Below are 72,089 nucleotides of genomic sequence, written 5' to 3' on the forward strand. Positions count from 1 at the left end.
CATCTGACGGTGAGATGCTGGCCCTGGTCTAGAAAACCAAGAATAACGGCCGAGAGGCTTCTTCATGCTGACCAAACGAGACCTCATAATTTGCAGGCCGGTACGATTCGTAATGCTTGGGAGGCCATGGCTCTTCGGAGCTGTTGGATCATGGGGTATGTATTGATTATCCTGTAAAACAAACCGTGCCGACCTCGTGGTGTAGGGGTAGCGTGCTTCCCTCTTACCCGGAGGCTCCGGGTTCGATTCCCGGCAAGGTCAGGATTTTTTACCTGGACCTGGGGGCTGGTTCGAGGTCCACTCAGCCTACGTGATTAGAATTGAGGAGCTATCTGATGGTGAGATAGCGACCCCGGTCGAGAAAGCCAAGCATAACGGCCGAGAGGATTTTTCGTGCTGACCACACGACACCTCGTAATCTGCAGGCCTACGGGCTGAGCAGCGGTTGCTTGGTAGGCCAAGGCCCTTCAAGGGCTGTAGTGCCATGGGGTTTGGTTTGGTTTGGTAAAACAAACCGTAAGAGAGATACATCAAGCGTTCATCATTCCGATTTTTTAAAATACTCATAGCTAAGATTCCATTCAGCCTTATCCTAGAACTAAATACCAATTTTCAAGGAAATCCCTTCATCTAATTGTCCAAGATGCAGTACAAAATCAACAGCATAACGCTTACGAGACCAACAGCATTTTCCATGAACATACAGAAACATTCTCTTCATTTACAATAATTATAATCGTATTCAAAAGGAGCTTCAATTCTTTCTCTGTTTCCTTTGATTTGTTTTGTGCAAAGACTTTAATATTACTTATCTAGACTCACAGAGCGCGCTGATGCTAAGCGGAATATTGAACACTTTCGCGCATCGCCATGTTGCGGGCGCTTCAGCTTCAAATGCATTGCTAGCAGGTGGTAATGTTTACAGACCCTTGCATGTTTTCGATTTGAATCATGCCTGTTAGTGGATCTGGTTTGGTATTATATGTGACGGAGTGATAATATATTGTCAAATATTTTCAAGGAATGTGAGAGCTGACACATTACGTTAGTTAAATTGACCGGCTATATTAGGCCTAAAGTTAGGCATTACCTGTGGAATGGAAAGATATTCACGGGGGTGAATTCGTGTGCAGCCTTCATTTGTACAGATTGCTATCAGAAGGGATCTGGTATTTCTTTTCACATGTGAGTAGAAATTGAACTGTTAAAAAATAACTTTCATTTACCATAATCGAGAACTAAACAGGTTATAGGGTGGTTGATTCAGAGAACGTATGGACATGAAATTTAGAATAATTAGGCTTCTTTTTCTTGTTTGCCTTTTTCTAATTCATCGGGGATAATTGTTTAGAACTAAAAAGCTGTTCTGAAAAAGACTACAAATTTTTCATACAAACTGTGTAGCGGTATTACAAATTTGATAAACCTGGGCATAGAATCCGTAAGATATGATCGATACAACTTGATAAAACCTTCTAATATTAGGGTAAGGTATTGCTTCAAATTATCAATTATTTGAAAAATTATTTATTAGTATCGTGTGTCTTATTTTCTCCAATTTTTACCACTTGCTTTGTAATAAAAGAATACAATAGTTAATACGCTATTCCTGAAAAATCTGACAATATAAAGTCTAAACAAAGCTCATTACAATCTTGTCAATCCTAGTCTGCATTAGAAAACGCTAATCAAATTAACTTTTCACTATGATATTAATCTTTTTTGTTTGCAAGTGCTTTACTTTCAATTTCATTTTATTTTCTTTCTGGTGTTAATTATGGTGCTCATATTAGAGAAAAATTAGAACGCACTTTCAATTTTTATGTGCTCAGATAAAGTTAATTCAGAATGAGTTTGTAAAAGCAGTAATATTTAAGAAGATAATATTATGAGGGAGGTTTTACATCTTAAATGATAACATTGTTACTTAAGCCTAACCGGGCGAGTTGGCCGTGCGGTAAGGACCGCGCAGCTTTGAGCTTGCATCCAGGATATAGTGGGTTCGAACCCCACTGTCGGCAGCCCTGAAGATGGTTTTCCGTAGTTTCCCATTTTCACACCAGGCAAATGCTGGAGATGTACCTTAATTAAGGCCACGGCAGCTTCCTTCCAACTCCTAGGCCTTTCCTATCCCCTCGTCGCCGTAAGACCTATCTGTGTCGGTGCGACGTAAAGTCACTAGCAAAAATAATATTGCTGTAATGACTTATCTGAGAGGAATCATAAGCTATTTACCTTTCATAGAAAGATTTTATTTCACAGGTTTCCTTTCTTGTTGATATTGAAGATTATTTTTATCGGTACAGGAGTTTGTAGATATTTAATTTATGTGTTCTCCAGTGTGCTGAGAGACAGGTAATTTTTATCTTACGATATGTAAACATACTTAAGTTGTAGACCGCTTTTTGAACATGTCTTCATATTTTCAATAAAGCGAAATAATTGTTGATCCTAGGTTTCTCACGAGACAGATTGCCACGTGATTCTCGTCCTTTGAGTCTAGCCTTCTTGCCATACGTTCAACGTTCAAACACATCAGTAACAAACATGACCCTTATATTAAAGTGAGCGACATGATCATTTTCGAGGTACCGCTAGTGTATTTTTGTAGTAGTGTATTTTTCAGTCTTCTTATTCAGTCTGCTAATCTTTTAGGTGCGCCACCTATAGGCTATCCAAAGGATTTGTGTAGATTTTTCAGTTTTTATACAGAAGTATATTTTAATATTACCACAGTCTTGATATTATGTATATTTATTGCGTGTGTACACGGTAGTCGATGTAGGCTGTCATTCATTTTATAAGGCGAATGTTTTCATGTGTGCGAAATGTAAGTTAAAGCATGAATTCCATACGATCTCTGCGTCAAGCTGAGGAGCGCCCGCGACATGGCGGTACGCGCATGGCATGTCTTCCTCAGTCACAAGCTTCTGCGCAGCCAGCGGTGTGGGGCCTTGGTTTTGTGAGAGATTACAAATCTCACTTCTCTTTTCCATTCAAAACAATCATTGTTGCAGCAAGATATAGCAGATATTTTAGATTCAGAAGGTCAAGTGGACTGTATCGCTATTGACCTATCCACGGACTTTGACAGGGTAGATTATAGAAGATTATTGATGAAAGTGAGGGTTATTGGAACAGACAAACAGTGACTAATTCCATCGTCTTTTCCGGTATAGAAACCAAGTCTCAGGTTAATATTCAAAAGATACAGACAAAAGGACGATTTTATATCTATATAAATCGTAACGGCCGTGTTTCTGTATATAGACAATTTTGGTGAAATTTACATACAGTTATCCGTTTCAGGTGTAATAATGACCATCTGCATATTTTTAGCTTTGGTGTCTGTTTGTATGTTTGTCTATCACATGAAAACTACTGGATATATTTCTACCAAACTTCATATTTAGAATTCACCTGTCCTTGGGTAGGTTTTAGTGTCAATATTGTTTCTAAACTTCTGAAATGACTGGGGGTTTATACGAAACCGAAACCGTGATTTTGCACTCCCACAAAATATACACAACCAGACTTAATGGAAATCTACCTGTCTTAATGGAAATAAATTTCTAAACCTTTTTCCACATGTGCATCTTTTCGACACGAGGATTAATAAGAGAGATGTCATTAACGGACCGGTTTCCTGTACAAGTCCCATCGGACTTAAGGGCGGGTGCGTATAAAGCGTATTTTTTATAACTTGAAAACTACTGGATATATTTCAACCAAACTTCATTTTTAGCATCCACAAGTCCAACCATGCCAAATTCCGGGAATGGGCTAGGATTTGATTTTTAGTGAACCAAAACAGTGGTTTTACTCTCCCACAATATATACAAGACCAAACTGACTGCAAATCGAGAAACCTTGATGGAAATCCATTCGTAAAACATTTTTCTCACGTGCATTTTTTTAGCAGGAGGATTAATAAGGTCAATATACCACGAAAGGTCGGTTTTGCAGGCTAAGTCAATCGGACATAGTCCGAAAGGTGTTGTACGTGGAGCATATTCCTTATCCATCTATATACATTAAATCGTAACGAGCGTGTGTCTGTGCACTGACTATTTTGGCGAAATTTTCATACAGCTATCCGTTTAAGGGCTAATAATGTCCATATGCGTATTTTTTAGCTATAGTTTCCTGAAAGTCGTAAATTTTACTCCCCTCGCCCAAAATCAAGATTACGGCACAATCTGCTAGACGAGCTAGGTAATTGAAATTATGAAAAATTATATGTTTAGGAAAAATTTAAAGATCTTGAAATCCCCGAAGAATATCGAAATATGGAGGGAAATTTAATGACCGTACAGAACTTGGTTTCGAGGTATTTCGCGGCTAAACTGTTAGTCGTATCACAAAACGGATGGCACAATCCCCGTTCAATTAGGAGTGATCTACAACTTTGGTCCTATGAAATTTGGTCGTCTCTCTCTCTCTCTCCTTTATACGTTAGATTTGGCTGTATTGCTCGATTATTCATAAATATTTTACTTTTTACACGATTATTCATAGTTTGACACAGTTATAGCAGAGATAGAGTCATCGAATTTGGCACGCACATTAACACAATCAATGGCTATATGCGAACCGTATTTCATGATTCCAGCTTCAACATGAGTATGTCAAAAATAATGTAAGGTGTTAAAAATGTGCCCAAATTTTACGCCATTCAAACACCGTAACTCAATCGAACCCATAAATATGGGAGATACGAGAAAATGTTTTAAGACTAAATATGTAGAGCGAACATGGTGTAAACCGTTTGTTAATTTGATGTATCGTTTAGGAGCAGTAGGTCTTGAAATGAAAGTCTGCACTTTCAAACGTGCCCTTGCCTATCTCTCATTCATTTAAATAAAATCGTAACGACCGTGTGTCTTTACATTATCTATTTTGGCTTCCAAGATCGTTAAATATTTCATTCTTTACTACCAAACAATATCGGAATACAGAGGCAATTTTAATGTCGGTGCAGACGTTCGTTTGGAGGTATTTCGCGGCTAAATGGTAAGTCGTATCACTAAACGGATGGCACAATCTCAGTTCAATTTGGAGTGATCTACAACTTTGGTCCTATGACGTTTCGTCGTATCTCTATTCTTTATATGTTAGATTTGTCTCTATTTCTCGCTTATACCCGCATGTTGCTCTTTGTGCACGTATAATTCGTAGTTCGAATCACTTATGCGAAAGGTATAACACCGTGTCCTGCTACGCGAAGAAGTCCGTAACCGCCTGCTGCACATTCTCGTCCGACAGGAAGCTTCGACCTTCCAAGGCCTTTTTGAGGGGGCTGAAGGCGTTATAATCGCATGGGGAGAGATCAGCACTAATCGCCGTAATCACCTCGTTCACCGCCCGCTCGTTGTCCTTAATTTTCATTTTCATTATTATTATTATTATTAACAAATAAATAGGAATTGGGAAAAATTCCGGTAGCAATGGTCACTTACACTAATGGGTGACGCTGGCCTCCCCGATCGACCGGCGTCCTGTGTCGAAACGCGACCCGCACAGAACTAGGTGCACCATTCCACAACGGTGGTTTTCGACAGACATACTGTCCCATACACAGTCTTCATTCTCCGATGGATGTCCACCGCTGTTTGTCCTTCGGGCAGCCAAGAACAGAATAACGGCACGTTGGTCCTGTTTGGACGCATTTGGTAATAACCTCGCATTAGCTCACCTGGCCGCATTTAACGCATGCACCTCGGCAAGTCACGACTGCCACACAAATCCTTTTGCCATATTGATATACCCACTGGACACTGCATGTCCGCTGCATCAACGCCCTCAGACGAAAACGTTTTGATCAGACTTTATATTTACCTACGTTAGATTTGAATTTTTGTGTGTGACTTCTACTGTGTGGCTTGGCATCTTTAACTATGAAGAGATTTATAAAGAAACTCGTGGGACTATGAAAAGCGTTCCTCAAGGACCAATTTCCTCTTCATTAACATTCGCCACAGTGCAGGTTTCACAATAAGAGCTCTCTTTTCCGTGAAAGGAAGAGATCCTACAATGTGTATCACTTCGCTTATTAGAAGAACAATGTACTCCTATTCGCCCTACGTTAGATGGCTTTGTCACTAGCTGTATTAAGAGAATGATATCTTTATTTCGCTTAAATCCCTTTCCTTTCAAGAGAACAACAAGGCATTGTGAAGAAACCCATTGCTTGGGACAATGACATTTCAGTAAAAAGAGTGCACTACCCTCACCAGCATACGAATAGGGTCGGCGTCACATAAAGCGAAATAACTGCGATAGAAGTTCCTCTGACGTGGTTTGTTCGCATATCGATTCCTCGAAGGATAGCTGGGTGCTCACTAGATCCTTGATAAGCAGTGCCTAGTAGACTAGGTTTCACCGAAGATATGTACTAGGGAAATGAGGAAAGAGGTGATTTCCTGTTGCTTTCCCACCGAACCAGAAGGTGTTGTTTCGTATAAGTCTATCAATCACACTGAAATGTGTACACTGACTGAGCCTATGAGAATTATTTCCACACGTTTGATAACAGTGATTGTCTGCGTAACGAATGGTGCTATTAGCATCGCTCATTCCTCTGTCACCTTCATGTTGTAAAAGTCGAGGATGAGACCGAGACAAAATATCCACAGTTCTAGCCGTTCAGGCAAGGAACTCTATGTTTAAAACATCCTAGGGATATGAGCTACAAATTTTAGGTAAATAAAATATCATAAAGTATGAGAATATGTTCTTTATTTATTCCCGAATATTACAGTCCTTTTATTGAAAATGAAAACCTACAACCTGTTTTCTAGTCATTGACCGGGTCAGGGATGTAATGAATGAAACATACATAGGCTGTTATTACAATGGGGTCGCCACTCCCAAGGGGATTTATTAATGAGTGATAAATGCTATGAAATGAAAATGGAGAGTGTTGCTGGAATGAAAGATGACAGGGAAAACCGGAGTACCCGGAGAAAAACCCGTCCCGCCTCCGCTTTGTCCAGCACTAATCTCACATGGAATTTGAAGTACGGTATGCAGGGGTGAGAGGCCGACGCGCTGCCGCCTGAGCCACGGAGGCTCTACAGTCCTTTTATTAATCATCGTTATTTGGTCGATTAGATTAGCATTTTGACTTTTTATACCACTACGAGCGCTAATGTGATTCAATGTAGAGTTTCACTTAAGCCCATTTAAGGACATTTTTCAAAAATCAGAAAACGCCAGAGGGTATTGAACCAAGGAACACATTACAGAAAGTATTATATAAATAGGTCCGCCTCTGTGGTGTAGTGGTTAGTGTGATTAGCGGCCACCCCCGGAGGTCCGGGTTCGATTCCCGGCTCAGCCACAAAAAAAATTGAAAAGTGGTACGAGGGCTGGAACGGCGTCCACTCAGCCTCGGGAGGTCAACTGAGTAGAGGTGGGTTCGATTCCCACCTCAGCAATCCTGGAAGTGGTTTTCCGTGGTTTCCCACTTCTCCTCCAGGCAAATGCCGGGATGGTACCTAACTTACGGCCACGGCCGCTTCCTTCCCTCTTCCTTGTCTGCCCTTTCCAATCTCCCATCCCCCACCAAGGCTCCTGTTCATAGCAGGTGAGGTCGCCTGGGCGAGATACTGTTTGGTCATCCTCCCCAGTTGTATCCCCCGACCCAGAGTCTGAAGCTCCAGGACACTGTCCTTGAGGCGATAGAGGTGGGGTCCCTCGCTGAGTCCGAGGGAAAAACCGACCCTGGAGTGTAAACAGATTACGATACGATTATATAAATAGGTTAATTTGGATAGAATTTGAATCAAAAAGAAGACGAGTAAAGAAAGAAGCGATTTTATGTTTTGCGGAACTGCATTTAGACCGGAAGTGATTTTCGAAATTTGATTTTTATTTTGATAGACCTATGCAAGACTCACAATATGAAATTTTTTCGGGCCCTTTACAACTTCGACTTTTGGCACATGCTCAATTTTACGTTTGTTCGTAGTTTGGGAACCCCAAACTGTGACTGCTAAGGAATGCTTTCAACACTTAAAATGAAAATAACTAACTTGATCTAACTCATATGAACAGACACAGTACACTTTGCAAAGTGTTTCTCAGCGGAGATGGATCCAGGCAGTGACGTGGTTTACTCTGACAATTCATTTCTAGCCAAGCCCTGCATGTTCTATAAATTTGAGCGAAATTGGTGGTGACGAGTAGGGAATGCCCCCTTCTGAGAGCGCTATTAAAACCCGATCAATACGGTGAAATAAATGATACTAGTTATAATTATTTCACCTAAAGAATACTTCCAGGAACTAAAAATTTTGAGACGTACGGTTAACAAGGAGCATTACATGATTCTATCACGTTTCCTCCAATTTTTACAAGTATCCCCTGTATCCCCTTCCCACAATCAACGCTATCTATCACTGTGTCCTACGACACAGTTGACACACCCGTCATCATCGCATAGAACCATCTCGCTCACCTCCACAACCTTCATCTCATCCCTCCACACGTCGAAGTAGTCCCCGGCCAGCCCCACCTCCCCAACCACCTCAACCATAATTTCATCCTTATCTCTCCCCGCCCCCACCTCCTTACTTTCCCCCACCTCCCTCTTTTGATATCCTTCGCCTTGTTCTAACTTCTCTTGTTAGCTTCACCTCCTTTTATAACACCCTTGCCCTTCATTTATTTCCCTCTCACCTTGTATCACCCCTTTCCTTTTTGCATCATTGTTCATAGCTCATTTTGACATAATCACAACTGTATTCTAATTTCAATAAAGAATAAATACTTAGGCATAGGCACAATTCCCCTCCCATCTCCTATATATTCACATCCTTTATCCACCTCCTTCTTCCGTCACATCTCCCCAACCTGCCCGCATCTCTTGGCCAGAGAGACGGCGACACCCTCTAGGTGGCCCGCCCCACCCCTCCAGGGTGGGGAATGAAAGCATTTGATAGATAGATAGATTGACACACACAAGCTGTACGCAGCGACTTGCTCCGGTCACTTTTTTGGAGTGTATATTTTAATTTATACTGCAAATTCTATGGGAGCTTCTAGTTCTTTTGTTCACTTCATGTATCATTTGTCTATATTACTACGAGGATTTTTAACTGGAGTTTCATACTTGGACGCTAATCTACACTCAGCTTAAATGTTGCACACCTCAGAAATATTTTACGAAGTGCTGAGGGTTTTACTGTATTCTATTCTCAATAACACAACTTTCAGCTTACATCAATATCATAGTCCTAGCGCTTGGTGGAACAGGAGAGCATGCGCGGAAATTCTACGAGGGAGTAAAATTGATATCAAAATTAATACACAACTGACCAGGATGACAGCTTAAACACGTATAAAGACGCCGGCAGGAGCGAAATGCGGGGGCGTCCGTCAACCAACAACCCACCACAACCAACCATATCATGGGAAGCTATTTGGAAATTGTACCGGGCGGTACACCTCCACGCCGCTAATTCAAAAGGTGCGCCAGTTGAAACTCCTCTGCTGGAGGAAACTTGAACTTTATTGACGGTATTAATTTTCTACTTTCTCAGAAGATGTCACTACCTGTAAATTTCGGAGTTTTAGAACTGTGTCATTTTTGATGTGTTTTTGTTTTGCTTGAAGTAAGAAGTGTGAACTTTCTCTTCTAGAGGACACTACTGAAGAACTACAATAGTGCACCCTAGTGCGAAGAAAAAGAACTGTTCTTTGGAGAAATTTTTATTTCAAAAGTTTGTTTCTTGTTAAATTTCCTTCTGTTATGGTTTAAGTTGGCTGTATACCCCTCTCTTTCTCCTTGTTTTGTATTCAACCAATCCCGAATTTCTTAACTTAATTTTCCACCAATAATGTGTTTCTTCTTCATCTTGTGTAGGGGTTTCTCTTTATTCTCCAATAAAGTGATTGTGGGCGGGTGTACTCATTCCCCTAACGCCTAGAACCTTCCGCGAGAGTATATAAACTGCTGATTTTAGGGTCTCTGCGCCACTTCTGTTCCATCTTTCAGTGTGTAAAGTACATAGCAGGGAGCGGGAAGCGCCTCTTTCTTCGGCAGCGGTCAACAACAAGGTAATGGCCAATTAATAACTTCTTTCTTTGCTAGCTCAGCAGTTTAACTCTCGGGGCGGGTCCGAAGTTTTTCCGTTATGTAACCTTCCTTAAAAATGTAAAGAATCTGGTATCTATTTTACCTTTTAAACTACGTATTGGGATAGAGAGTGCTTAACCCTCTCGATCTCCCACTCATATTGTTTTGAGGTGAACTTTTTTCTCAACCTATTCTTCCTTAACATTATGTAAATTTGTTTCTTTTCTAAAGTCACCTCCGTAGTATGGGATTAGCCCTTGCATCAGTGGCCTAAGAGCCAAATTTGGTTTTAAAAACAAAGTGTATTAGGAGTGCCGATCGCCTCCTCTCAAATTGTTATTTTGGAGGTCATGTAATCAACCTTCTTTTCATTTAATAGACCTCAGTAGGTTGGGTATTTTACCCCTGTGTCTATGTCCAGTGAGGACAACTCGAAGGTGGAGTTTGGTGTGGCCTTTGAGAGGCTTAAAGTTGAGAGCGAGTGGCTCTTTTTGAAAATTGAGTGTTGTATGCCTCGTGGAGGCTTTTCAGTGTAATTTGGAGCAAGGGCTCCTAGGCATGAATGGGGTTTTCTGCCCCTCTGTTGAAACTTGTGTTTGGGGTAAAACTGAGCTGATTGCCCAAGCATTGTGAAGTCAGGGCGCGAAGCCCAAATCCTGTAAATATTGTAACTACCCTTTTGACTTGCTACTTTGTACCTTCCATGCTTGTTATTTCCTTATTTTGAAAAGAAAATATAACCTTGTTAAATTTTAAATTAATTTTACTTTCGTAGCTTGAGACCCGTTCACACCCGCACCTTCTTTCACCTCTACCTACCACGGAAAGCTCCGTAACAAGTGGTAGCAGAGCGTGGTTGTATGGGTCTCATTTTAGCCCCTTTTGACGGCTAAATATTGTTCTGTTCCGAACTCTAACCATTTTCTCAGTTGCTGGAATTTTTTGAGATTTTCAAAATTGATCTGTCACCATGCCCGGCCCTCGCGATGTTCTCCATCTTAACTATTTGCGCAAGGAGGAGTTGATCTATGAGTTAACTATCAGAAATGTACAATCTGGAGGCACGATTGCAGTAGACACAAACAAGCTTAGAGAGTCCCTAGATTTGCCCATTTCCATCCCCAATTTGGGAGAGAAAGAAATTGACGACTCTCTTTCCACGATCACGGAGAATATTACTGGGCTAGCTTCTGTAGTTAGTTTTTTTTATGAAAATGATCCTTCTCCTAATCAAATTAAGCGTGTGCAAGCTAGGCTGTTTCATTTTTCAAATAGAGTTAACGATCTGTTGTCTCTAAAGTTGAATGACGTTCAGAAGAAGGAAGCTAGTACGCTGCTTGAAAATTATGTCTGAATTACCTAGCAAGGTCACTCAATTGTTAAATGGGGAAGTTCCTCCCAAAACTGATCAACCCGCCACGATGAATGCTGGGAGCGAGGAAGAGCCCCCTAAGGGAGAAGTCAAAAGGATAACCGTTGCTGCTCAAACTATCTCTGCCCCATTAGACAACGAGTCTGAACGTCGTAACTCATTGACTAATGTACGTTCTGAATTAACTTCTTTGCCACTTAAACCTTTACCGACTATGTCACCCGGGTTTAGCAGCTTGCCTCATCCATTGGCAATGTTGCTCAGAGGTATCTCTAAGTTTTCCGTTAATACCACTAGTGAAGTAATTTCATTTTTAAGATTTCTAGTTGAATTTCAGGATCATGCCCTTGTGTTTTCTCTTTCTCCATGTCAAATTTTGCAAATTATCTATCCTTATGCAATTGGTATTCTCTCTGACAAAATAGTAAGAGCCATAGCCGAACAGTCATCTATTGAAGATTTTCATGCACACCTGCTTGCAAATTTTATTCCCGCCCGCGCGAGGTCATCTCTGATTCAGAAGTACTATTATCGTGTACAGCGTTTGGATGAAAACCTGGCTGACTTCATCCAAGATATTAAATTCTATACTAGGGTGTTTGCTCTTCACTTTCCGGAGGATCAGATTGTACAGGCTATTGTAGAGGGAATTTCACCTCCCTATAGGTCATATTTGTGTTTCGCGGCGTGCCCGCAAACTTTCGCTGAACTTGAAGCATTGGCCGTCTCAGCAGAAGGAGTTAGATACGCCGATTCTTTGCGTGTAGCGAAAGAACCCCTGCCTTCCTTTAGTAATACTCGGCCTCCACCTCGCCGATCAGTCACCCCTCGTAAATGTTATGCTTGTGGGTCGCCTGACCACCTGCGCAATAAGTGTCCACTGATCAAGTCGAGTGGGACAAGGAATGGGGCTGGTTCATCACAAGGCTGTTTTAAATGTGGGGCTTTCTCACATATCGCCAAGAATTGCCCAAACTCAAATAGCACCCCCTCCTGCTCAACTTCTGGTGCAAATTCCACCTATGCCAATAATAAAAAGTGACTAGTGGCTTCGGCTGAGTCGACTAATCCATCTTCCCTTGACTCAGCCCCTGGTAAACAGGTTGTAAATTCAGGGAACGAGCAGTCTTCAAATTCATCTTTTGAATGCCCTAAAGAATGTCTTAGGATTGCGGCGGATACCCCCGCACCTATTCCTTTTCTTAAGATTGAGTTAAATAACGAGCCTATAACCGCTCTATTAGATTCAGGTAGTGTTTGTTCAATTATTTCGGACCAATGGTATTCAAAATTTAAGTCTGTTTGTAAACTACCTGACTATGTCTCCTCTCCTGTTCAAAATGTTTCGGCTAATTCATCCCCATTAGAAATTCTAGCTTCCTTACTGGTCAAAATTCGTATTTTTAAATTTACATGGAAAACCAAACTGTTTGTGGCTAAGCACTTGTCTTGCCCCATCATACTGGGAGCGGACTTCATTTCTCACACTGGTCTTGTGCTCGATTTTCAGAGTAAGTCGTGCACATTCAAATTTGCGTCCAAATGTAAAATTCCCTTGTTAAAGTGTAATTCTGTGCCATGTTCATCTATTTCGCCTACCCAGGATGAGATGTTGTTAGACCTTAGACATCTACCTGAGAAGCAGGCTGATAGTATTCGTAAATTATGTCAGTCATTTCCAGAGGTGTTCTCTGATACTCTTGGTGTTACTGACCTTATTGAATACAAAATTGAGGTCACGGATTCGATTCCTGTCCGTTTTCCACCATATAGGCTATCTCCACCTAAAATGAAGGCATTGAAAGAAATCATCGATCAAATGTTGAAGGATGGTATTATTAGGCCCTCTAAGTCGGCGTATTCTTCGTCTATTTTTCTAGTCCCGAAACCCCAAGGAGGCTTCAGGCCTGTCATTGATTATAGGGCTCTCAATCGGAAGGTGGTGTTACAATCTGTGCCCCTTCCCGACCTTCATTCTTGTTTTTCATGGTTCCGTAAGGCCAAGTTCTTTACTATCTTGGACCTGAATCAGGCCTATAATCAAATTCCCCTTGCCGAAGAGTCTAAACACCTCACAGCGTTTGCCACGGACTGGAACTTATACGAATACAACCGCGTGCCTTTCGGGCTCCCCACGGGAGCAGCTGTACTCACTAGGCTACTAGATAGGGTCTTCTCCGACATCAAATTTGAGTACTTATATCACTACTTGGATGATGTCGTCGTATTTTCAGAGACTTTTGAAGAACATCTAGATCATCTGCGAGAAGTTCTCAATCGCCTTCGTAAGGCTGGGTTAACTGTTAAGTTGTCCAAGGTTGCCTTTGCTAAGCCCTCTATGTCATTCCTAGGGCATATTGTATCACCTGATGGGGTAGCAGTCGATCATTCTAGAACACAGGCCATCCGTGATTTTAAACCTCCCAAGGACATTAAAGGTATCGCCAGGTTCATTGGTATGGTGAATTTCTTCAGGAAGTTTATTCCTAACTTCGCTAATAGAGCGGCGCCCTTAAACCTTCTTCGTAGGAAAGGCATCAAATTCGAGTGGGGACCTTCTCAACAAGCCGCTTTTGAAGATCTTAAATTAGCTCTCTGTAATGCCCCTGTACTTGCTATGCCTGATTTCTCGAAGAAATTCATCGTCCAAACCGACGCGTCGTCGTCAGCTGTAGCTGCAGTCCTTCTTCAAGAGACTGAACTAGGGAGGCGACCCATCGCCTATGCATCTAGGACTCTATCGGCTCAAGAAGCCAAGTATTCCATCTATGAGCTCGAAGGTTTGGCAGTCTTATTCGCCTTAGAGAAGTTCCGTCTCTATCTGGAACACGTCAAATTTGACCTGGAGACAGATAATCAAGCCTTAAGCTGGGTCTTAGGTAGGCCGCGTCGTACTGGTCGTATAGCCCGTTGGGCCATCCGTATTTCTGCCTTCCAATTCGATGTCAGGCATATCAGAGGTACCGAAAATATTGTTGCTGATGGACTCAGCCGTATGTTTTCCAACGACGTCGAGACCCATGAACCGGTCGATAGTTCATCACCTTCCGAGTCCATACTATCTGATGTTAATGCCATCTTAACAGATGTTCCCATGCTCTTTAGAGATATCGAGAAATACCAACGTGAAGATCCGACGCTGGCTCCGATAATGGAAACCCTTTCTTCTGGGGAACATGTCTTCCCTTATGTTCTGAGGAATGGTGTTCTATGTTGCCCCTCGAGGCATGATAAGATGATGAAAGTTGTTGTTCCAGCTGTTCTTGTACCTATGATCTTCAAGTATTATCATGAGACCCCATTAGGAGGGCATCTTGGAATCTTTAAAACTCGTGAGAAGATTCGTGAAATGTTCATCTGGAAAGGTATGGACGGTGAAATCCGTGAACTAGTGAAGGCTTGCAAACCCTGTTTGCTCAGTAAACCAACCATGTCCACCAAGGTAGGCCTTTTGTCTTCTCATCAATCGTCGCGCCCCATGGAACGCCTGTATATTGGTTATGTAGGACCCTTCCCCCAGTCTAAGGGAAATGCTAACAAGTTTATCTTGGTATGCGTAGACGGCTTTACTAGATTTTCCTGGTTATTTCCGACTAAGCTGGCTACCGCTCAGTCTACCATTACTTGCTTAAATTCTAGTTTTGCCTCTTTTGGTCCGTGCCAATATATTGTGTCTGATAATGCTAAGGCGTTCACATCTAATCTTTTTCGTAAATTCTGTTTCGACTTGTCCATCTCTCATGTAACTACTTCTGCTTATTACCCTCAACCATCTCTGGCTGAACGGGTTAACCGTAATCTCAGGTCCGCGCTTATTGCCTATCATCATGAAGATCATTCCAGGTGGGATACGTCACTGCATTGGTTAGCTTTTGCTTTGAATTCGGCGGTTCATGAATCACATAAATTTACTCCAGCCTCTTTGATGTTCAAGTTTGTTCCCAACACGCCGCTCTCTAACCTCTGGTCTCTGAGTGACATTCTACCCGAGACAATAGATCCGGACATCATTAAAGATCTTTGGAAGAAGGCTAAAGCCAATCTTAAAGTCTCTCATGAAAAGGTTAGGGAAAGGTATGATCGTGGACGGAGACCCACCCCTTTGAAAGTAGGTGACCAAGTTATGGTCAAGAATTTTGTTCCCGCGGGCAAGCTTGCCCCCAGATTTCATGGGCCATGTGTCATTCTCGATTTTCTTACGCCGGTTACGTTGTTATTAAGTAATCCAGCCACCGAGAGGATATTTAGGGTTCACCTGTCACAGGTGAAACCAGTGTAAATTTTGTGTCAACTTGCTTCATATAATCGTGAAAGGAATATGAAGGTTATATTTTTTTTGAGTTTCACCTTTAAGGCTTTCTGCCCCTTCTATAAAATTTAGTTTCATATGTAATTATTTTTGTAAACCCTCCCCGCACCGTTAAACTGCCATCCTGTCCTTACCACGGCCATTACCACGCTCCCGTCTCCTGCTATACACACTGTGGCTTGATTATATTAAATGCCATGGATATCTGCACGCCGCTGGCCCCTCAACCTCTCCACCAAGCCTGTGCCCTCAAAAAATGATGATGGTCCAACAATATTCTGCCGCCTAGCTTTAATGTTTCAGTGCCCCCGCAGCCGCGCGGCGCTGTGCCGCGACTGGGCTTGAGGAAGGGCCCCCTCGACCCCAGCGAGGACGACATGTGCACGGCGAGCCGGAGCTCTCCTCCCGGCCAAGGCTGATGTGCGGCGCACGACCTGCTACTTGCCCGCAGCCTGTATATGTTCACCGCGGGCGCGGCGTGTTTCAACACCACTGCTCCCCTCATAGTGCGGGCGAGCGGTATCTCAGGGTACTTGAGGGGTCCGAGCGGCCTCCTCTGGACGCAAGCTGCGACGGCCGGTCTGGCCATCCAACTTAATCAACATCAACTACATGGACAGTTACTATAAGAGATGACTACACTTGGGAATTCAACAACAAAATCTGGTGGACATAGAAAATTTTTTCCTCGATTTTAAAACTAAAGTTTTCCTTCTCAATTCAACTTCTACAAACATAAAAACTTTACTTCTCCAGTTACAACAAAAATTTTGAAACTGAATCAAACCACATTAAGAAAATCTTATAAATTTTTCGGCAATTAATCTCCACATCTACATCAAAACTTGGACCTAGTTTTCAAACAAATTTCATGTGTCACCCCTGGTGGAATATTTGGGGGGGGGGGGGAGGTCTGTACCGGGCGGTACACCTCCACGCCGCTAATTCAAAAGGTGCGCCAGTTGAAACTCCTCTGCTGGAGGAAACCTGAACTTTATTGACGGTATTAATTTTCTACTTTCTCAGAAGATGTCACTACCTGTAAATTTCGGAGTTTTAGAACTGTGTCATTTTTGATGTGTTTTTGTTTTGCTTGAAGTAAGAAGTGTGAACTTTCTCTTCTAGAGGACACTACTGAAGAACTACAATAGTGCACCCTAGTGCGAAGAAAAAGAACTGTTCTTTGGAGAAATTTTTATTTCAAAAGTTTGTTTCTTGTTAAATTCCCTTCTGTTATGGTTTAAGTTGGCTGTATACCCCTCTCTTTCTCCTTGTTTTGTATTCAACCAATCCCGAATTTCTTAACTTAATTTTCCATCAATAATGTGTTTCTTCTTCATCTTGTGTAGGGGTTTCTCTTTATTCTCCAATAAAGTGATTGTGGGCGGGTGTTCTCATTCCCCTAACGCCTAGAACCTTCCGCGAGAGTATATAAACTGCTGATTTTAGGGTCTCTGCGCCACTTCTGTTCCATCTTTCAGTGTGTAAAGTACATAGCAGGGAGCGGGAAGCGCCTCTTTCTTCGGCAGCGGTCAACAACAAGGTAATGGCCAATTAATAACTTCTTTCTTTGCTAGCTCAGCAGTTTAACTCTCGGGGCGGGTCCGAAGTTTTTCCGTTATGTAACCTTCCTTAAAAATGTAAAGAATCTGGTATCTATTTTACCTTTTAAACTACGTATTGGGATAGAGAGTGCTTAACCCTCTCGATCTCCCACTCATATTGTTTTGAGGTGAACTTTTTTCTCAACCTATTCTTCCTTAACATTATGTAAATTTGTTTCTTTTCTAAAGTCACCTCCGTAGTATGGGATTAGCCCTTGCATCAGTGGCCTAAGAGCCAAATTTGGTTTTAAAAACAAAGTGTATTAGGAGTGCCGATCGCCTCCTCTCAAATTGTTATTTTGGAGGTCATGTAATCAACCTTCTTTTCATTTAATAGACCTCAGTAGGTTGGGTATTTTACCCCTGTGTCTATGTCCAGTGAGGACAACTCGAAGGTGGAGTTTGGTGTGGCCTTTGAGAGGCTTAAAGTTGAGAGCGAGTGGCTCTTTTTGAAAATTGAGTGTTGTATGCCTCGTGGAGGCTTTTCAGTGTAATTTGGAGCAAGGGCTCCTAGGCATGAATGGGGTTTTCTGCCCCTCTGTTGAAACTTGTGTTTGGGGTAAAACTGAGCTGATTGCCCAAGCATTGTGAAGTCAGGGCGCGAAGCCCAAATCCTGTAAATATTGTAACTACCCTTTTGACTTGCTACTTTGTACCTTCCATGCTTGTTATTTCCTTATTTTGAAAAGAAAATATAACCTTGTTAAATTTTAAATTAATTTTACTTTCGTAGCTTGAGACCCGTTCACACCCGCACCTTCTTTCACCTCTACCTACCACGGAAAGCTCCGTAACAGAAATCATGGATATAACATGATTAAAATGAATGCATTTTGTTGTAGTAAAATCAATTTTTACATACAACTTCTCCGTCCAGTTAAACGGCGGTGCGCCTTCTATAAGGTCAGATATTTAATTGAACTTGGATTTTCAATTAATAGATATCTCTACCATCAGCCTAAGTGCCCCCTGACGGGATTAAGGACAATTAATTCTTAAGGGAAAGTTGATTTTCACACATGGCTAACCTTACTTTTTGAAGATTGTTTTGTTCTTATGTCAAGGTTGTCAACACTTCTGCCCCCTCCAACTCCTGTATCTATCAACCAATCAGAAATTTTGTTAATATTTTCTCTTGTTGTTGTTGTTGTTTTTGTTAGTCGTTTAGTCGCTTTCGACTCTCCGTGACCCCATAGACCAAAGTTCGCCATTTCTTCCTGTCGTATACAATTTTCCGAAGTCTTTCTAAATTGAGAGCCGTGGCTTCCTTGATACCATCAATCCACCTCATCCGTTGTCGCCTTCTTCTCCTGTTACCATCAGTCTTCCCCAGCATTAAGGTCTTTTCCAGTGAATCATGTTTTCTCATAATATGACCGAAGTACTTTAGTTTTTGTCTGAGTATTTGACCTTACAGGGAAAAACCTGGGTTGATTTCCTGCACTATGGACTTATTAGATCTCTTCGCAGTCCACGGAACTCTAAGGAGTTTTCTCCAACACCATAGCTCAAATGCGTCTATTCTTCGATGCTCAGCCTTTCTTACTGCCCAGGTCTCGCTTACGTACATTGTTACTAGGAAGACCATAGCCTCCACCATACGAATCTTCGTTCTTAAAGTTACGTCTCTACTCTTCAAAATGTTATCAAGGTTGACCATTGCCTTCCTCCCAAGGAGCAAGCGTGTCTTAATTTCATGGCTGCAATCGCCGTCAGCAGTTATTTTGGAGCCTGAGTAGATGAAACTAAGAACAACCTCCATTGTTTCACCATTTATATGCCAGGAGGTGATAGGTTTAGTTGTCATGATCTTTGTTTTCTTGACATTTAACCTTAGTCCAGCTTTTGCACTTTCTTCTTTCACCTTCATTAGTAGATACGTAAGTTCTTCACTTTCTGCCATCAGGGTGGTGTCATCAGCATGTCTAAGGTTATTTATATGTCTCCCGCCAATTTTAACTCCAGTTTCTGTTCCATCTAATTTGGCATTCCTCATCACATGCTCTGCATATAAGTTGAATAAATAAGGTGACAATATGCAGCCTTGACGTACACCTTTCTCAATCTTGATCCATTCAGTTGTTCCATATAGGGTCCTGATCGTAGCTTTCTGATCAGAGTAGAGATTTCTCATAAGGCAAACAAGATGATTTGGTACTCTCATAGTCTTGAGTACTTGCCACAATTTATTGTGGTCGACACAGTCAAAGGCTTGAGCATAGTCAATAAAGCATAAGTATAAGTCTTTCTGGAATTCTCTTGCTTTCTCCATAATCCAGCGAATATTAAGCCATTTGATCTCTGGTTCCTCTGCCTTTGCGGAAGCCGGCTTGTTCTTCAGGTAGTTCTCGCTCTACATACTGGCGAAGCCTATTTTGCAGGATCGTGAGCATAACCTTACTAGCATGCGATATAAGTGCGATTGCTCGGTAGTTTGAACATTCTTTAGCACTGCCCTTCTTCGGAATTGGGATGAACACTGAGTTTTTCCAATCTTTTGGCCACTGGTGGGTTTCCCATATTTGCTGACATATTGAATGTAGCACTTTCACAGCATCCTAACCTAGAATTAGTTAATTAATCAAATTACTAGAATTAATTCAAGAACGCACCATTCTCCACGCTAAAATGTTACTTTGGCTGTAATATACACAAACAATTGCAGTGGCAACCCTGGCCCTAGCCCACAGTACGTTCTCTAGGGGATGTGTACAGCCATCCAGACTATCTGTAAATAGTTCTGGAAACTTCCCCTCGAAATATTATAAAAGCTGGCCACTTTAGGGCTGTATCGTCATTGTCATGACTCCAGTTTATTGTGTTCGGCATGTACTAAGGGGGCAGGGCCCGCGGTTGGCGTTCGGAAATCCCAGCAGCTCAAGATAATGGAAGCATTTCCTTAACATGTGATAGCTCCAGGCAGATATCTTAAGGGGAAGGTTTCAAACTTCTTTTATTCATGCAAGTTCTAATTTCATGGTTTTAGTGTAGACTTTCGGCAAGTCTGAAGACTCTGTTAAAATCCCAAACGGGAAACATGTAAACTAAGAAAACAAAGAGTGATTACCCTGTGTTGATTCCCATTCAACTTGGTGTGGGGTAACTAAAGTTTCTAATCATCTCAAATTCTTAACAGTCTTTTGGAATTTAATGTTTCTCTTTTAGTCACCCCGGCGTAGAATAGTCTTAGCCTCTGTATCTTTGGGCCAGAAACCCACTTAGTGTTTTAAAATATTCTAGAAGAAGTGCAAATGTTTCGCCTCCTAGATTTTTGTTCATGGCCAATCATGTTAAACCTCTTCTTTTTACATTAAGGTCATTTAGAATGGGCACACATTGCTCCTGTTTATTCTGTAATTATTTATAGATCTATGTGTAACAAACTGTTGAGTCATAAATAAGCCCACATCAGGGCAAGGATGTGTAAATACTTCAGTTAAGAACAACCTACAGGTTGTAAGGTTGTTATTAACAGCTTAGAACTCTGAGAGGGTGGAGTATATTAAGTTTTGCTGCTCAGACTCCTAGGCTATACAAATTGGTGGAGAAAACATGCTCTTATAAAATAGTGTACCTGTTTTGAGCTATAAAGCTCATCCCCTTGTATATCATCATGTCGATAATTCTCTCCAGTTTTTGTATCTATAACTTTGACGTCAATCGCTTTCCATGTGTATTTTTCTTCTCATGTCACAGACTTCGACTTTTTTGAAAATTAGGTTTCAAATAGAGAAATTATATATCGGAAAAGTAAAGAGGTCTGAGAAATTTAAGTATCTCGGTGAATGGATTGAACCCAACTAATCAGAAAGAGCATCATTATCCATGAGAGTCAACGAGTTGGAACTGGCCTATCGACTGAAAAGGAGCATTACACCGAGCTCGATAGCTGCAGTCGCTTAAGTGCGGCCAGTATCCAGTAATCGGGAGATAGTGGGTTCGAGCCCCACTGTCGGCAGCCCTGAAGATGGTTTTCCGTGGTTTCCCATTTTCACACCAGGCAAATGCTGGGGCTGTACCTTAGTTAAGGCCACGGCCGCTTCCTTCGCAGTCCTAGACTTTTCCTGTCCCATCGTCGCCATAAGATATATCTGTGTCGGTGCGACGTAAAGAAAAAAAAAGAAAAAAAAAAGATGCATTTATAACAAAAAGTGCCTGTCAAACGACATGAAACCGAAACACTAAACGGCAGTAATACGATCAGAAGCTCTGTAAGCTGTTGAGTGTCTTTCAAATGAAATGGCGTATGGCTTTTAGTGCCGGGAGTGTCCGAGGACATGTTCGGCTCGCCAGATGGAGGTCTTTTATTTTGATCCCGTAGGCAATCTGCGCGTCGTGATGAGGATGAAATGGTGATGAAGACAACACATACACCCAGCCCCAGTGCCAGCGAAATTAAGCAATGATGGTTAAAATTCCTGACCCTGCCGGAAATCGAACCCGGGACCCCTGTGACCAAAGACCATCACGCTAACCATTTAGCCATGGAGCCGGACTTGAGTGTCTTTCAATGAACCGAAGAGATCTGATGGAGAAAATGGAAGTCAGAGAGAGGAGAATTCTTGGGAAGATCTCAGGTCCGGTAAATTCCATAGACGGCACAATTCCGAGCTCTACGAGCATATAGAGAGATATGAAAAGGAGAGTAACTTTCTAAGGCCATATAGCAAGACTGCCTCCTAAAAGACTGACCAATCACCTGTTCATCTTCTGGGAGAACAAAAAGAATCGTACCACTTGGCTGTCAGAAACTGAGAATGGCATTGAAGAACTGGGAATATCAGATCTTCAAGTTAGACGGACTGCACTACATACCCTGAAAGAAGTACATGGATTTCAGAAAACGTCCCTGAAGGAAGATATCACCTGGACAGATGAAAGAAAGGATTTACACCGGCAGAAAATGCGAGAATACTGGGCAAAGATTAAAGCCCAACTGTTGAACAAGCGTGGTCCAAAGTAGGCCCATTAGAGAAGAAGAAGAAGAAATGAAATCTCGACAATATAATTTCCAACCGACACTGACTTGATGTTTTTAGGCACAAGTATTTATCACAACAGTCATATAAACATTATTACAGGCACTATTGCTAGCATCCCCGCAACACAGGTAATGAACATGAATACAGAACTAGAAGGCTTGATAACAAGTCTACTGTCCTTTATGGCAAATAAAACTGACCTCGTTTTGTCCCAAATGCATTGGAGCTATCTATATCACCGTATTATATCATCAAACATTTTTTCCCCTAATAACGACAACTGGCAGTGCACGTTTCAAACGCGTATTAACACGTCAGTATAATGTTAATACCGTCGGCATTATTCACTTGCCTGCTGAATTTCATTAAAGGTTGACCAACGCATCCCGTTCTCCATCAATTTTGAATTCGCTAGAAAACTAATGTTCAGAGCATTTAAACTTGATGCTGCTTGTACCCGCTGCCCTCAATATTTCTTTATATAGACCACATTGCAGCGGAGGTTGCGAGTTGCACTTAACACACATTAAGTACTGTACGTGTGCTCATTTACCAAGCTCCCCTTTCACACGAAGTAACAACAACAACAACAACAACAACAACAACAACAACAATATTAGTAATCGGTAAGCATGGCATTTCTTGCCGTAAATCTACAATATCTAAATAATAATAATAATAATAATAATAATAATAATAATAATAATAATATCCCGAGTGTCTAAATTAAAATACCTGGGAGAAGTCATCCAACCTTCAGGACTGTATCATGCAGCAAACAAAGAGGTAAGGGTTATTCTGCCCGAAGGCAGGTCCGAACCTCCGCAGAGGCATTCCTGAGCCGGAGTTTACGTGCGGTAGGGTGGCCAGTTACTTTCCGCTCCTCCATTCCCTTACCCCCCACCAACAGCGCGTGGAAACCCATCCAACTCCTGACCACGCCCAATGTTGCTTAACTTCGGAGATCTCACGGGATCCGGTGTTTCAACACGGCTACGGCCGTTGGCGCAAACATAGAAAGGATCTCTAAATTACAAGGAGCTTACAGATTCACTTTGAACCGATATTATACAAAGAATTCCATACCCCGAAGTGCAAAATTGAGGCATTACGACACTGCAACTGAAACACTGATCATTGGGGGCAGATCATTGATTAAGGATGTAGAAAAGCAGAAAAGAAAACTCTTAAGGAAAATGTTTGGACAAGTCTGTACAGGGAGAATCTGGATTGTAAGGAAATCTCATGACCTCTAGCAACACTCAGAGAAAATTTTACATACATTCAGGGAAGGGAATTTGAAATTTTATGGTCATATTATGAACCTTGCCCTATAAATAAAAATTTAAAGACAATTTTCTGCTCGGAGTTGGAAAAGATGTTCAGGAATTAGGCATAGCTGTTAGATTTAAGTTCAGAAAGTTAGTCCACCATTACCGCTTTACACACTATCCAAGCACTTCCACCAACAAAACCGGGTCAGAGGATCGCAAGAAAAGCCACAGCGAGAAGATGAAGAGGTTTTGGGAGAAGAAAAAGGCAGCGACATCAGTTAAATAAGTTGAATCACGCTCGTGAGTCGGGCCTGCCGAAGAAATAATAATAATAATAATAATAATAATAATAATAATAATAATAATAATAATAATAATAATAATAATAATAATAGATAAATATAGACGTCGGCATAACTATGAGTTGTATACTCACGTCCAGAAGATCTCTGATGTCATGCGGAGAAGGAGAATTGCAGTTTGCTAAGACTGAAACCCACACGATTTTCGAACCAGATCTTTACCTATTTTAAAGATAAGAAGACCCAGCCAACTTGGTTCAGGGAGGTGGAAAGGGACCTACAGGAGATAGGGATCACTTATGAAGATATACAAGAATGAAACCCACTCAGGAGGAAACTAAAAGACCACCAGGGTTTTCTAGAAAGGCCAAAGCTGAAGACGGGAAAAACGTGGACGGAGGAAGAAAAGTGCTACACCGGTAACGAATAAAGGAGCACTGGGAAAAGTTCAAAGACCGGAGAAGACAGCTGAAATAATGTGGTCCTTAGTAGGCCGATACGAATAATAATAATAATAATAATAATAATAATAATAATAATAATAATAATAATAATAATAATAATAATAATAATAATAATAATAATTGTACCGGGCGGTACACCTCCACTCCGCTAATTTAAAATGTGCGCCAGTTGAAACTCCTCTGCTGGAGGAAGTCTGAACTTTATCTACGCTATTAATTCTCTACTTTCTCAGAAGATGTCACCACGTGGAAAATTTTGAGTTTTTTAACTGTGTCATTTTTGATGTGGTTTTGTTTCGCTTGAAGTAAGAAGTGTGAACTTTCTCTTCTAGAGGACACTACTGAAGATCAACAATAGTGCAACCTAGTGCGGAGTCAAAGAACTATTTTGTTGGAGAAATTTTTATTTCAAATGTTTGTTCTTTGCTAAAATTTTTTCAGTCTTTGGTTAAGTTGGCAATATTAACCCCTTCTTTCCCCTTGTTTTAAATCTAGCCTATCCCGAATTTCTTGAATTAATTTTCCACCAATTATGTGTTTCTTCTTAGTATTGTGTAGGGGGTTTATTGATCTACCAATAAAATCATCGCGGGAGGGTGTTTTCATTCCCCTAACGCCTAGAACCTTCTGCGAGAGTATTTAAACTGCTGATTTTAGGGTCTCCGGGCCACTTCTGTTCCATCTTTCAGTGTATAAAGTACATAGCAGGAGGCGGGAAGCGCCTCTTTCCTCGGCAGCGGTCATCAATAAGGTAATGGCCGATTAATAAATTCTTTCTTTGCTAGCTCAGCAGTTTAACTCTCGGGGCGGGTGCGAAGCGTTCCTCCATGTAACCTTTTCCTAAAATGTAACGATCTTTTCTTCTGTTCTCTTTTAAGCTGCATATTGGGATAGAGAGTGCTAACCCTCTCGAGCTCCCACTCACATTGTCTTGAGGTGAACTTATTTTCTCAACCTATTCTTCGTTAATGTAAAACAAATTGCTCTTTTCTAAAGTCACCTAAACAAGTGTATTAGGAGTGCAAGATCGCCTCCTCTCAAATTGTTATTTTAGAGGTCATGTAATTGCCCATTTTTATTTAATAGACCTCAGTAGGTTGGGTATTTTACCCCTGTGTCTATGTCCAGTGAGGACAACTTGAAGGTGGAGTTTGGTGTGGCCTGGGAGAGGCTTAAATTTTGAGAGCGACTGGCTCTTTTGAAAATTGAGTGTTGTATGCCTCGTGGAGGCTTTTCTGTGTAATTTGGAGCAAGGGCTCCTAGGTATGAATGGGGTTTTTCTGCCCCTCTGTTAAAACTCGTGTTTGGGGTAAAACTGAGCTGATTGCCCAAGCAGTGTAAAATCAGAGCGCGAAGCCCAATTCCTGTAAATATTGTAACTACCCTTTTTGATTTACTACTTTGTACCTGCCATGCTTGTTATGTCTTTGTTTTTGAAAAGAAAATATAACCTTGTTAAATTTTAAATTAATTTTGCTTTCGTAGCTGGAGACCTATTCACACCCGCACCTTCTTTCACCTCTACCTACCACGGAAAACTCCGTAACAAGTGGTAGCAGAGCGTGGTTGAATGGGTCTCAATTTAGCCCCTTTTGACGGCTAAACATTGTTTCTTCCGAACTCTAACTATTTTCCCAGTTGCTGGAATTTTTTGAGTTTTTCAAAATTGTTCTGTCACCATGCCCGGCCTTCGCGATGTTCTCCATTTTAACTATTTGCGCAAGGAGGAGTTGATCTATGAATTGACTATTAGAAATGTACAATCTGGAGGCACGGTTGCAGTAGACACAAACAAGCTTAGAGAGTCCCTAGATTTGCCCATTTCCATCCCCAATTTGGGAGAGAAAGAAATTGACGACTCTCTTTCCACGATCACGGAGAATATTACTGGGCTAGCTTCTGTAGTTAGTTTTTTTGATGAAAATGATCCTTCTCCTAATCAAATTAAGCGTGTGCAAGCTAGGCTATATCACTTTTCGAATAGGGTTAACGATCTGTTGTCTCTAAAGTTGAATGACGTTCAGAAGAAGGAAGCTAGTACGCTGCTTGAAAATATGTCTGAATTATCTAGCAAGGTCACTCAATTGTTAACAGGGGAGGTTCCTCCCAAAAGCGATCTACCCACCACAGTGAATGCAGGTAGTGAGGAAGCGCCTCCCAAGGGAGAAGTTAATAGGATAACCGTTGCTGCTCAAACAATCCCTGCCCCATTGGGCAACGAATCTGAACGTCGTGCATCATTGAGTAACATCCGTTCTGAATTAACTTCCTTGCCACTGAAACCTTTACCTACTATGTCACCCGGGTTTAGCAGCTTGCCTCATCCATTGGCAATGTTGCTCAGAGGTATCTCTAAGTTTTCCGTTAATACCACCAGTGATGTAATTTCATTTTTAAGATTTCTAGTTGAATTTCAGGATCATGCCCTTGTGTTTTCTCTTTCCCCATGTCAAATTTTGCAAATTATCTATCCTTATGCAATTGGTATTCTTTCTGACAAAATAGTAAGAGCCATAGCCGAACAGTCATCTATTGAAGATTTTCATGCACACTTGCTTGCAAATTTTATTCCCGCCCGCGCGAGGTCTTCTCTGATTCAGAAGTACTATTACCGTGTACAACGCTTGGATGAAAACTTGGCTGATTTCATACAGGACATTAAGTTTTATACTAGGGTGTTTGCTCTTCATTTCCCTGAGGATCAGATTGTACAAGCTATTGTGGAAGGGATTTCACCACCCTACAGGTCATATTTGTGTTTCGCGGCGTGCCCGCAAACTTTCTCTGAACTTGAAGCATTGGCCGTCTCAGCGGAAGGAGTTAGATACGCCGATTCTTTGCGTGTCGCGAAAGAACCCCCGCCTTCCTTTAGTAATACTCGGCCTCCACCTCGCCGACCAGTCAATCCCCGTAAATGTTATGCTTGCGGGTCGCCTGACCATCTGCGCAACAAGTGTCCACTGATCAAGTCAAGTGGGACAAGGAATGGAGCCGGGTCATCACAAGGCTGTTTTAAATGTGGGGCTTTCTCACATATCGCCAAGAATTGTCCCAATTCGAATAGCACCCCCTCCTGCTCAACTTCTGGTGCAAATTCCACCTATGCCAATAATAAAAAGTGACTAGTGGCTTCGGCTGAGTCGACTAATCCATCTTCCCGAGACTCAGCCCCGGGTAAACAGGTTGTAAATTCAGGGAACGAGCAATTTTCAAATTCATCTTTTGAAGGTCCCAAAGAGTGTCTTAGGGTTGCGGCGGATTCCCCTGCACCGGTCCCCTTTCTCAAAATTGAGTTAAATAACGAGCCTATAACAGCTCTCTTAGATTCAGGTAGTGTTTGTTCTATTATTTCGGCTGATTGGTATTCAAAATTGAAATCTGTTTGTAAGCTTCCTAACTATTGTTTGTCGGCGATTCAATACGTTTCGGCTAATTCCTCTCCATTAGAAATTCTCGGTTCCTTATATGTCAAAATTCGTATTTTTCAATTCACATGGAAAGTTAAATTGTTTGTGGCCAAGCATTTGTCTTGCCCCATTATATTGGGAGCGGTTTTATTTCTCACACTGGTCTTGTGTTCGATCTTCAGAGTAGGTCTTGCACTTTCAAATTTGCCTCTAATTGTAATATCCCTCTATTAAAGTGTAATTCTGCATCATGTTCTTCTATTTCGCCTATCCAGGATGAGATGTTGTTAGACATTAGACATCTACCTGAGGAGCAGGCTGATAGTATTCGCAAATTGTGCCAGTCGTTTCCCGAGGTGTTCTCTGATACTCTTGGTGTTACTGACCTTATTGAATACAAAATCGAGGTCACGGATTCGATTCCTGTCCGTTTTCCACCTTATAGGCTATCTCCACCTAAAATGAAGGCTCTAAAAGAAATCATCGATCAGATGTTGAAGGACGGTATTATTAGGCCCTCTAAGTCAGCGTATTCTTCGCCTATTTTTTTAGTCCCGAAACCCCAAGGAGGCTTCAGGCCTGTCATTGATTACAGGGCTCTCAATCGGAAGGTGGTGTTACAATCTGTGCCCCTTCCCGACCTTCATTCTTGTTTTTCATGGTTTCGTAAGGCCAAGTTCTTTACTATCTTGGACTTGAATCAGGCCTATAATCAAATTCCCCTTGCCGAAGAGTCTAAACATCTTACAGCGTTTGCCACGGACTGGAATTTATACGAATACAACCGCGTGCCTTTCGGGCTCCCCACCGGAGCAGCTGTACTCACTAGGCTACTAGATAGGGTCTTCTCCGACATCAAATTTGAGTACTTATATCACTACTTGGATGATGTCGTCGTATTTTCAGAGACTTTTGAAGAACATCTAGATCATCTGCGAGAAGTTCTCGATCGCCTTCGTAAGGCTGGGTTAACTGTTAAGTTGTCCAAGGTTGCCTTTGCTAAGCCCTCTATGTCTTTCCTAGGGCATATTGTGTCACCTGATGGTGTAGCAGTCGATCATTCTAGAACACAGGCCATCCGTGATTTTAAACCTCCCAAGGACATTAAAGGTATCGCCAGGTTCATTGGTATGGTGAATTTCTTCAGGAAGTTTATTCCTAACTTCGCTAATAGAGCGGCGCCCTTAAACCTTCTTCGTAGGAAAGGCATCAAATTCGAGTGGGGACCTTCTCAACAAGCCGCTTTTGAAGACCTTAAATTAGCTCTTTGTAATGCCCCTGTACTTGCTATGCCTGATTTCTCGAAGAAATTCATTGTCCAAACCGACGCATCGTCGTCAGCGGTAGCTGCAGTCCTTCTTCAAGAGACTGAACTAGGGAGGCGCCCCATCGCCTATGCGTCTAGGACATTGTCGGCTCAAGAAGCCAAGTATTCCATCTATGAGCTCGAAGGTTTGGCAGTCTTATTCGCCTTAGAGAAGTTCCGTCTCTATCTGGAACATGTCAAATTCGACCTGGAGACAGATAATCAAGCCTTAAGCTGGGTCTTAGGTAGGCCGCGTCGTACTGGTCGTATAGCCCGCTGGGCCATCCGTATTTCTGCCTTCCAGTTTGATGTTAGACATATCAGAGGTACCGAAAATGTTGTTGCTGATGGACTCAGCCGTATGTTTTCTAACGACGTCGAGACCCACGAACCGGTCGACAGTTCATCACCTTCCGAGTCCATACTATCTAAGGTTAATGCCATCCTAACAGATGCTCCCATGCTCTTTAGGGATATCGAGAAATACCAACGTGAAGATCCGACGCTGGCTCCGATAATGGAAACCCTTTCTTCTGGGGAACATGTTGTCCCTTATGTTCTGAGGAATGGTGTTCTATGTTGCCCTTCGAGGCATGATAAGATGATGAAAGTTGTTGTTCCAGCGGTTCTTGTACCTATGATCTTCAAGTATTATCATGAGACCCCATTAGGAGGGCATCTTGGTATCTTTAAAACTCGTGAAAAGATTCGTGAAATGTTCATCTGGAAAGGTATGGACGGTGAAATCCGTGAACTAGTAAAGGCTTGTAAATCCTGTTTGCTTAGTAAACCGACCATGTCCACCAAGGTAGGCCTCTTGTCTTCTCAGCAAGCGTCGCGCCCCATGGAACGCCTGTATATTGATTATGTAGGACCATTCCCCCAGTCAAAGGGTAATGCCAACAAGTTCATCCTTGTGTGTGTAGATGGTTTTACCAGATTTTCTTGGTTATTTCCGACTAAGCTGGCTACCGCTCAGTCTACCATTACTTGCTTAAATTCTATTTTTGCTTCTTTTGGTCCGTGCCAATATATTGTATCTGATAATGCTAAGGCTTTTACATCTAACTTATTTCGTAAATTCTGTTTTGACTTATCCATCTCTCATGTAACTACTTCTGCTTATTACCCTCAACCATCTCTGGCTGAACGGGTTAATCGTAATATCAGGTCCGCACTTATTGCCTATCATCATGAAGATCATTCCAGGTGGGACACGTCCCTGCATTGGTTAGCTTTTGCTTTGAATTCGGCGGTTCATGAATCTCATAAGTTCACTCCAGCTTCTTTGATGTTCAAGTTTGTTCCCAACACCCCGCTCTCTAACCTTTGGTGTTTGAGTGACATTCTACCCGAGACAATAGATCCGGATAATATTAAAGATCTTTGGAAGAAGGCTAAAGCCAATCTTAAGGTATCTCATGAAAAGGTTAGGGAAAAGTATGATCGTGGACGGAGACCCACCTCTTTGAAGGTAGGTGACCAGGTGATGGTCAAGAATTTTGTTCCCGCGGGCAAGCTTGCCCCCAGATTTCATGGGCCATGCATCATTCTCGATTTTCTTACGCCGGTTACATTGTTAGTAAGCAATCCAGCCACCGAGACGATATTTAGGGTTCACCTGTCCCAGGTGAAACCGGTGTAACTTCTGTGTTAACTTGCTTCATATTATTTTGAAAGGATATGAAGGTTATAATTTTTTTTTTTTTGAGTTCCACTCTTAAGGCATTCTGCTCCTTCTATTTTATTTTATATGTAAGCATTTCTGTGAAACCTCCCCCGATTTGTTAAACTGCCATCCTGTCTTTGCCACGGCCATTACCACGCTCCCGTCTCCTGCTCCACTACACACAGTGGCTGGCTTAGATGAAATGCCATGGATATCTGTACGCCGCTGGCCCCTCAATCTCTCTACATCCTGTGCCCTCAAAAGAAACATGATGGTCCAACACAATTCTGCCGCCTAGCTTTAATGTTTCAGTGCCCGCGCAGCCGCGCGGCGCCGCGCCGCAACTGGGTTTGAGGAAGGGCCCCCTCGGCCCCAGCGAGGACGACATGTGCACGGCGAGCCGGAGCTCTCCTCCCGGCCAAGGCTGATGTGCGGCGCACGACCTGCTACTTGCCCGCAGCCTGTATATGTTCACCGCGGGCGCGGCGTGTTTCAACACCTCTGCTCCCCTCATAGTGCGGGCGAGCGGTATCTCAGGGTACTTGAGGGGTCCGAGCGACCTCCTTTGGACGCAAGCTGCAACGGCCGGTCTGGCCATCCAACTTCATCAACCTCAACTACATGGACAGTTACGATAAGCAATGACTACACTCGGGAATTCAACAGCAATATTTGGTGGACATTGCAAAATTTTTCATCACTTTTAAGTATTAAAAGTTTATCCTCAGAATTCTACTTCTACAAACTTAAAAACTATTCTTCATCTGCAACAACAAAATTTTGAAACTAAATCAAACCAAATTAAGAAAATCTTATAAATTTTTTTTGGCAATTAATCTCCATATCTACATCAAAACTTGGACCTTGTTTTCAAACAATTTCATGTGTCACCCCGGGAGGAACTTTTGGGGGGGGGGGGGAGGTCTGTACCGGGCGGTACACCTCCACTCCGCTAATTTAAAATGTGCGCCAGTTGAAACTCCTCTGCTGGAGGAAGTCTGAACTTTATCTACGCTATTAATTCTCTGCTTTCTCAGAAGATGTCACCACGTGGAAAATTTTGAGTTTTTGAACTGTGTCATTTTTGATGTGGTTTTGTTTCGCTTGAAGTAAGAAGTGTGAACTTTCTCTTCTAGAGGACACTACTGAAGATCAACAATAGTGCAACCTAGTGCGGAGTCAAAGAACTATTTTGTTGGAGAAATTTTTATTTCAAATGTTTGTTCTTTGTTAAATTTTTTTCAGTCTTTGGTTAAGTTGGCAATATTAACCCCTTCTTTCCCCTTGTTTTAAATCTAGCCTATCCCGAATTTCTTGAATTAATTTTCCACCAATTATGTGTTTCTTCTTAGTATTGTGTAGGGGGTTTATTGATCTACCAATAAAATCATCGCGGGAGGGTGTTTTCATTCCCCTAACGCCTAGAACCTTCTGCGAGAGTATTTAAACTGCTGATTTTAGGGTCTCCGGGCCACTTCTGTTCCATCTTTCAGTGTATAAAGTACATAGCAGGAGGCGGGAAGCGCCTCTTTCCTCGGCAGCGGTCATCAATAAGGTAATGGCCGATTAATAAATTCTTTCTTTGCTAGCTCAGCAGTTTAACTCTCGGGGCGGGTGTGAAGCGTTCCTCCATGTAACCTTTTCCTAAAATGTAACGATCTTTTCTTCTGTTCTCTTTTAAGCTGCATATTGGGATAGAGAGTGCTAACCCTCTCGAGCTCCCACTCACATTGTCTTGAGGTGAACTTATTTTCTCAACCTATTCTTCGTTAATGTAAAACAAATTGCTCTTTTCTAAAGTCACCTCGGTAGTATGGGATTAGCCCTTGCATTAGTGGCCTAGAGCCAGTTTAGGTTTTTAAAAACAAGTGTATTAGGAGTGCAAGATCGCCTCCTCTCAAATTGTTATTTTAGAGGTCATGTAATTGCCCATTTTTATTTAATAGACCTCAGTAGGTTGGGTATTTTACCCCTGTGTCTATGTCCAGTGAGGACAACTTGAAGGTGGAGTTTGGTGTGGCCTGGGAGAGGCTTAAATTTTGAGAGCGACTGGCTCTTTTGAAAATTGAGTGTTGTATGCCTCGTGGAGGCTTTTCTGTGTAATTTGGAGCAATGGCTCCTAGGTATGAATGGGGTTTTTCTGCCCCTCTCTTAAAACTCGTGTTTGGGGTAAAACTGAGCTGATTGCCCAAGCAGTGTAAAATCAGGGCGCGAAGCCCAATTCCTGTAAATATTGTAACTACCCTTTTTGATTTGCTACTTTGTACCTGCCATGCTTGTTATTTCTTTGTTTTTGAAAAGAAAATATAACCTTGTTAAATTTTAAATTAATTTTGCTTTCGTAGCTGGAGACCTATTCACACCCGCACCTTCTTTCACCTCTACCTACCACGGAAAACTCCGTAACAATAATAATAATAATAATAATAATAATAATAATAATAATAATAATAATAATAATAATAATAATAATAATAATAATATGAGGTTTGGTGCATAAGTCATGGAAATATCTCCTTTCCCCACGTTTACATAGTGCTACCATACTATGGTCATGACACTCGTAGTACATGGACACAACACGAGTGGTGGCGTATTGAACAGTACCACACACAGGGCGATGGGACTGCAGTAGTGAGTCAGGCTTCGTGCAGAATGGAAGTGACGAGGCAAGAGCAGCGTGCACCTATCAAACTGATCATTCTACGCTGTACCAATGCCAGAGAATATCGCAGAATGCTTGTGGAAGCTGTGGGGAATCATGACCTCCCGTACGGACGGAGGTGAAACAAGCAGCGACGTGCAACTGTCCAAAACACTTGTTAGTATCCGGTCTGATGTGTCACGTGCAGTAATTATCTAGTGCGTGGGCGTGGACAGGATATGGACACTACTTGAATTACAACAATGTCATCCTCCTCTATGACAATGCCCGACCGCACGCAGCAGAAGCTGTACGGAGGTATCTTTGGCAATGGGAGTGGGAAGTACTGAAACACCCGCTATACGAACCGGAACTGCCTCCGTGCGAGTTAGACCTCATCTCCAAAGTGACAGAACCATTGCGTGGGAGACTTTTTTTTTGATACGAGGGGACATTGGCAACGCTGTGAAATATGAGACTTCAAAATTCACACATGGTAAGGCGACTGGTATGCGACGTCTCCCGCATCATTGGCAACGTGTTGTGGACAGTCTAGAGGACTACCTTGAGGGTTTGCCGTACTCTTTGAGAATAAACATTATCTAGAACTAGGGTTTCATGGGTGATGTGAGGATGTATTGCCCACAGATCGCACAACATTTTGAAAACCAGCGATGAATGCACGAATCCGACGAAAGAGATCGTAGAAATTAGAGAGGAATTCAGAGAAGAACTTGATGGACAGTTGCTATTGCAACGAGAGATCTGATCTTCCAGCACAGTAGATCTAAAACTGGTCCTTTGACGATTTCAGAACCCATAATCGGTTAGACATAATCGTACGTTCTGTTCCCAGTATTCATTCTCTTACCCCGCACTAAGGACCTTAACACTTAATAATTTATTTCTTCTTTCCTGTCTCCTTGAGGCTCCTTGGACCACGTGGTTCCAAACTCTGGCGACCTTTCTGCTTAGCCCAGTATTCCTTCTTCTTTGCACTGCGGTTTACTTTCCTTTCTTGAGTACACTTTACTCACACTCCAGGACGCAATGTTTTAGCTGTCAGTGAGTAGACAGTGTCGGATGCTCCGATCAGCAATCTAAATTTATCACTGTTGAATATATCCTTGGGATCAATTTAAAAAAAAGTTCTAGGGCTTTTCGAACCAGTTTCGTCCATTTATAATTTGTCCCCTTCCCTCTAGAAATGGTATTGAAGATTCTTAAGGTCATTCGCTTGTTGTCTCCTCTCTCTCATGGCTGATGATATGCTCTCAAAATATTGGTAAAGCTAGTTGTTATTGTTACGGGCATACCCGTGGAGCAGAAAGAGGTTAAAGAAGGTGCCGGGGTGAATGGGTCTATCTACAATATCAAAGTTGAATTGAAACTTTAAAAGGTTATATTTCTTTTCCAGATACAAATTTAACAATATTTTTCACTGAGTGAACATAACAATATATCAGGTACACAAGCAATCTTGAAACAAGACTAGGAAAATCCAAGATTCAATTTTGGGCTTCAAGCCCCTATTTTACAATCCCCTTAATTCAAGAGCACTTGCTCCCTCAATTACAATGTCGAGCCTTCCAGAGGCACCCTTCACAATTACAAAACTTCGAAATAGGGATAACAGGCTCTCAGTTTTTTACGGCCCACTCAAGGCAATCATCAAAATTTTACACTCTCTGGCCTTCCATGGACCAACTACAATTTGAAACAGGGGTATGTAGTACCCAACCTATAGGGCCTTAGTGAAAAAGAACAGGTTAAATAAACGGCCCGAAACACAGACTGAAAGGAGGCGAACACTGCGCTCCAGATAATGAAAAATTAAAACCTATAGGGCTCTCGGCCGATGAAGCAGGGGCTATTCCCAAACTACTGAGGTGGCTCGCATGGAAATCACTTTAACACATTACAGGAAGAAAACCGTTACAACACGAAGTCACCTCAAACCAAGATGAAGGGGAGCTCGAGCGGGTGATTCACTCTCTATACCCGATTTAAAATTAAAGATTTTGCGAAGATTTTACATTAGTCGAAAGCAAGCTTACATTTTAGAAAAGTAGGTTACGTAGTTAAAGATTCGGACGTTCCCCTCGGAATAATTTGCGGCTACAGCAAGAAAGATGGAATTATGTGGCTATTACTTTGTAGAGGTTCTAGCTGCCGACGAAAGAGGCCTCCCGACTCCTGCTTAAACACACACACTCAGATAGACGACGATCAATTGGCCAGGAAACATGAAAAGCCGCAGTTTATATACCCTCAGGGAAGGTTCGAGATCATTCAAGACTAATCAGCACACACCCTCTTAAATTGTATTGGCTAACACAAAGTGAACAAGAAATGCGGGATTGGTTGAAAATTAATTACAAAAATTCCTGATTGGCTAGATTCAAAACTGGCGGAAAGAAAAGGAAGTATTGCCAACCCAAAAATAAATGAACATAGATCAGTTATGGAAAACCTAGGAATACAAAACTTCTTTAAGTTATAAGTTCTTACACCTTGCACCAGTGTGCATGATCATAGTTTTTTGGTAGTGCCATATGTGAAAGAATGTCCAAACTTCTTGATGAATGGGAAACAAAACAAGGAGAAATTCACTCAGTTTAGGAAACTTCATAACAAAATTACTTAATTTTTCAAATTAAAGTTCTAAGTTCCTGTTGTAGTAGTTTCCACTTTTGTTCGATAGAGAAGTTCATTAAGGTGCTTATTTTGAATGTGCGGCGTTGAGGTGTACCTCCCGGTACAGTTATACCTGATTCTGTATTCACCTTCCTCTTTATTGGGGCCATGATTTCTCTCGGTATCTTTAAATTATTTATTAATCGCATCTGAAGCGAGAAACATAACATTACAGAGATAATAATACATATATACAAAAAATACTTGAAAGAAAAACACATAAACTATACTGTGCGGTCGCAATATTAACCTTTTTTTTTTACAATTGGCTATATGTCGCTCCGACACAGATAGGTCTTATGGTGACGATGGTATAGGAAAGGGCTAGGAGTGGGAAGGAAACTGCCGTGGCTTTAATTAAGGTACAGTACCAGTATTTGCTTGGTGTGAAAATGAGAAACCACGGAAAACCATCTTCAAGATTGTCAAATATCGGGTTCGAACCCACAATCTCCCGAATGTTGGATACTGGCCGCACTTAAGAGACTGCAGCAATCAATCTCGATAGTATTAGACTGTAGAGGACCAAAAGCTGGCCACTTCGAGAGCATTTATTGTCCCCTTGAGCAGGTCTTTCACTTTACAATGGGCTGGGCATGAACCACATTGCAATCAGTGTGCTGGGTAGAGTTGGCTAGTATATGTATGTTTCGTAACACTAAGTCGGCGCAATCAGCTGTCTCAATGCCTCGACACAAGAACTCTTCACTGTTTCGAAGCAGTGAGTTTGCTTCGTGTGTCGAGTTGCGTGAACAGAAACTCCATTCGTTCCGTACATGTCAGTTACATCGATGCTTAGAAATAGCAAAGCTTTGAAATAGTTACGATGCTTTGTTTATCCTCTCTGCGTGACATTGCCCTGAGATGAGCCGACACTCGTTAAAAGATGCAGGTCAAGTTATTAAAAGAACAATGTACTACGCAATGCAAGGTCTTTGTTTTACACAGAAAAAGGACATAATTGTTTTCAAAGCAGGGTCATACCATAAAAGGAAGGTGCTCCCGTTTGTCAAGTGCAAAAGCTTCAAAAATTATGTTTTTACATTTCAATTTGAAGTAGATTTTTAAACTGGATTATGTCAAGTCTGTTACTGTACATATATTACCAATCTTGGAATGTTCTTTAATTACTCATTTCATAATCATTCAAATTAGTTCATTTTAATTTGTCAACTATCTTACTATGCTTTTGTAACTAGTTTAGGTTGTTTGTTAATATACGTAAAATTCCGATTCTGGAATAAATACGAGCTGGACGACGTAGAAGTGAGGGGTCCCATGATCGGTGAAAGAGGGACAGTCCGTAAGAAGATTTTCAACATCAGTACGAAGGAGTTCATCGACTGAAGGCTGAAGGCATACAGGGGTTAATTTCTGATGCTCAAGATACGGCTTGTATTCGCCAGGCCGACATCATTGACTTACAATTTACTTGTCAAAATTGAAGTTGTTTTAGTGCAGCGTCCAAGTGGAGGAAGATTTCAAAAACATATTCAAGTTAGTTCATTTACTTCGACCACTATTTTACTATGTTATTGTAAATGGAATGATATGTATTGCACGATAGAAATTAAGAAAATAATTACCATAGAAAAAGAAGGCTTTAAGAAAAAATCAAAATTACTTTGTGGACCACTAAACAGACTTGGACATTGAGAAAGAAAGATGAGAGAAGATTGAAGACACTAGAGATGTGGGTATGGAAAAGAATAGAACGAGTGAAATGGGAAGACCGGGTAAGAAATAAGGAGGTATTGCTAAGAGTTGGAGAAGAACGAAGTATGTTACGAATCATTAGAAGGAGAAAAATGAACTGGATCGGATATTGTAAGAGGAGGGACTGTTTACTGAAAGAAGGAATAGAAGAAATGGTGAAATGCAAACGAGGAAGAGGAAGGAAAAAATTTCAAATGTTGGACAATATCCAAGGAAATAAATATTCGGACATGAAAAACTTGGCGCAGGACAGGCAACAGTGGAAGAGGTTCATCCCAGACAAGACCTGCCATCAGGCAGAATACCTAGATGATGATGATTGTAAATGGATTAGGTTAAGTTTGTTATTGTACATAGAATACGTATTTTGAACTCTTCTTGCATTTCATTACTAATTTTATAATTATGCAATTTAGTTCCTGTTTTAGTGTGCTTTCAACTGTAAAGCTGATCCCTTTTAGTATCATTTTAAGCGCGTACTGATGAAGCAAATGCAGTTTATTACTGTATAATGGTACTTATAATACTGTACATCATCGTTCATTAAATATTTCGCGAACCTCATATTCCATCGTTATCAGAACGCGAAGAACTTTATTAAGTGAATTGCACTTAGCTGTGAAGCGTGGTTCATGTTTCACCACCCACTCCTTCCCCCGCAGTCCGAGACGGAAGTGCACAGTGTGTCGACATACTGATTCCCCCGCAGTCCGAGACGGAAGTGCACCGTGTGTCGACATACTGATTCCCCCGCAGTCCGAGACGGAAGTGCACCGTGTGTCGACATACTGATTCCCCCGCAGTCCGAGACGGAAGTGCACCGTGTGTCGGCATACTGCTTTTCCCGCAGTCCGAGACGGAAGTGCACCGTGTGTCGACATACTGATTCCCCCGCAGTCCGAGACGGAAGTGCACAGTGTGTCGACATACTGCTTCTCCCGCAGTCCGAGACGGAAGTGCACCGTGTGTCGACATACTGCTTCTCCCGCAGTCCGAGACGGAAGTGCACAGTGTGTCGACATACTGCTTCTCCCGCAGTCCGAGACGGAAGTGCACCGTGTGTCGACATACTGCTTCTCCCGCAGTCCGAGACGGAAGTGCACAGTGTGTCGACATACTGCTTCTCCCGCAGTCCGAGACGGAAGTGCACCGTGTGTCGACATACTGCTTCTCCCGCAGTCCGAGACGGAAGTGCACAATGTGTCGACATACTGCTTCTCCCGCAGTCCGAGACGGAAGTGCACAGTGTGTCGGCATACTGCTTTTCCCGCAGTCCGAGACGGAAGTGCACCGTGTGTCGACATACTGCTTCTCCCGCAGTCCGAGACGGAAGTGCACAGTGTGTCGACATACTGCTTCTCCCGCAGTCCGAGACGGAAGTGCACAGTGTGTCGACATACTGCTTCTCCCGCAGTCCGAGACGGAAGTGCACAGTGTGTCGACATACTGCTTCTCCCGCAGTCCGAGACGGAAGTGCACAGTGTGTCGACATACTGCTTCTCCCGCAGTCCGAGACGGAAGTGCACCGTGTGTCGACATACTGCTTCTCCCGCAGTCCGAGACGGAAGTGCACAGTGTGTCGACATACTGCTTCTCCCGCAGTCCGAGACGGAAGTGCACAGTGTGTCGACATACTGCTTCTCCCGCAGTCCGAGACGGAAGTGCACAGTGTGTCGACATACTGCTTCTCCCGCAGTCCGAGACGGAAGTGCACAGTGTGTCGACATACTGCTTCTCCCGCAGTCCGAGACGGAAGTGCACAGTGTGTCGACATACTGCTTCTCCCGCAGTCCGAGACGGAAGTGCACCGTGTGTCGACATACTGATTCCCCCGCAGTCCGAGACGGAAGTGCACCGTGTGTCGACATACTGATTCTCCCGCAGTCCGAGACGGAAGTGCACAGTGTGTCGACATACTGCTTCTCCCGCAGTCCGAGACGGAAGTGCACAGTGTGTCGACATACTGCTTCTCCCGCAGTCCGAGACGGAAGTGCACAGTGTGTCGACATACTGCTTCTCCCGCAGTCCGAGACGGAAGTGCACAGTGTGTCGACACACTGCTTCTCCCGCAGTCCGAGACGGAAGTGCACCGTGTGTCGACATACTGATTCCCCCGCAGTCCGAGACGGAAGTGCGCTGTGTGTCGAAGCAATTCGCTGTCCCGTATCTAATGTTTCGAAACAGTGTCACTTCGCCCATCTATGGTGCTGTGGTGTGCTCTTCTCCACATTCACACACGCTGGTTTGACCTGCATGTCGTGACACCTGAATGCAGTCTGTTGAGTGACTTCCAAGTCATTTGGCTTAATCCATTCATTACGTGCTGGATTATTGCTTGTCATTGTTTAATTCTTTCTTGGCATGGTCTACCTGGAAGTGCATCGGTAGTTCTTAAGAAGTTTCTTCTTCTTGATCTAAGACGTTGGCAAGCTGGCTGATAACCAAACAGAGGCTGGGCCTGAGATATCAGAAATAAAACATCCTAAAGAAGTTGATTATTATATACTAACACGATAGGCAGTCTTCATATCATCTTAACCCGGGAGAGGCCGCGCGATGTTTGATTACACGAAAGGGCGCAGGCGGAACTTTTCTCCGTGTGGGTATGAGCTCGCAATACAGAAAGCTGCACTTGAGTAACGCCTTATTTATTCGGCTATAAGTAATATAACACTTTTTTTTGAAATATTTATCCACATCTGCGCATGCATTAAGGTACAGGATGCGGATTATTTGCACATGATCTAGACAAAGAAAATTTCACCATATTTGCTGTTATAAACAGCTCATATTGTAACATTATAGGACACTACATAAACTGGGTCGTTATTAGAATATATCAAGTCAGTTTTTTAAATCAGGCAACTTTTAATTCTATCAGTCTCATTCAAAATTTATTGCTTGTAACTACATCTTCTACCTTTTCAGAAACCTCGTTCTTCGAAACAGCGTGATTCCAGTTCCATCTATGCTCCATAAATCAGAACTGTTGAGGTGCTTTGCCTTATAAAGTCCATCCAGATTCAAAAGTCCAATCATGGCTTTAATTTCTGAAAGTTTAGTCTCTCGCGCATCACGGTGTTTTCGAAATTTATCATGTTTCCACTCAAGCCATATTCGGAATTAAAAACTCCCATGCCTATGAAGGGGAATGGATATTCCTAGCCTCCCCTTTTACTGCCTGGTAAATGAATTACAATATTTCGTCTCCTCGTACGACCACGTTTTTTAGCACAATGAATATTCCAAATAGTTTCACCGCCTTTGCCAGTGTATAGTGGGGTAGCTTCAGTGTTTTGTGGTGGAATATTCTCTCCATATTCTGAGTCTACTCATACTTCACTATCCGTCTCATGAGCATTTTCATCAACTTTATCTTCTTCTGATTATACAGTCAGTTCAGTATCTTTGTGAAGTTCATCTTCACCTCAATCAAAATGAAGCCGACTGGCCGAAATCTGCGATCGTAAAATCGAGACTTCCCGGTCGAATTATTTTTCCACACACGTAAATAGTTTATTAATCCTTTCCTCCTCGGTGATATCTATTATTATAATAAATGAACATCACAGCGAGTAAATAATATCATAATGAATCTAACACAGTCACACTCACACGGAAACACAACAATGTATTGTGTCAGAAAGAGTCGCGCGCGGAGAATACTTTGGCATCGAAGACAATACATAACAGTAACAATCGCCACAGCAACGGAATTAGAGATAGAAATAAACTAATCTTAACGACTGGTTTCCCAAATCCCCGAGAACAATACGACAAGCAGACGTGCGAGTTGGTCGAAGTCATATTCTCGTAGAAACAAAATAAAGAAAGTGCGGAGATTTTCTCCGCTGCGTGCCTTCCTCCAGGTTAATTTAGTAGGCCTATAGCAGCTAGGTGGCTTGCCTTGCTGAGAGAGTGTTATTATAAGATCAGCGTTTTCAGCATACAGACCAGATGGACGTCTTGGTTTTGCAAAACCAGGCGGCTTGCCTTGCTAAGAGAGTGTTTCAGCATACAGACCAGATGGACGTCTTGGTTTTGCAAAACCAGGCGGCTTGCCTTGCTAAGAGAGTGTTATTATAAGATCAGCGTTTTCAGCATACAGACCAGATGGACGTCTTGCTTTTGCAAAACCAGGTGGCTTGTCTTGCTAAGAGAGTGTTATTATAAGATCAGCGTTTTCAGCATACGGACCAGATGGACGTCTTGGTTTTGCAAAACCAGGTGGCTTGCCTTGCTAAGAGAGTGTTATTTAAGATCAGCGTTTTCAGCATACGGACCAGATGGACGTCTTGGTTTTGCAAAACCAGGTGGCTTGCCTTGCTAAGAGAGTGTTATTTAAGATCAGCGTTTTCAGCATACGTACCAGATGGACGTCTTGGTTTTGCAAAACCAGGTGGCTTGCCTTGCTAAGAGAGTGTTATTTAAGATCAGCGTTTTCCGCATACAGAGCAGATGGACGTCTTGGTTTTGCAAAACCAGGCGGCTTGCCTTGCTAAGAGAGTGTTATTTAAGATCAGCGTTTTCAGCATACAGACCAGATGGACGTCTTGGTTTTGGAAAACCAGGTGGCTTGTCTTGCTAAGAGAGTGTTATTATACGATCAGCGTTTTCAGCATACAGAGCAGATGGACGTCTTGGTTTTGCAAAACCAGGCAGCTTGCCTTGCTAAGAGAGTGTTATTATAAGGTCAGTGTTTTCAGCAAAACTAGGCGGCTTGCTTTGCAAGTTAATGTTATCACCAGACCTGTAGCAAAATGTATTACAGAATATGTTTCAAATATATATGAGCTCATTAGTATTTGATTCTGTCGAGGGTATACGTTCAGTTGTAAAGCGATTCTCAGTGTCAATATACGACAATATATTGTCACTTGCTAACGTGATGGTGGAGGATTTCACTTCAAAATTCTGAATATAGCCTATCTCCTTCGTATTTAAAAACTACGATTTCTTCTCACTTAAACGTGGACAGAGAACAAGAAAAACTGAGGCGCGGTTTGTGTCACATAGTTATCAGTTTTCATTCGGGAGATAGTGGGTTCGAACCCCACTGTCGGCAGCACTGAAGATGGTTTTCCATGATTTCCCTTGTTTTTTTTTTTGCTAGTGGCTTTTACGTCGCACCGACACAGATAGGTCTTATGGCGACGATGGGAGAGGAAAACCCTAGGAGTGTGAAGGAAGCGGCCGTGGACTTAATTAAGGTACAGCCCCAGCATTTGCCTGGTGTAAAAGTAGGAAACCACGGAAAACCATCTGCAGGGCTGCCGACAGTGGGATTCGAACCCACTATCTCCCGGATGCAAGCTCACAGCCGCGTGGCTCTAACCGCACGGCCAACTCGCCCGCTGGTTTCCCATTTTAACACCAGTAAAATGTTGGGCCTGTACATTAATTAAGGCCATGATCGCTTCCTATCCCATCATCGCCATAAGACCAGTCTGTGTCGGTGCGACGTAATGCAAATTCAGTTTGAACTGGTAACATGTATTTAGGACGTTAAATAATCAATCATCTCTATGACTTGTCTGGACTCGAGTTACGACTCTGGTCCGAACTCATGTGGCTATTTGAGGAATTTCATCAAAATGGACGTGCGACATTTTCAAAATTGATACACTCGGAAGACAATATTCTCCTGACGATGCCACTGACGATGACTAAATTGACTCCTTAGACTTGGATGAAACTGGTGAACAACAAGTGATGACTGAACAGTAGACATGATTTTACCGTTCGCATTTAATACCAAAATTAAGTGATAAAAAATAACTGTTTGTTTGTAGGTGTGAGACACTTGGCGCCCCCATTTCTCAACGACCGGTGCTAGCGATGTGCCAAAGCGACGCCGGCGGGTGTAGCAGGCAGATGAAAGAGGCCTTGTCACAGCGTGCAGCGATTAATGTAAATATTTACATTCTCCAAGATAACATAATCCCGCCTTCGACAGAAAATAACTAGATTAATTAACATCAGAGGAATGATAACGGTATATCTGGAGTGTGACAACATGCCAATCTAACTAAGGGCCATACAAAGCATTTTGAGAAACTGAAGCCTTTAAATTTAAATTTTAAAATCTGCATTTAGCTCTCGTTTGTAATATTTTGTACCGCAAATTCAAACATAATTTTCTGTTTATATGTTCAGGAACCATGTAGCACAGTTGAAATAAGTATTTTTAAAGGTTTTGCGGATCATGATCCATTTTAGCACATGAAATACATTTTGTTCATTTTAGACTGCGAACATTTTTATTGTTGATTCGAATTTAGAAATTACAAACAAGTATAACTCAACTGTATGAGCTGAGCGTGGATGCTTCATTTCTCTTGCCCCTTTATTTTCTGTACGATTTTCCTCTTTTCCTACACGTTAATTCCTTTTACTTCGCACTATGACGTAATTGCCATGTTTTAGTAGCTTGTGAAACATGTGTCCACATGAAATGAAAACTTGTCAAGTGATAGAATTTTAGATGAAAAAATTCACTCTAAAAATTCATGGAAGTATTTTTATTCCTACTTCTTTGACGTCTCACTAACAAATGTAAGATTGTCGGCGACCCAAGGATGGGCAAGGGTTAGGATTCAGAGGGTACCGGCCGTAGACTTAGCCCGAGCATTTGTCTGGTGTAAAAATGGGAAACCACAGAAAACCACCTTCAGGGATGCCGGTGGTGGGATTCTAACCCACTGTCTAATAATGAAAGCTCACAGCTGCGCGACTCGATCCGCACGGCCAACTCGCTCGGTACTCATGGAACCAGACTGAATTACAAACAAAATACCGAAATTAATTCACCCATACTGGTTATGAAATTGCTACCAACATAACGAATGAAATTTACTCCACAAATTAGTGTGAGCCACAGCCTGTTAAGGCAGATGATTTTGAATATGCAGAGTTTGCTGCTAAATTCTTACCCTATGAATGTAAAAGAACTCAAACGAGATTCCTAAATAGAAGCATGCCAGTTATATTACTATTGGTGTTATTTATTTAACAGAATTATAACTGCAGGAATATGAAAGGTCTGGTGGAAAAAATGAGCCCTACGTACATATAACAGATTCCTAGACCAATCATTAAAATGAAATACGGTTTTCAATATTTACATGTTTACAAAAATAAGTATTTAAATGAACATTCTTTTTTTTAAATCCTTTTACACTTCAGGGTTGCTTTTTCCCTCGGACTTAGCGAAGGATCCCATCTCTACTGCCTCAAGGGAAGCGTCCTGAAGCGTGAAACTTTGGATCGGGGGTTATACAATTAGGGAGGGTGACTAGCACTCGCACAGGCGTCTTCATCTGGTATGCTGAACAGGGACATTTTCGGGGGTGGGAAGATTGGAAGGCATAGACAAGGAAGAGGGAAAGAAGCGGCCGTTGCCTTAAGTTAGGTACCATCCCAGTATTTGACTGGAGGAGAAGTGAGAAATCACGTAAAACTATTTCGAGTATGGCTGAGGTGCGAATCGAAGCCCCCTACGCTCAATTGACCTCCGGATGCTGGACTCCGTTCCAGTCCTTGTACCAAATTTCAACTTTCGTGGCAAAACCGGAAATAAAAGGCGGGCGTCCGGGAGGGAGGCAGCTAATCACGCTAACCACTGCACCACAGGGCCGGACTTAAATACATGTACGGAATGAAATTATAATTGAATAATTTGAAATGTGTCTACATAATTTCCTACTGCTCATTCACTCTATCAATTGACCGGTTGACGGATCAATTCGTATCCCATTCATTCACCCACTCGCTCATGTGTTCACATAGGCCCACTCCCTTCCACCCTCCCAGTCCGTCATTCACTCATTCTCCAAAAAATTCACAGATATACAGTATGTAGTAGTTACTTTAAATAACAGGTAAAGGCGTGTTCGTTTCATTCCGGGGGACATGGGTTCAATTCCCCATCAGAAAGGCGATTTTTTAAACAATGTGCTTTACATTGCTCCGACACGGATAGCTCTAATGGCAACGATGGGATTGGAAAGGGCTGGGGGTGGGAAGGAAGCGATTGTCGCCTTCATTAATGTTCAGCTTCAGTATTTGCCTGGTGCCATTTTCACACCAGGCAAATACTGGAGATGTACCATGGCCACGGCCGCTATCTTCGCCAAAAACCTTCGATGTGTTAATACGATGTTAAACACTAGAACGAAAAAAAGTAAAAGTAGACAGTGATATAAAAAACTATTAATATATCATCATTGTTATTACTACTCTTTTGTTCAGGCAGCGGCGCGCCAGCCTCTCACCGCTGGGTTCCATGGCTCAAATCCCTGTCCCTCCATGCGAGAAATGTTTTTTTTTTTTTGCTACTTGCTTTACGTCGCACCGACACAGATAGGTCTTATGGCGACGATGGGATAGGAAAGGCCTAGGAAATGGAAGGAAATGGCCGTGGCCTTAATTAGGGTACAGACCCAGCATTTGCCTGGTGTGAAAATGGGAAACCGCGGAAAACCACCTTCGGGGCTGCCGACAGTGAGACTCGAACCCACTATCTCCCGATTACTGGATAGTGGCCGCACTTAAGCGACTGCAGCTATCGAGCTCGGTCATGCGAGATATGTGCTCGACAAAGCGGAGGGGGGACAAGTTTCCCTCCGGGTACTCCGTTTATCGCTATCATCTTTCTTTCCAGCAACACTCTACAATATCATTTCATTTCATATGTCATTCAGGCAACGTTGCCCCAGACGAGTGCGACAGGCTTCGGCACGTGGCACACTTCCTATCCCGGTTGAAACTGGAAGCAGGATGTGGGTTTTCACATTTATATAATAATAATAATAATAATAATAATAATAATAATAATAATAATAATAATAATAATAATAATAATTGTACCGGCTGGTACACCTATACGCCGCACATTTGAATTTTCCGCCTTTAAGTACTCCTCTACAGGGGAAACTCTGAATTTTAACAACTATATCAACTTAGAAGTTTTCTCAGAAGATGTCACTATAGTAAATTTTGTGATTACGAAGTTGTCAATACTGTGTGGACTTCAACTTGTTTTGTTTTCCATTAATCAAGAAGTGTAGGCATTCTCTCATAGATGTCACCGCCTAAAAACTATGATCATGCACCCTGGTGCGAAGTGAAGGAACCTTCCCGAAGAAATTTTGGACTCATAAGTTTTTGGCTTTACTAAATTTCGTTCTTCATGCGTGGGTTGGCAATATTTATCCTTTCTTTCCGCCTGTTTTGAACTTAGTCAATCAAATATTTCTGTAATTAATTTTTGACCAATCGTGTCTCTCTTCTTCGATTTTGTATGTAACTGTGTACTCTAGCCAATAAACGACTGTGGGTGTGTCTTAATTATTCATGAAAGGTCTCGAATCTTCCCCGATTTTCTTGCCTCTCGGCCAGATTATCAAAGTTTAGCTTAGTGTATGGACGTGTAGCAGGGGGCGGGTAGCGCCTCTTTCTTCGGGCAGCAGCTCTTCAACAAGGTAATGGCCGATTAACATCTTTATTTCTTGCTAGCTCAGCAGTTTAACCCTCGGGGAAGGTCCGAAAACCTATTTATTATGTAACCTATCTCTTAAAAATGTAAAATTTCGTAAAACTTCACATAACTTTAACTGTAAATCGGGGATAGAGAGTGCTTTACCCTCTCGAGCTCCCCTTCCTTTTGATTTGAGGTGACTACGTTTTCGTAACTGTTTTTCTACTCTTCCTTAATGTGTTAAATCTTTTCTGTATACGAGTCACCTCCACAGATTGGGAATAGCCCTGTTTCATCGGCCTAATGCCTCTTAGGTCTTAAGAAGTTTCTTGTAGGAGTGCAAATTCTCGCCTCCATTCATTTTGCATTTTGGGCCATTAACGTAACGTGTTCTTTTTCTACTAAGGCCCAACAGGTTGGGTACAAGATACCCCCGTTTTATTTGATGTAAGCTCTGCCTTGATGTCAATTTTTTGTAGAAGTCTGGTATTGCCTTTGATAGGCCTGAAAAATTGAGAGCGGGTCAGCTCTTTCTTGTATTTGGATATGTGCCTCTAGGAGGCTGGACATTGACAGATGGGAGCAAGTGCTCCATGCAATAAGGGGATTTATGCCCTTTGGTAACATGTGGTTGTGAGCTGAGTGCTCAGAAATTGTAAAAATTAGGGCTTGTGGCCCAGATTGTTAAAATACCTCTAAATCTTGGCTTTCCTAGTCATGCCATCTGATTGTTGATTTTGTTGACTGGTTGTTAAATTTTCAAATTCTATGTGAAAATGGTTAAGTTGCCATTTTTAAAAATATAACCTTTGTTAAAATTTTAATTAATTTCTTGGATTGTAGTTAGATCCATTCCGCCCGCACCTTCTTTCACCTCTGCATTCCACGGGTAACCCCGTAACAATAATAATAAATATAATAATAATAAAAATAATAATATAATATAATATAATATAATATAATATAATATAATATAATATAATATAATATAATATAATATAATATAATATAATATAATATAATATAATATAATATAATATAATATAATATAATATAATATAATATAATATAATAATAAGCTGGACAGAAAGTGAGGAGATCCTTCAAAGGTTTGGAAGAAAGGAAAATATCTGAGTGAGTCTTGTGAAAATAAGGATGGAACTGATAGGGCACACATTAAGACGTGGTAGGCTATCCAAGAATATCGTGGTTGGGATGGTGGAAAGAACTACAGAGGAAGGCGACGAAAAAGTGATATTAATACTATCAACGATACTCGGTACAACACCTACTTTTAAGTCCGGCTGCATGGCTAAATGGTTAGCGTGCTGGCCTTTGGTCACAGGGGTCCCGGGTTCAATTCCAGGTAGGGTCGGGAATTTTAACCATCATTGGTTAATTTCACTGACACGGGGGCTGGGTGTTTGTGTCGTCTTCATCATCATTTCATCCCCATCACGACGCGCAGGTCACCCATGGGTGTCAAATCAGAAGACCTGCACCTGGCGAGCCGAACATGTCCTCGGACACTCTCGGCACTGAAAGCCATACGCCATTTCATTTACCTACTTTTAAATAAAGAAGAAAGCCCAGAATAGAGAAGCATGGAGAAATTCTGCCAATAAATCTAAGGATTTATAGTAATTTCGATGATTATGGTGATGAGATCGTACGATCTTATATTACTACAAGATCATTATGTCTTAATTTTCTACAGTTGAGGAAAACTATTGTTATTTGAGGCACTAAGTTCTAATTTGTAGATTGATGAACTCGAAACTGATAAAACTAAATGCTAGGCGTGTCACACTCTTATCTCTGTTTCGGTGACAGTTCACTCTACTTTGGGCGGGACGCTCTTTTCTTCCGCTTTCCCCACATTACAGCTGTTTCTGAGAAGCCGAAGCCGCTTTTGCGATCGATACTGAAGAACTGAGGGAAATAATTTTGTTCTACCTCCAAAGTCAGACGGGCTGGTTATTTCAAAACCTCGCGGCAATATAGCCTCAACCAATTGGAGGGAGCACGTGAAATTCTCTCATTCGTTGAATAGGCCTAAGGATGCAAATATTTGTCTTGTACTACGAAAAATATTATTATAATACAATTATTATTTCTACGTCCCACTAAGTACTTTGGACGGTTTTCAGAGACGCCGAGGTTTCGGAATTTTGTCCCTCATAATTTCTTTCATGTGCCAGTAAATCTACTAACACGAGGATGTATTTCTGATTCTTCAAATACCACCGGACTGAGCCAGGGTCAAACCTGCGATGTTGTGGTCAAAATGCCGCGCCTCAAACGTCCGAGTCATTCAGCCTGGCTAATAATGCGGGTGACGTATTGCTTCATACGGGAGATTAAAAAGAAATAAATAAGAGAATAATGTCATGGTTAGTGAGTATGAACATATTACTAGTCAGGAAGATGAGCAGAGAAAATTTCACTTTTCGTGTCAACAGAAGGAAATTTCAATCCGAAAAATTAAAATACTTAGTATCTATCATTGTTTGCCTCTGTGGTATAGTCATTAGTGTGATTAGCTGCCATCCCTGGAGCTTCGAGTTCGATTCCCGATCATTTGAATTTGAAACGTGCTATCTCGTAGTTTTTCGTTTTTTTCCCCACTTCTCCTCAAGGCAAATGCTTAAGGTCACGGCCGCTCCTTCCCTCTTCCTGCCTATCCCTTCCAATCTCCCCATCTCCCTTCAAAGCGCCTGTTCAACATAGCAGGTGAAGCTGCCTGGGCAAGGTACTGTTCCTCCTCCCCAGTTTTATCCCCCGACCCAATGTCCCACGCTCCAGGACACTTCCCTTGAGGTGGTAGTGGTGAGACCCCTCGCTGAGTCCGAGGGAAAGACCCTGGACGGTAAACAGGACGCATTAAAAGTATCGATCATTACAATGTACGCTTTAAAGGTAAAAATATCAGCCTGATAAGAGTGACTCTATGTACAGTTTACACCATAAAATGTACGTTTTAATTGGAAAGTATAATTATAATAAAGCACTTTTTTGTGGGATTTGGATTACCGGTACTCGTTTATAAGTAAACAAAATGTACGATCTGTTGGTTATATTGTATTTATATTTATATTATACTATTAAAATATTGTAATAATAAAATTATTAACTTTACGCCCGATTTCAGCAGCAACGGCACAGGCAATTAAACTTGAGCAAGTGTATCAATAAAGTTTGCGGTTATTCGGAAAAGTAGTGTGTGTCCTATTTGAAGTTCTGAGATAAAAATAACTTCTTCATCTAAACAACATTTTAGAAGACAAACTCACCCATTTCAAAGATTAAGCTCACTAGAGTCATAGGCGTAATTTGAGCATTTTGGTTGGGGATTGGGGGAGGCCATGGATCTTCTCTTTTGTAAAACATTTGCGACCACACAATGATTAATAGTATCTTCTATCTTTTCTTTAATATTCTACGTTAATACATTTAATTTAATAAATAAACCTCTGTAAGGTAAAGCACATCACATTAACACAGAATTAAGAAGTAGATATAATTAAAATAATTTGTTACTAGGCCTGTTTATGTCCGTAACCAAGCAGACAGCATGGACAAACAACAAAACTTTCCTTTTACGTAATCTGATCACATCGTGTTTTTACACAATAGTATTCTCTTTCGATTTTAATTAAAATCTCTACTTTTGAAAAGGCTATATCAGTACTCCTTTGAATAGCCAAAATTCCAGATAAACAATTCCAGACGAGAGTGTTTTTGAATAATGCTTTTAAAAGTCGCAAGCTAAAGAATAACTCTCATAGGTTGCTGAATTTTTTGGAACTGTAAACTGCAAATGGGGAAGTTCAAGAAACGAGAGTGAACACATTTTTCAAATACTTTTCTACAATAACCTCAGCTCCTTCTTGGATATGTGTGCTTCTTGACTTTTGCAATTTGAAAAACAAAATACTGCACCTCAGACAGGAATTTCTTCTCCAACGTGTAAAATTTACAAACATATTTTACTATGGCCACGATTATTTCACTTGAATTTATAACTTGACTTAAGTGATCGAGTACATCCAAGTTATTTTCTTGAAACCTGGCGTCTATCTCTTGCTCAAGTGTGCCAATAACAGGAAACAGCATTGTAGCTTTGTAGTATTCTTGCACTGTCTCAAATGGAGCTTTATACCCACGGCCAATTTTCACCTTTCCTTGGCAACTCTGCTGCACTAAATCCACATTTCTTTGCTACCTCCGTGGAGTGATTGAAAAATATTGAGTTAAACAATGTAACGTTCCAGACGTCACAGTGTAATTATGTTAATTTTATTATATGTAATTAATTCAGGAATTTAACGTCATGATATTTATCTTGGTATGTAATTGTATTATAATTCATGGTTGATCATTTGCTCACTATCATTTCATTACTTTGTAACTACGACTTGTAAACGAGGGCTGAATATCCTAATATTCACTTAGATTCTTGCGACATTCGTTTAAATTTAACTTGCAGTAGATTTCCTCTATCTTGCCACATCACCGAGGAAGAAGGAAGGACAAATTTAGACATCAAATTCTGGGAAAAGCGAGCACGTGTTCAAGCGTTCTAACGACAGCTACCGTATTTCGACCAGAATAATTCAAACTGATCACCGCCTATATTTTCAAAGGAGCGTCATGTTGCCATGGATACTGAGTGAAAGGGCTAATAGAAGAACAGTTGATATCATGGTTAAGACCCATCAACTCTAATATCTGGAGTGGGGAGAGACGTGTCAACTGATCGGACCACGTGTAGCGACCTGTAATTAGAGCCAGAGAAGGTTATAAAAGGGCGTGTTGGAGCTCTTGGCTTCATTATTCTTCTTGATTCTGCATTCGTTATTATTAATCTTCTTGATTCTTCGATCTTGTATTTCGCTGTAGGTCTGAGAACTTGTCTTATGGTTGTTGTACCATAGTGGACTAGTGTGATAGTTTATCACTTCTACATTAATTACTTCATTACCACGACGTGGTACTTAGGAATTTCTGAATGAGGGGTGTATAGCCACTCTCATCAGGAAGTACGTACAGCTCGGCTACTAGACCGGTTTGTACCAGTCGAAGACAATAGGTAGTATTAAACTAGATAGAAATGAAACTTCAGGGAACATTTTCAGTAAAGTTGGAAGGATTATTAATTGAGTATCCTCTCCATATAACCCAAGGAGGTTTTGCTAACTATGACTTAGGGCTCATCTCCAATATATGGAATAGAGCATAATAGGGAGTGTTAGTGTTGAAGCCATCTTCCAATTAGTGGTAGGTGAACTTAGCAAGGCAGGAATGGTAATGAGCTGCAGATGAAGATATCTCAAAGACGACCGGTGATGTTCCAGCTACAAGGATGGAAGCTTTCCAAGGACCAGCAGAACAAGACTACATGGTGAGCAAGCGAGTTAAAAATATTGCAAGTTTTCGCGAAGTAGAGTCATTCAACTTTTTGTTAAATTCATTTCCTATTTTAAATTCAGTTCTCGTTAAACTGTCGTCATTTATATTCAATATAATAAATAGTATTTTCCTAGTTCACTTTAATCAATCTGCCTTAATTAGCCTTTTGATTTCTAATTCTCCTGCTTAATGATTAGTGCACTATCACCCCACCCCTGTGATAAGAGTCCGTCCAAGCTTGATTATAAATTTTTATCTTTAAGTCATCAACATAAAGATTGGCGCCCTTAGCTTGCATGGTTTCATTTCTCGTTCAATGATTGTTCTCCAAGAGGGGAAGTCACATAAATGCCACTCCAACGTAGGGCGAGAAAATCATTAAGTACGGAGCAGTTAATGACAGTAACGATATCAGAATTCGTATTATGGGCAAAATTTGGATATCCACGTTGCATTAGGAGTGTTTGATTGTGGGGAGGGTCATGGCTGATCAGACGAAAGAGGAGAGGATGTTGCGCAGTGGACGGGCGATAAAAGGCAATAACGTATTGAGTTCAGAGGAAGAGTTGTGTAGTCTAGTAGAGGAAATGGAAGATAGAAGTGTAAGTAGTATGGAGAGTGAAGGCAAGCAGAAAGAAGTCAGTATGGAGTCAGATGATAGTAGGATGGGGGGCGAAGCGGAAGTAAACACTAACAATGAAAGTAATAATAATGATCAGTTAATGTTGAGTAAGATAGAGGACAGTAAATCTGAAATAAAAAGTGAATTAGAACAAACTAACACTAAAATTGAGAATATTAAATATGAACTTAAAGAACAGTTAGAGCAAACTAAAGCTGAATTAAGCAGGGAGATGAGGGAAAATAAGGAGGAAGCGAATCGGAGAATGGACGAACACAGTAGGCAGTTACGCGATCTGGTGGTAAAAAATGAACATTTTAATAAGCGATTAGAGGACCAGAAAAGTGAATATGAACGGCAAGGGAAAGAGGTAGAAGAAAAGTTTGCGGAGCAGAGAAGTAAATTCCTGGAATTAATGGGGAAGGAAAACAACTCTACTAGGGAGGAAGTAATGAGGCAGGTCACTAGTATTGATAAGAGAGTTGAGACTCAAAGAGGGGAAATACAGGTATTCAAAGACCACGTCCAACAAGAGATTGACACAGTAAAGCTTAGAATAGAAGATGAGACCCGGGCAAGTGAAGAAAGGTTTGCGATGGCTGAAGAGAATAAAATTGAAATTAGGACATTGAAAGAGAAGCAGGTTAATTTGGAGAGCGAAATTGATAGGAGAGACAAAGATGTAGAATGCCGGATGGAGAAAGCAGAAAATCAGTTAAAACAGGTGGCAAAGGATAAACAGGTTTTCACGGGAAAGCAATGTCTAGGAAATAGCTACATTAGGGAAATTGAACTACCTAAATTTAATGGGAAACAAACGAACCCGCTAGATTTCCTTAAGATGATAGAAAAACGGTTTGAAAAGCGTCTAGAGGAAGGGTCTATGGACTGGGAAGACGTTATGGAAAATATTGACCATGCTTTTGTAGGAGAAACTCGGTCTTGGTTCATGGTATATAGGCAAACGATGACGAACCTGAAAGAATTCAGAAATAAGTTTAGAGATAAATTCTGGAATGAAGCGATACAAGCTCGGGAGAGAGAAAGGGTGGTATTTGGGAGGTACAAACAGCATGAGGGAGTCACTATGACCGAGTACTTCCTGGCCCATGTCATGATTTGTCAGAACTTAGATGGTATAACCGAGGGGTCTGATGTAGTAAGACTACTTTTGAGACATTTTCCGGACAGGGTGAGAGAAGTGGCCTGCATGCAAAGAGTTGGTACTATTCAGGAGATGGAGAACCTACTAGGCAGTTTTGATGCTTTAGGTAACCTTAGGAGTAGAACGGAGAATATACAGAGCTTTAGTCATCACAACGGAATGAGACATAACGGAAGAACACAGAATCACGAAGCTCGCAATCAGTTCAGACCTCAGCATAACAGTAGGAGCGGAGCACCTGAATATAGGACAGGAAATTCCCAACGGGGGCCAGAGCAATGTACTAATGAGTCCAACGTCAATACACAAAGGGAACCTTTAAACTAACTAGAGGCTGTAATGTTAGGTCAGAATTCCAGCCTAGTACGAAGGTAGCGAAGTGTCTTGTCATGAAAGTGTTACCATATGACCTAGATGTTAGAGACGATTTGTTGTATGAACCCGAGCAGAATAATGGAGATTCAAGTAATAAAGTAGTCAATCCCGTTGTTAAATTGAACGTCTGGGGGGCGTGGGTTAAAGTTTTTATTGATTCTGGTAGCCAAATATCATGTATTAGTTCTCAGTGGTATGAGTCATTAGTGAAACAGGGTATTCAGTTGGAGGAAATGCCTGTTAAGTCTACTTTCATCATTACGGCTGTTGGAAAGAGGTCTAAGCAAATTTGTAAACAAGTAGCTGTTCCGATCTGTATTAATAATATTTTATTAGCGTTCAGATATGTTTGGTAATTCCGCATTTGATATTTGATCTTATCTTGGGATCTGACTGGTTAACGTTAAAATTGGCTCAGTTAAATTACAATGATTTAGTGCTAAATTTGAGGTGGAATAATGAGGATATCAAGGTCAAGTTTGAGGAGGAAATTCAGAGGAAAACGGAAGTTAGTACAGTGTGGAGAATGAGAGAGGTTTCTAAAGTTAATGAAGAGGCTAGTGAGGGCCTGAAGTTGTGCCAGTTGTGGATTAATGAGGATAAAATATGTGGCTTGAAAGAAGCCGTAAGTAGAAATCAATTAAATGAAGTCCAGAAGGACAAGTTATTTGAAGTGTTGTGTGAACACGTGGAGATTTTCTCCGAGAAACCTGGTGTTACCCATCTGTACGAGCATTCTTTTTCTGTGCTGGATAAGACTCCATTCAGTGGACCGCGGTATCCGATACCACACAAATATGCCATAGCCGTAGAGGATCAAATTCAAGCTATGTTAGCAGACGATGTGATTGAATTATCAAACAGTCAATACGTTAATCCCTTAATTGTCGTGCCTAAGTCTGATGGATCAATACGTTTGTGTATTGATGGCAGGGAAATGAACAGACGTATTGGTGCTGATCAGTTGAGATCACAAACCATTGAAGAGTTGATACAGAGTTTTCAGGGTAAGAGTTTGTTTTCTACGTTAGATCTTAGGAGTAGTTTTTGGCAGATACCTTTGAGATCAGAAGACAGGCCTCTTACTGCTTTCAGCTATAAGCATAGTTTGTACCAATTTAGGCGTGTTCCGTTTGGGACCCGTACGAGTTCGGCAGCTCTAATTCGCGCACTAAGTATTGCCTTGGGAGATGATACTGGAGATTATGCTACGATTTATATCGATGACTTGGTTATAGCATCTAGTACCTTTGAAGAGCACTTAGACCATTTGGAGAGGGTTTTTTCTAAATTAGAGTATGCTGGTTTTACTCTGAAACTTGACAAGTGTGTTTTCAGTAGACGAGAGGTGACTTTTTGGGGCACCGTGTATCGGCAATGGGAGTGACGCCTGAGAGCACAAGAATTGAAAAAATATTGAATACTACGACACCTAGAAATATTAAGGAGCTCAGATCGTATATTGGTGTATGTAATTTTTTCAGACGATTTGTAGTGAGATTTGGTAACTTACTAGAGCCATTTAGAGAACTATTGAAAGCTGGCAGTAAGTGGGAATGGACACAAGGTCATGATAGAGCTTTCCTAAAATTAAGAGAAGGATTCAGGCAGGCGGTTGTTTTGAGATACCCCATGCCCGATAGGAAGTATGTGTTGCTGACGGACGCATCTCACTGTGGTATCGCTGGTGCACTATGTCAAGTAGATGATGATGGTAATTTAGGGATTGTGTCTTTAGCTTCCAGAGGTTTAAGTGCTGCTGAAAAGCGTTATACTATAACGGAACTTGAATTCCTAGCTATCGTATACTCCCTGAGTAAATTTAGGATGTATGTTTTAGGTACCGAATTTGAAATTAGGACGGATCATCATGCTCTTTCTTTTGTATCCAAGTGTAAATTATCATCTAACAGAGTTAGTAGATGGATACTCGCCCTACAAGAGTATGATTTTAAGGTAAATCACATTAAGGGAAAGAATAATGTCCTTGCTGATTTATTGTCACGTGATCCGAAGTTGTGCGAAGAAGGTAGCCTTCTAGAGCCACGTGAGGGCATTATTATATGTACATGTCTGTCTAAGGAAAATGAAACTGCTCTAAATAGACTACCTAACCTATTGGTTGAACAGTCGGTAGACGAAGAATGTCTGGAACCTTTGTCTGTACTTCAGGGAGGAGAGCAGCTCACTGTGTCGCATGGTAGGCACACGTACAAACTGGTTAACGGGTTTCTAGCCAGGAAATGTGGCGAGGATCTCTGGGGGATTTGTGTACCCAAAGCGCTACGTGTGGAATTGATTTGGTTTATCCACAAGGAATTAGGACATTATGGAGTTAATAAAGTTCAGTATGAGATCCGACAGAATTTTATATGGGACAAGATGGGAAGAGATATAAGAAAAATTCTTTCCACTTGCGATCTGTGTCAGCGTAGCAAAGTTCCTAACCGCTATTTAGCAGGACCTCGTCAGGCAGTAATCTCAGAAAGACCTGGTGACTTGGTGTGTACTGATCTATTTGGACCTGTGGTAAAGGGACAGTTCGGCTTCCAATATATTTTAGTCATTATTGATGCCTTCTCGAAGTTGGTCAGATTATACGGTATGAGAAAAGCCACTGTAAAATATTGTAGTCGTATAATCCAAGAGAAGTGTATCCCTGAATTAGGTACTCCTCTTAGAATATTATCAGACAGTGGACCGCAGTTTATTTCGAGAAAATGGAAGTCCATAATTAGAGAGCTAGGTATTACACAGGTTCATTCATCCATTAGGTACCCTCAGGGCAATATGTGTGAGCGCGTTATGAAAGAGTTATCTCGCATGTTTAGATGCTTAGTGTTCGATAAGCATACAGCCTGGGTGGCTCATTTATCCCGCATAGAGACATGGATCAATGCAGTTCAACATGAAAGCACTAGATTAACGCCGTCACAAGTTCATTTTGGTTGTAAGCCCCAGAATGAACTAGTGAGAGTGTTAGGTTTGCCTGAGGAACCACCTCGTAATGCTGAATTTTACGTCCGACTGGCACGGGAGAACCTGATTAAATCTGGAGATAAACGTAAAAGGCAGCAGAAACGTAAGGTACTTGATAACTTTGAGGTAGGTGATATGGTTTTGGTGAGAGTTCCCATGTTGTCAAACAGTGAGGATAAGGTAACAAAGAAATTTTTTCTTTTATATCAAGGTCCTTATAAAGTACATAGAAAACTAGGACCCTGTGCTTACAAGTTAGCGGATGGCAAGAGCATAATGAATGGTTCATATAACATTAGTAGTTTACGGAGATACCTGTCGTGTGAGGTGGCTGAACCGGATTGTGAGATATAGGTCAGTAACTCGGGGAAGTTGCTACCTGTTATGTCAGACTACAAGCGGAATGAGTTTACCTCTCAATTGTGGTGGTATTTCCTAGTTGTGTTTGTAAACAAGGGAGGTGTTTGTGTGTAGCGGTAGAGTTACGCTCGTTCATTGACGATAGATCGTCTGTTTTCTGTATGTGAGGCCATGAAATTTTATATCTTATCTGTTTTCTGAGATGTTACCGAAGGCTAATTAAAGCTGACGACGGCAAATAATTAATTTTCCCGTATGTGCATTTCTAACTTGCAATAATTTTACCGTGAGCTTAAATCGCGTGTGTATTCGTGTGAAGTGTATTGCATCCTGCTTCAAGATAAGGTTGAAACATTCGAGAGAGTGATTAAGGTGTAAATTGTTTGTATCATTTGTTTTCCATGGTTTTAATGTAAAAGATTGGAAGAGAATGTGTTACTGCTATCTAGCAAAGAATGTCGGAAAGATGGAGAGTAAAAGGACTAATAGACACTCGGGAGAGTTTGTAATCTGAATTGTATATATATTATGTTATATTCTCAAAGATAATCTTGTTTTAAGAAATGGAAAGTTGCTCATGTTGGGCATAATTTAGTATCTAAACCTCAAGATGAACTGAAATAACAGACATTCGCAATGGTAAGCAGTCTAAGAGAGATATGGAAAGAGTGAGATATAATTAATTGTATGAAAATAATGTCGCTCGTAATGGGCAGGTAATAGAGTTATTTCAAGTCAATGTGGGAGTAAGAGTGTGAGTTCTCAACTCATGTGATATTTGTTAAGAACTCATGGGGGCGTATGTAACGTTCCAGACGTCACAGTGTAATTATGTTAATTTTATTATATGTAATTAATTCAGGAATTTAACGTCATGATATTTATCTTGGTATGTAATTGTATTATAATTCATGGTTGATCATTTGCTCACTATCATTTCATTACTTTGTAACTACGACTTGTAAACGAGGGCTGAATATCCTAATATTCACTTAGATTCTTGCGACATTCGTTTAAATTTAACTTGCAGTAGATTTCCTCTATCTTGCCACATCACCGAGGAAGAAGGAAGGACAAATTTAGACATCAAATTCTGGGAAAAGCGAGCACGTGTTCAAGCGTTCTAACGACAGCTACCGTATTTCGACCAGAATAATTCAAACTGATCACCGCCTATATTTTCAAAGGAGCGTCATGTTGCCATGGATACTGAGTGAAAGGGCTAATAGAAGAACAGTTGATATCATGGTTAAGACCCATCAACTCTAATATCTGGAGTGGGGAGAGACGTGTCAACTGATTGGACCACGTGTAGCGACCTGTAATTAGAGCCAGAGAAGGTTATAAAAGGGCGTGTTGGAGCTCTTGGCTTCATTATTCTTCTTGATTCTGCATTCGTTATTATTAATCTTCTTGATTCTTCGATCTTGTATTTCGCTGTAGGTCTGAGAACTTGTCTTATTGTTGTTGTACCATAGTGGACTAGTGTGATAGTTTATCACTTCTACATTAATTACTTCATTACCACGACGTGGTACTTAGGAATTTCTGAATGAGGGGTGTATAGCCACTCTCATCAGGAAGTACGTACAGCTCGGCTACTAGACCGGTTTGTACCAGTCTAAGACAATAGGTAGTATTAAACTAGATAGAAATGAAACTTCAGGGAACATTTTCAGTAAAGTTGGAAGGATTATTAATTGAGTATCCTCTCCATATAACCCAAGGAGGTTTTGCTAACTATGACTTAGGGCTCATCTCCAATATATGGAATAGAGCATAATAGGGAGTGTTAGTGTTGAAGCCATCTTCCAATTAGTGGTAGGTGAACTTAGCAAGGCAGGAATGGTAATGAGCTGCAGATGAAGATATCTCAAAGACGACCGGTGATGTTCCAGCTACAAGGATGGAAGCTTTCCAAGGACCAGCAGAACAAGACTACATGGTGAGCAAGCGAGTTAAAAATATTGCAAGTTTTCGCGAAGTAGAGTCATTCAACTTTTTGTTAAATTCATTTCCTATTTTAAATTCAGTTCTCGTTAAACCGTCGTCATTTATATTCAATATAATAAATAGTATTTTCCTAGTTCACTTTAATCAATCTGCCTTAATTAGCCTTTTGATTTCTAATTCTCCTGCTTAATGATTAGTGCACTATCACCCCACCCCTGTGATAAGAGTCCGTCCAAGCTTGATTATAAATTTTTATCTTTAAGTCATCAACTTAAAGATTGGCGCCCTTAGCTTGCATGGTTGCATTTCTCGTTCAATGATTGTTCTCCAAGAGGGGAAGTCACAACAATGCTTCAGTTGTAAACGATCGTGTAACATTAAGTGTCCTGTTGTTCAATGATTTTATAATTACGTAGGCCACACTGATTGTACAGTCTTTGATAATGATTCACATTCCATTAAAACTCTTCGGAGTGAAAGAAAATCAAATACAAAGTTGAAATACTCTATGTTTTTAACAGATCACTGGTTTGTATACCGTTGGCTGAATCAGTCCCTGAAATGTCTTGCAGAGCTGACAGAGTGATTTTAAAGTTATCTAACAAATATTACATACCTATTTACTTAGAAGTAAAAGTAATAGTGTTAATCAAATCTAAAAAAAAATTTTTATACAAAGATAAAATTTTGTCTTAAAATATTGTAATGAACATTAAGCAAAACCCCATGGCACTACAGCCCTTGAAGGGCCTTGGCCTACCAAGCGACCGATGCTCAACCCGAAGGCTTGCAGGTTACGAGGTGTCGTATGGTCAGCACGACGAATCCTGGGGAAGCTACCTCACCGTCAATAGCTCCTCAATTCTAATAATGTAGGCTGAGTGGACATCGAACCAGCCCTCAGGCCCAGGTAAAACTCCCTAGCCTGGCCGGGAATCGAACCCGGGGCCTCCGGGTAAGAGGCAGGCACGCTACCCCTACACCACGGGGCCGGCACAAACATTAAGCAAACTGGTACATATTAAACTTGAAAAAATAAATGCAGTAAATACAGCTTGCTTAACGTTTAGCTATTAAACACATTGAAGAATGCAGCAAATCAGAACAGCCATTAAATTGCCGCCCTTTTCTCGCAATTTATTAGCGACATTTTTTATTAGAAATGGAGAGGGAAGGCAAAATTGAACAATGATCATTTGTATCAACATTATACAGGTAGCCTATCAAATTCTTTAACTATTATTTTGTTTCATTGAGCTAAATTAAACAGAGTACTGGTAATGAAAAGCATACTTGTAAGCTGTATATTTCTATGTCTGTTATATTATGAAAATTTGGTTTTCTTACAAGATATTGGATGAGGGGGTGGGGATTGAGACCACTTCCACCTCTTGCTGCGCCCTAATTACGCCTATCCCAGAGTGACGACACTTAGGCCAGTCTGGATTTCCTTCGCACTCAATTATTACGGAGGAACTAAAGTAATCAAATGTTCTTTTATGAAATTAAATATATTCCACATTGTCTTCCTAAAGTAACACATTTATTTTCCTCAACTGCATTATCAACATTTCCCTCTTTATCAATAGTGACAATTCTTGGAGAGACGCGAGATCTAGGAGTGAGTACAGAGGCGAGTAACGATTAAAGGCCAAGAAGGATGATACACAGTACTCATCACAACTTCATCTTAGTGAATGACATTACGTCGTTATTCATACGGATGAAAGCAAATGGGACACTGACTACGCTGTCATGAGAATATGGTGTAGATACTACCATTTCCATCAGAAACATTTCCGTGGAACAAGACGTATGGTATAGATTTGGAAATAAGTGAACGAATTTTGGAATCAGCTTAGAGGTATGCTTTTTATGGTGCCTTCACATCACAGAAAATTGCCGACTGTAATGGAGTAATTTTCCATATTTCGTGTTTCCCATGTCGGGGTTTGCGTACCTTGGAGGTTCCACGCTCAGGATGATTTTCTCCAACCACGTCCACATTCCCCTTCTATCTTGCTCTCCTATGATCAGTTTCATTAACTATTCAGTATACGCGTGGAGAACAATAGTGATCTACTATATTTAGTTTGTGTGTTGCTACGACCTGGCACTGCTGATGACCTTCATGCCCCGTGCATATTCGTGTTACATTACACCGTGCATTTTCAATTGGCCTCACACTTTGTTTATAGTGGTAATATTGAAAGATACGTTCGGACAGTTCTTACAGTGAGATATGTTTACTGCTTTCCTGTTTGGAGAGAAGGGAGTAGGGGGTACTGTTGCCATGGAAACGTCAGCGGACCCACGGCAGTTGCCATGGAGATAAGCCTGCTGGTCGGCTCATGTTGCTTGGAGTTGAGTTACGTACAACAGAACCTACCGGTTAGAACGAACGAACAAGTGATGCGGAAGCGAAGGGAAGGAGAAAGGAATGTGGCAACACCGTGCAATGGCATGTGCTATGCTCCTCCCTCCAGCGCTATCTCTCCAAATACTTATTTTAATATTATGGGCATAGTAACACTGTGCTTTTCTAACCAAGCACAAAGTGTACTGGAGAACCACTGTGCTACGCGCGTATATGGAGGACTGTATATTTTACGGCCGCGCCAATTCGATTCTTCATTACAAAACTGTTTTCCATTACGTAACAATCTTGTGTGTTAGTACTAGATGCCCTGATACAGTCTCAGTAGGCGAATACTAAAGGATATAGATCCGGGAGGGATATAAACAACATGGAGGTCTTTTTCTAAACACCAGGGGAGTCCAGAAAACTATTCCAGGAAAAGCTGCAAAAAAGAGGTCGCTGCTATCTATGTGATCGTGCTACGAACAAAACAACAAGAACAACCTAGACCGTTCTTCCGTTATGTAGCAAGAGTAACATACATTCTAAGGGTTTTGATGGGCTGCGCCCCTAATATTTATCCAAAGCTTATGTCATAGCATTTGTGGAGGATGGACTAAAATTGTTACTCGGTTAGTAAGTTTGCATTCTAACCTACTACAGCCTAAAAATCCGAGTTCTGTTGATAAATAAAATACACATCTACTTTTTCTGCCAATGAAATTTTCAATGATCCAATCCAATCGTCCATTATCTCATAAGTACGAATTAATAGGATACACAGTTTGTATTGTGGTCGGACATGGAAATAAAATGTTCCTGTCACGGTAGTAATTAACGAATGATGACCAATCATAAAAGTTTGAAAACACTCCAACAAGGTAACATGTAGTGTATTGAAGCTTATTCACGTTGTGACTTTGAAGGTGTTATCTAAAAAATTTTAAAGCTAATTCACGTTGTGACTTTTGAAATGAATGCATAATAAACTGAAGACCTCCCTGGAATAAGGATGTATAACCAACACAATTTTGAAAAATGAGAATTTAGTGGAACTAGATTGTACGAGTATCATCGCACCTCTATGCCGTAGTGTCATCTTACATCTTACACTTGAACTGCAAGCTGGTTTACAGCCAGCAGAACTTCGTTCTCCGTGGTGTAAGGATGGAATATCAGTCAAAATGATGGACAGTTAGTTCATCACCAGGTGTAACAAACCATTTAAATAAAAGCCATAGATGAAATCACATCTATATTTTGAAGTATTATCTCGATATTCATCTTATTAATATTACGAAAATATAATTTGCAATCTTTTTTTTTCAAGTGCATATACAGGATTTCTCTTATGTTGTATACAAATGTAAGGCATACTTCTAGATTATTTTCCATTGTACCCCTCAAGGACGAAACCACACAACAGAGCGCGAGACTGTTTCACGGAACACACCTCGCCAAGTGGACATACTCTCCGTCGTCGCAACTTCCAATTTTTGCTCGGCCGGGCGGCCTTCGTCTCTACCTGCCACCTAGCCGACCCCAATCATCATATAGGTTGACGCCTCGCTGCCTGTTGACCTCCCCACGACCATGGCCTATTGTATCATCCCTGGAGTGCATCCAGCCATCTCCGAAGAGGACATCATCTCTGACCTTCTCGCCGCTGACTTCCCGTACATAACGCCTACTGAATGACGCATGGCCACACCTCTACACCCTCTACGCAGATTCTTGTGCATCTCAGCGGAGATGACGCCCTCCGCCGCCTCTTCCCTTCCGGCGCGATCATCCATTGTAAGAACTTCGCAGTGGTGCCAACCCCTCCGTACATTCAAGACCAGCTCTCTGAAATTCCAATCCTTGTCCCAGTTGTCCACGAGCGCACATCCCGGATGACGCTTCAGCCATCAACAACCTCCTTCCCAACAACCACCACCATTACCACCACTACGACGTCCGCTAGCATCCTTTCTTCTCTTCCTGTCACAACGGTTACCACTTGTCACCCATCACCCGTTATGTCGTAATCTCTTTCAATTTCTTCGCCCACTGCTCTTCAGCAACACGCCGGACTCCTGTCGCCGCTTCGCCATCGATATCTTCGCCAGCCAACAACGCACCAGCCGCCGCCCAGACATCATCGACCCAGTGTCCGACTAGTTGGCTGAACGGTCAGCGTACTGGCCTTCGGTTCAGAGGGTCCCGGTTTCGATTCCCGGCCGGGTCGGGGATTTTAACCTTAATTGGTTAATTCCAATGGCACGGGGGCTGGGTGTATGTGTTGTCTTCATCATCATTTCATCCTCATCACGACGCGCAGGTCGCCTACGAGAGTCAAATAGAAAGACCTGCACCTGGCGAGCCGAACCCGCCCTGGGATTTCCCGGCACTAAAAGCCATACGACATTTCATTTCATTTCATCGACCCAGTCATCTTCACCGTCCCCTCCAGTTGTGTATAGCTGTGTGCTATGTGGAATCCCACCTGAAATCTACGACAGGGATGTTCTACAAGAACTCCATGCAGCGGGCGTTCCTGCCCGACGTGCTATTCGGTTTCGGAACGCCCATGGCCCTACATTTATGGTGCGGCTCCAGCTACCTACATCTGATGCCGTCCACCAGTTCATCACCACCGGTGCCAGTGTCCACGGCCAACATTATCGAGTGGAACCCTCTCATTCCCCACCCTCACCCGGTCGCCAACCCCCTCATCAAACGTCTCGTCGCCCCCGGCCAGTTCCTCCTCCTGTTTACCTATCTCCACCAGTGTGTCCACCCCTTCCTCCAACTGGTTTCATCCCTCCACCCCTCCCAACATTTTAACTCCTTCGTCTTCTCATCGCTTCCCTCAATCATATGGCAGCTACCCTCCATCTCCTTACCTGCACGTTTAATCCGGCACTTCCTTCTGAACTTCATCTCTTCCACTTGCACTCCACCTTTTCCCTCACACCCTTCCGTAAATCATATATTGTCTCGCATGTACTTCTGAATTAAATAAAGCAATTTGTTCAATCCTTAGGCATAATTCCTTTCTCATCTCCTACTTCTTCACATCCTTTACCCACCTCCTTCTTCCATCACATCTCCCCAACCCACCCGTATCTCTTGACCAGAGAGAGGGCGTTACTCTCTAGGTGGGCCGCCCCACCCCTTCAGGTTGGGGAAAGAAAACATTTATAGTTAGGTAGATTGCACCTCTTCCAATTCGTACATTGTTTATAAAGTCTTCAGTTATGACAATAAAATATTGTTTTTAATATATAAACTCATCTTCACACTTGCATGTGCAATTGGTTCAAGAAGTCTACACCATGAAATACACCCCAAAAGTAATTTTCCTCTCTCCTGAAAAATTTCTGATTTTGTTGGTTACATCGTTATTTCGGGGATATCTTCAATTTGTACGTGATATTACTTTCGGGAAAATAGCAGCTGTTTCCTTAGTACAAGAAGTATTTTCAACTGAGTCTGAGCATTCATCTCAAAAATCACAAACGTAACGAAAAACACATATTTTATTCCATTTCAGACAACCCTAACGTATATGATCTGGAGGAAACAATTCTGGTTACCTAATGACCGCCTAAACTTTCGAAGTGAACTCCCTTTATTCAATGCATTTTGCCCTTGCTCCACAATATGAATTGTTTCTTGGAAACCCGTTAATTACATACACAGTTTGCTGGCCTCTCAGAGAAGAAATCTGCATTAATAGCTAAATTAAATGTTATTTATTGTATGAATTCAACATCCTAATTTACATTCAAACAAAAGATAATGAAGCACCAGAAATTACCTTACATAAATTGCGTAATTACTCTTTTGTGCAAACTTACACAAACTGTTTGGGAGACAACTTCTAACAATTTGTGCATATTTTAAAATAATAGCACACACTAAGAAGTTTGTTGTTTGTTGTAAACCACTGTATTCAGTGAACAGCGTACTGCATCATAAGCTGAAACTACTTGCAGGTTGATATAATTAGAAATTCAAGAGATTTTACTAACACATATGCAATCACCTTATTATTCAATAGTATTGTCCGATCAAAACTTGAGTATTCATGTATAATTTGGTCTTCGTGTTATAAATCTTATCAAAATCAAATTGAATTTTTAAGATATACCTATAATAAAAAATATAAGGTATTCCCCTTTAGAAATTATGTTTCATATGGATTTTTGTTGAATGAATTTAAATACGTATCGCTAGCCAGTAGGCGTGTAATAGCTCAACAAATTTATCTCTATAAGATGGTTAATGCATTAATTGACGATAATAATTCGCTTCACGAGTTATGCTTTAATGTTAGAAAAGGAAATTTAAGATTTCGGCAATTGTTTATTACCCCAGTCTCATAAACTGTATTTTTTAAGAACTCTCCGTTTATCAATATGTGTGAAACATACAATAACTTAATTAATAAGTATCATATAGATCTTGACTTTGCTTATGAATATGACACATATGTAAATATATTAAAAGAATTTTACTCGTCGAAGTGATTTGTTTATATGTATAATATTTACATGATTTTGTTACAATTTCTTGTTTGATTTGTTAACAGGCTTCTGTATACGATATATTGTTTCATCCATTTCATACCGAGCATTATCATCTAATTTACATAGCGTTTTCACATTTTCTTCTTTTTGGTATTTCTATGTTATTTGTTCAAATAATTTGTAAAAGCCACCTATAATTGGAGTGTGTCTCTGTTGGTGGCACATTTATTAAATAAATACATAAATAAATAAATAAATAAATAAATAAATAAATAAATAAATAAATAAATAAATAAATGAATAAATAAATATTTAGTAGCATATATTATTATAGGTCGGTCGTAATTGGTACAAATTGAATACTATGTGAACTTTTAGGTAATGGTAAAGAATGTGCTCGTTCACAATGATGACCTAGATGCAGGCACTCCTGAACACTATTAGATGGGTTTGTTACAGTAAATTAGATAAATCTAGGCATTATAGGTAGATGATGATGATGATGACGACGATCGTATCCATATATCTCAAATGTTGGAGGCGCTGAAGTATGAAGCAGCCACAATAGTTTTATCACTGACTGTAACGAAGTCTTCAAGTTCGGATTCCACTGGACAGTTTGGACAGTGAAGTAGATGATCAAGAATTGCACCACACTCGCAGAATCAGAGTTCTGTGTATAACCCCATCCTTTGAGTGTAGACTTGGTTCTAGGCATTCCAGTTCTTATCCTATTCAGGGTCTTCCGAACAGGCCGAGATGGCAAAGTATGTGCTGGGGTTGCTTCTGTTGGCCGATTCCAGTCGGATGGTGTGGACTCTTGCTACCAATATTGATTCCTAAGAACACTTCAATAAAAAAAATCAATCAGTATTGATCTGCATTTAAGGCAGTCGCCCAGGTAGCACATTTCCTGTCTGTTGTTTTTCTAGCCCTTTCTTAAGTGATTGCAAAGAATTTGGATATTTATTGAACAGCCCCTTTGGTAAATTATTACAATCCCTAACTCCCCTACCTATAAACTAATATTTGCCCTAAATTGTTCTCATAAATTCCAACTTTATTTTGATATTATGATCTTTCCTACTTTTAAAAACACCACTCAAACTCAATCGTCTACTAATGTCGTTCCACGCCATCTCTCCGCTTACAGCTCGGAACAGACCACTTAATCGAGCAGCTCATCTTTTTTCTCCCAAGTCTTCCCAGCCCAAACTTTGCAACGTTCTTGTAATGCTACTCTTTTGTCAGAAATTACCGGTAACAAATCGAGCTGCTTTTCTTTGGATTATTTTCAGTTCTCGAATCAAGTAATCCTGATGAGGGTCCCATACACTGGAACCATACTCTAGTTGGGGCTTTCAGGGACTTATATGCCCTCTCTTTTATATCCTTAATATGACCCCTAAATATCCTCATAACCATGTGCAGAGTTCTGTGGCCTTTATTTACCATCCCGTTTATATGATTACCACAATGATTATCTTTCCTTATATTAACACATCGGTACTTACAGTGATCCCGATAAGGAGTGTTCGCCCCATCAACGCAGTAATTAAAACTGAGAGGTCTTTTCCTATTTGTGAAACTCACAACCTGAATTTTAACTCCGCTTATCATCATACCTTTGCCTGTTGACCATCACAACAATATCGAGGTCTTTTTTGCAGTTGCTCACAGTCATGTAACTTATTTATTACTCTATACAGAATAACATCATCCAGAAAAAAAGCTTATCTCTGATTTAATTTCTTTACTGATATCATTTATACAAGAAAACATAAAGGCCGTATAATACTGCTACCGGGCGATTCGGCCGTGCGGTTAGGAGCACACAGCTGTGAGCTCGCATCCGGGAGATAGTGGGTTCGAACCCTAAATATAGTTTCCGTGGTTTCCCATTTACACAAAAGACAAATGCTGGGACTGAACCTTAATTAAGGACACGGCCGCTTCCTTCCCATGCCTGGGAGTTTCATCTCCCATCGTCGCCATTAGACTTATCTGTGTCGGTGCGACGTACAGCAACTAGCAAAAAAAAAAAAAAAAAGAAAGAAAAAAAGAAAAAAGTAATAATACTGCCTTGAGGAATTCCCCTCTTAATCAATACATGGTCAGGTAAAGCTTCGCATACTCTAATTCTTTGAGCTCTATTTTCTAGAAATACAGCCACTCAGATTATTATTATTATTATTATTATTATTATTATTATTATTATTATTATTATTATTATTATTATTATTATTATTATTATTGGGAATTAGTGTGGAAGTGATCGAAGTTCGTGTCGGGAATCTTATGTTATTTTAACATTCTACAGGTCAAAGAAGAGCATCTGGTGTGCTGGACGATTCCGGAACATCTTTGGGAATAATTTTGAGAGAGGGCGCGTTGCACGTTTGTAATGTTCACCTCAACCAACACCTGTATGTAAGTGATTTTCAACGCATAACACAATCTGGTGGTATATGAAGGTGCTCAGATATTCAGTCTCGTGTCCGTAGATTTACTGACAGATAAAATAACTCCTGCGGGAAAAATTCAGGCATCACAGCGTCTCAGAAAACCGTCAAAAGTAGTTAGTGGTACGTAAAACCAATTATATTTTTATTTATTCGTTTCGAGACGGGTTTCAGCAGGAACGTTTCTGCACCAAGGTACTGACTGATTCCTTTAGGGCATCGAGTGCCACGGTGCGGATGACGTCATTGTCGGTTCTTTATTACAGAAGGAAGACGTAATCATGCCCTTGACACCAGTTATAAGCCCTACAACTTCCAGAGGTTTGAGGTGATATTTACCAAGATAGTAGGCGATACAAGGACTGTAGATATTACTTTTCTCTTTGTCGACTTACACTGTGTGTGTCACATCATTCTCGAATCTGAGAGTCAGGGTCGATTACATACCCGCTTTCGTTTATTCGTCCGAAGTATTGATGCCTTTCCGACGAATGTTGCAAGAAATTGAGAGGCCATGGTCTTTTTCATGGACGACCATGCCAGAAACTTTCAAGTTCTTGGCCACGGTGGAACGAATACGATTGTCTGGCATCAATTGAAGTTTAACTGAGTATACAGTGTGCTAGGACGTGGGGTGGGTTTCAATCTCGTTGTGAAAAATTGATAACGGTTACTGTCGTAGGAGTGCCTAGAATAACACGTAATGCTGCTACATTGCCTCCCTAAGGTATATAATCGTCCTAGAATTAGTTCTTATTTATTGTATAATTTACTGATAATAATAATGTTATGGGCTTTACGTTCCACTAACTACTTTTACAGTTTTCGGTGACGCCGAGGTGCCGGAATTTATTCCCGCAGAGTTATTTTACAAGCCAGTAAATCTTCCGACACGAGGCTGACGTATTTTAACACCTTCAAATACCACCAGACTGAGCCAGGATCGAACATGCCAAATTCGGATCAGAGGGCCAGCGCCTCAACTGTCTGAGCCACTCAGCCCAGGAATACTGTAAAACTTCATTAGTGCTCTATTATCTAAGCCAAATTAATTACGTAAATTGATTTGATAACTAAATTAGCAAATAAAAATATAATCAGAGTTAGACTTTAATAAAGTTGTCTGTCAAGGAATAGTCCTTTACGTTGAAAGTAGCGATGTATGTATCTCTCATTTGTGAATGAATTCGGAATAAATAAATAAATAAATAAATAAATAAATAAATAAATAAATAAATAAATAAATAAATAAATAAATAAATAAATAAATAAATAAATAAATAAATAATCATAATCAAAGTTTGACATCAATTCTCTAAGTACGGACATAAGTCAATTACGTTCAAAGTAGCTGTTATTTTTTTTGTGAACGGATCTTGACACAACCTGGTGATATAATTAGGAATATAATTTTGTTCGAGTCAGATTTTAGCTGAACCATCCAAGGTGAAGTCGAATTCATAGCGTTAAGAATAGCCATTAGAATGCATTTACTATGTTACACCCTCCATTCTCATGGAGCTCGTGGAACGTGTTGGCTACTTCCTGATCTGAAAGCTAAAAGCTCCAGAAGTCACATCCATTTAGTCTTTTTGCGAGGTCCTGCCGCTTCCAAGAAGATCCTAATGGGATGGCAGTGAATTACTTTAGCCTGATAACACCTACACACTGTTAGGAACTTTTTCTCACATCCCTTTCGAAATGCTATTTAGAACACTAGACTTCGAGCTTACTCGTAAACTTCAGGGAAGCAACAGAAGATGGTATACCGTTAGTTAGACTGTAGGAACCTATTTGCAAAATATCAGCATAACGTTTACAATCAAAGTATGAGTAGTAACAAACTTACAGAATGCTGAACGAGATATACATTGTACATATCATATATCTCCCCTCAAAAAACCAAAGTGGTCATTATCTACGGATTGTGGGGACAGATGTGTTTAATTTCCTTCATCAGCCGTCCTCAAAGTCATAGTCAGTAGATCTAATACAAAGTTATAAAATTGAAACTATCGCTGGTGGGGTTTAATTCTGTTACTCATTCACATTGATGAAATAACAAAATCGTGCGTTAAAACCCATGTGAGGTAGTCAAAACCTTTGAAAGTAGAAAGCAATCCATGACGACATCCGTGGAGTGCGTTGTCGGCATGAAAAGCGTGCTTTGATCTTCATATTCTCCTGCCAATCCGCTACAATTTTCTAAATATTATGTCTTCTAACATTGTCACTACATATTCAGTGCCTTGATTCATGCTTACAGATGCGTCATTCAAGGTAATATGTAGCCACTAAATGAGGCATTGGCATGGGGAAGGAAATCATAAAAAGTGAATTTTACAGGAGAAGAATTGTGAAGCAGATGATATTGGACAAATATGATGTAAAATCCAGGAGTTATTAATTTATCAGTTTAACACACAATGTAATGTTAGTTATGCTTCAGGCACAAGTTATACGATAAAACACATTGTGAATAATCGCTGTCTAATCAGTCTGTCAGTTGACATCTATGATTCGCGGACAAATTCACGTTGAAACTCAAGATAATTAAATTGAAGAAATCCAGCATGGCCA

The sequence above is a fragment of the Anabrus simplex genome, chromosome 5 (genome assembly GCF_040414725.1).
Source record: "Anabrus simplex isolate iqAnaSimp1 chromosome 5, ASM4041472v1, whole genome shotgun sequence".
NCBI lineage: Eukaryota > Metazoa > Arthropoda > Insecta > Orthoptera > Tettigoniidae > Anabrus > Anabrus simplex.